Genomic DNA, 63,498 nt, shown 5'->3' on the forward strand with positions numbered 1-63,498 from the left:
AATCTGCAGCAATGCACAGCTGCTGACTGCTAGTATGGCAAGGCATCTTCACTATCTTCATTTCTGGATTGTTTCTCCTCTGTTCTTGGGGGCCACTGCTTTTTCTGTGGCTGGAACAGTCCTGTCAATTCCTCTCTGTGATCTGTTGTTGCAGGAATCCACATGGGCTTGGAGTTTTCTGGAAATATACAAACATATTCTCGATCAAAAGTTAATAAAGGAATATTTTCTATAAATTTGACTTGGGATCCTTTTTCATATTTGCCCAAACAATTTTCCTTTGGCTTATTTTGACACCATGTGATTTTTTTATGGGTGTCTTGCTATTAGTATTACAAGTGAAAATTAATTTTCAAAGTAAAAAATTTTCTTGATGTAATTTTCTTACAGGATATTTCTCCTTGCACGATATGATTGTACTATCCTTTCTTTTTTTATTTAAATATTAGGAGGCTTTTGGAAATTTCACAATGTAGTCTTGATAACTTTTAATTTTAATTTTTTGCATAGAAATATGACTGCTTTGGATTCACTGCATGTTTGGCAATTTTGCTATGAGATGAACCATCAATAAAAATTTTAGTTAATACCTTAAGAACAGGTTTTTGTCCAGTACAATTAAATTTTCTTGAATATTCACTTATTTCAATTAGCCAATTTAAATCAATCTGAAATAAGGTTTATTTTTTAACTTCACTTGTCCTAGATTATGGACAATAGATGACATTAACTAAACTAATGCAATTAGTCTTTCAGTAACTTTATATAGACTTTGTCAAGGAGGCAAAAATACAAATTATTTACTTTAGTTTAAGAGACCAAATATATTGACTTTCAACTACAGTTCTTAAAACATTTGAAGGAAACCTCTCTTTATTCCCTTCCAAAATAATTTTCAGGATTCGGAGTCTCATTTAAAAGTCTTTGTCTTTCTTTACAACAAGCAACCTACAGGGCTGCTGCTTAATCCTGGTTTGTTCAGCCAAATAGCTAGCTATATTACAAGTAACTTTACATGAAGATTGACTACTAATTTACTGTCAGATTTAATACTTTAGCAATCTTCAGTTTACATTGTAAATATTAGTGGAAGAGAATTCAAAATTTTTAAATTTCTCCTCTTTATTAAATTTATAATTATATTTTTAAAGAGTATCCCCTTTGACTTATTTGCATATACAGAGGGATCATGGGAGGTTTCAGTAACTTTCTTTAGAATACTTAATCAAATTGCTTACAAAGACATTGGCTTATTCAAAGGGAGGGGTTGGCCTTTGCTGTTTCAAGATGGTGGCCCCCAGGGGAGCAGCAAGACATGTGGTCAACATAGCAGCTGCCAAGTCAGGCAGTCCAAAATGGCGGCTGTCTTAACTGTTTTTTTACAGAAAAGATGGTTTGTTTATTCTCACAATAAACAAGGGAAGAGCCAAACAAACAGAAATTTCACTTGCTGTTTCTGGTGGCTTTACAATTAAGTAAGTATCTTTTATTGAAAAAGCAAAGCAAAGCAAATTTAGTAAATGTTTATGTCTGATTCACAAGGCACAAACTCTGCCCCACCTCCATCCTAATTAAAAATGTAGGCGGCTTGGGGCTTTTGTCTTTCTTGAAATTCTACTGCTGTTGAAAAATTTGGTTGTATTAAAGAAATATATTGTTACTTTATTTTCCCCTTCTTAGAGGCCAAACCTTCATAACATTTAAAATATATGTATATAAGTAAAATGTATTGATTAATTTTTATTTGATAAAGCTTTCCATGCGATTTCAAGTATCAATCGGTTTAATTAAAAAAATATCTAAGAGAGAACAGACTTTTGAAAAACATTTCAGGGCCCATGAAATGTCCAAAAGTTATTCTCGGTCAAAGTCTTGAAATAAACTTGGAAAGATAAAATATGTATATCCTATCTAATAAAAGAGTGATATGCAAATTAACCATCACTCTGTTACACCCACAAGCCATGCTCACAAGCCAATCAGGAGCAAGTATGCAAATTAACCCAACCAAGATGGCTGCAGCCACAGAGAGAGCAGGAGGGAGGCTTGGGTTGCCCCCGGCGATGGAGGAAGCTAAGCTTTCCGCACACCCTGGCCAGCCCAGACATCCAGTCCAGGCTACAAAGTTTCAATTATAGAAGATAAATAAATCCCAACAGAAATGGCAGCAGCCACAGAGCTGGAAAGAGCAGGAGGCTAGGGTTGCCCCTGGTGATGGAGGAAGCCAAGCTCCCACAGCCTTGGCCTCTTTGGCCTCTGCTTAAGGCTACAAAGTTTCAATTACAGAAGATAAATAAATCCCAACAGAAATGGCTGCCTCCACCAAGCGAGCAGAAGGCTTGGCTCTGCTCCAGGCTACAAAGTTTCAATTATAGAAGATAAATAAATCCCAGATACCAGGGCCTCCGCTTGGGTCACCAGGGGGCGTGGCCGGCCTGCAAACCACCACAGGCTCCTCGCCCAGGCCTCCCCACACCCCAAGGGAACCCCCACCCTGATCCGGGACACCCTTCAGGGCAAACCAGCTGGCCCCCACCCATGCACCAGGCCTCTATCCTATCTAATAAAAGAGTAATATGCAGATTGACCATCACTCCAACACACAAGATGGCTGCCCCCATGTGGTCAAAGGTCCTGCCCCATGTGGACACAAGATGGCCACCACAAGATGGCCAGCAGTGGAGGGTAGTTGGGAGAGACCAGGCCTGCAAGGGAGAGCAGTTGGGGGTGACCAGGCCAGCAGGGGAGGGCAGTTGGAGGTGACCAAGCCTGCAGGGGAGGGCAGTTAGGGGTGACCAGGCCTGCAGAGGAGGGCAGTTAGGGGCAAACAGGCTGGCAGGCAGAAGCAGTTAGGGGCAATCAGGAAGGCAGGCAGGTGAGCAGTTGGGAGCCAGCAGTCCTGGATTGTGAGAGGGATGTCTGACTGCCCAAATAGGCCCGATCCCGAGGGGGTTGGGGGGAATCGGGCCTAAACAGGCAGTCAGACATCCCTCGAGGGGTCCCAGATTGGAGAGGGTGCAGGCTGGGCTGAGGGACAACCCCCTCCCCCGTGCACAAATTTCGTGCACCGGGCCTCTAGTTTAGATATAAGCTTTTATCATTTGATTTAGTAAACTTCAAAGTTTTTAAGTTTCCAGCAGAGAGGCCTGGCCCAGCTGCTTGACTTTTAAAATGACCATAATTTTTCTGCTGGGGAAGTCAAGAAGCAAACTTGTAAGCTATTCAAATGCAAAATTGCTATCTACTTCCTGCTGGTTACTTGCCTCTGGGCAGGAAATTTTAAAAGAGCCACATTTTTTCCTTTAGAGATTGCCTTGGGAAGTCAGCCTGTATTTTTTCCCCAGGTCAAATCCACCATCTTTCTGAGGGAAAGAACCTTTTGGATTTGATACTGTAACATGGCAAAGAGTCAAGCTCAGCTAAAAAACTCTATAAATGTCCAAAATCGGACAGTTGTGTGCATTTGTTTTTAAGCTAGCTTTTCTCCTTACAAGTGCACAGAAATCCCAGATGCATTTACAAATTTTTAAAACTTTTTCATGGCTAGAAAAGAGACTTTAAATTAGCATACTGGGAGAGTGGGCTTCCATACTGGATCGCCACGTGTCTCCCTTCCCCCACATCCTGCCTGCTTTGGGGGAAGTTTTCAGTAACAGACCTGGCTTTGTATCTTTTCATGCTTAATAGATAAAGACAGATCTTAATTTTTTTCCTTTTTCGCTTTCCGAAGTAATAACTAGCACTTAAGTTTATCTTTGCCAAAATTTGGTTATCATAAGATGTTCTTCGGTAATTTTTAAACAAAACTTTAAGTAATCTTATTGCGGGAAAGTGGACAACTCTGCCCTCTCCTGCCACCTTTGAATTTCTCCACACCAGAGGCGGTTTTGGCAGTGGGGTTTCATTTCTTATTACAGATTTTAGATTCCAAATACAAATTAAGATTTTAATTTGAACAAGGAACCACATTAAAGATGACCATGCACTCTTTTTTCAGCCTGATTTTTAAAAAGTACCTTTTGATAGTCCAATTTCTTTATAATTTTGCCTTTTGACCAAATTTTTCCCAAAAATTCAAGATCTAATGTACCTTTTTCAGGAAACCAAGGGTTATGTTCTATAACATCAAGCAAAAACATAAGAGAATACCTTCTGAAACTTTAATTCCTTAAGCATGCAAACCAAAAGTCTATAATAAAGTTTACTTTTTAACCTAATTCTGCCCCATTAGCCTGGCTGAAAAAGACGTTCCCACCCTACTTAACAGATTGTGACTTCTGCAGCTGATTGTGGGCTTGGCATGCGGTGAATTTCCCTCACCGATATGGTGAATTCTTCCCCACCTTTTCGGTGTAATCTTCCGTTCTTCGCTCTAGGCGAAATCATCCCCTCCAGAGGTCCCACGTCGAAAGCGCCAGTTGCGAGTGCCCCACGTTGGGCTGCCAATTGCGGGTTCAGGGTACAGGTTCAGGGTTCGGGCTCTGGAGGAGGCTGGACACAAATGAAAGAGACTAGACAGGAAAATATTAATTTGGGAATTGGGGGCCAGGCGGAAGCCCAAGAGAGGACCCCTTTGCTCTGGCCTTGCGATCCTTTTTATTCAGGTTTGGGATCCACCTATAGCCCTTAGGCAGGCCATTTCCAGTAACAGGCAGACTATCTTATCAGCAAGGATTTACATAAGACTAAAAGGTGGAAGTTGCTTCAGCAACCTTTGTTTCAACTAGACAGTGGATATATGGCTTTGACCCTAGCCAGAGCCTCCAGGTTTGACCACCTTCTGGACTCCTTGTCCACACCTCTCTGCTAGTGAAGGCAATGGGCAGCTTCCAACACATATTCCCTTCTCAGAGGTTTTAATTAACTTGCCCATGTCTTCCCAGCATAAAAGGTTGTCCTTAAACAGAGAGAAAGAAGAGATAGAAGGTGCTAATTACTCTGAGGGTGAGACCCCCAAAAGGCCACTGGTGCTGGGGGAGACTTCTGCTCTCCCCAGTCACCCATGCCCCTGCTCCTGCCTGGTCTTTGGGAAGCCCAAAACATGGAGCTCAGGGTTTGCCCTGAGGGTTTCCATGCAACTCAACCTACTTAAGGGCTTGGCCCCACATTTTGGCCTTTACACCTATTGTTCCTTCTGCTTAAAACACCCTTTTCCACTGGTTTGCTTAAGGCCATGGTCGGCAAACTGCGGCTCGCGAGCCACATGCGGCTCTTTGGCCCCTTGAGTGTGGCTCTTCCACAAATACCACGGCCTGGGCGAGTCTATTTTGAAGAAGTGGCGTTAGAAGAAGTTTAAGTTTAAAAAATTTGGCTCTCAAAAGAAATTTCAATCGTTGTACTGTTGATATTTGGCTCTGTTGACTAATGAGTTTGCCGACCACTGGCCTAAGGGACACCTTTCATCCTTCCAGACTTACTTCCTATCACCAGCCCTGTGATGTTTTATCTGCTTCATCTCCATTGAGCAATTCAAATGTCATCTTGCAGTAAGTCTTTCTTCCTTTAACCACCAGATTGTCCCTTAAGTAGTTAAAGTCTGCAAGCCTTACCTACAATGCTGGCTGACACAACTTGAAACAATCTGAATTTAGACATCATTGAGGTGTGTGCCAGTTACTATAACCTCTCAGCTCCAAACCCATCTCTCCATGCCCTGTGGTGCTGGGGCTGGAACTCTACAAGCCACATTTCCACTTGGCCAGCAATCTTTCTGTTAGGCTTTGCCAAAAAGGAGGTCTGGAGGGAGACTGAGAGGCTACAGGAGGTAGAAGGGACTCCTTCCTGTGTACTCACAAGTCCTGTGAGCTTCACACCAGCAATGTGTCTGTCCCTCCCAGCAGCATTTACATTTAGTATCCAGTTTTCCCAATGCGTGTAGCACTAGCCTCATCTCAGGTGGTGCCTTCTCCTTAGATCCTAGAGGTCTGGTTCTCAAACCCACAGGGCCTCTTCTCCAAGCTCAGAGATTCCAGTTCCAGCAAAGCTATACCTCCTCCTCCTCTAAGTTGGCCTCCACTCCACAGGGTCCCTCCCCCATGTTGCTACCTTCTAATAATCCAGGCTTTGTTCCCCAAGCCCTGTAAGTGCGACTGCTTCCTGCAGTTGACTCGAACGGACTTAACTGAACAATGATGGGACAAGGTGCTCTTAGTGTAAGCATATAAATACTTGGGTCCATATATTTTATAGGATTTAATAAGTCATTTTTGCCTGGGGATCCCTAGCTCCTGAATGTCTGTCTAACCTTAATGTGATTATGTAGTCCAACCCCTAAATGCCTGGCCACTTTGATGTAATTAAGCTGCCCAGCCCAACTGCATGGATTCTTTGCAGATTCCGGACCCCACCAGCTGGTCCCATTCAAGGACAGCCCAGTGGAATAGCCTAAGGCAGTGGTCGGCAAACCGCGGCTCGCGAGCCACATGTGGCTCTTTGGCCCCTCGAGTATTCTAATGCCACTTCTTCAAAATAGACTCGCCCAGGCCGAAAACCGACTTCTGCGCATGGGCCACAAAGTTTCGATCACACTGTACGTGCGCGCCTGCACGTGGTATTTTGTGGAAGAGCCACACTCAAGGGGCCAAAGAGCCGCATGTGGCTCACAAGCTGCGGTTTGCCAACCACTGGCCTAAGGCAACCAGACATGGACCTAGTAGAGACATCCATTGTGGTGTGCTAACAGGGTCTCTTTCCCCACTAGCAAGACTGATTGATTGATTGATTGATTGATTGATTTTGGTTAATCCTCACCTAAGGATATTTTTCCATTGATTTTTAGAGAGAGTGGAAGGGAGAGGGAGAGACCGAGAGCAAGAAACATCGATGTGAGAGAAATACATCAAGTGGTTGCCTCCTGCATGCGCCCCAACTGGGGCTGGAGCCTACAACCAAAGTATGTGCCCTTGATTGGAATCGAACCTGGGACCCTTCAGTCCGCAGGCTGATGATTTATCCACTGAGCCAAACAGGCTAGGCTAGCAAGGCCCACCCCCTATGGGCCCATACCTGAGTCCTATGGAATGTAAGTGACATAGAAAGGGAAAACATACGTGGTATGCTTGGGCAAGGAATGCTTTACAACCCCTCTAGCTGAGAGCAACACCAAACTCCATGTTGAAAGGGCATTCTTCCCTGCGTCACACATGACACATGGGTGTCTCCGTGAACACCCTAGGTATCAGGGACAGTATCTGTGCCAAGCCAGTTCAGCCAGGTTCGGTGAGCCTGAGAGGGGCAGTGAAAGGTTGAAAAAAGACAGACAAGAGAAAAAAGCTGGGTCTGCGTGGGACGCTGTCCTCTCTGATGGAGAGGCAGCGCCACAGCCTGTAAGCTGTCTCTTTATTTTATAGCCAGATTCCACGGGGCAAAGTAAGGGCGTGGTTACAACGTTCTCGTGGGTTTTGAATCTATTCAATTGCATGCACCTGAACTCTATCAAGCCCACATCACTCGACACGTGGGACCATGTGTTCGGACCATAGGTTCAAGCTTACAACTATAGCTTTTGGCTATAATTGTGTGGGAGGGCTCTGCCCTCCAGGCTGGGACTTGCACGTGGCCATGAGAGGACTGTACCCTCTCATTAGTCTAAGGCTTGAACCTGTTCAAACACTGTAGCCGCTCTCCACAAGTATCAGACTCATGGCACTGGGACTCAGTAGATGACAGCAGAACCCTAAGGGTACCCTATGGAGGTAGCAAAACAGCTGCGCCAGGCAGGAGGGTGTTCATTTATGTACACACTAGAGGCCCGGTGCACAAAATTCATGCATTGGGGTGGCGTCACTCAGCCCAGCCTGCACCGTCTCCAATCTGGGACCCCTCAGGGGATGTCTGACTGTCGGTTTACCAGCAGTCAGACATCCCTCTCACAATCCCGGACTGCTGGCTCCTAACCACTCACCTGCCTGCCTGCCTGATTGCCCCTAACTGCTTCTGCCTGCCAGCCTGATCACCCTCTAACTGCTCCCCTGCCAGCCTGATTGACGCCTAACTGCTCCTCTGCTGGCCTGATCACCCCCAATTGCCCTCCCCTGCTGGCCTGGTCACCCCCAACTACCCTCCCCTGCTGGCCTATTTGCCCCCAACTGCCCTCCCCTGCCAGCCTGATAGCCCACAACTGCCCTCCCCTGCCAGCCATCTTGTGACAGCCATCTTGTGGTGGCCATCTTGTGATGACATGGGGGTGGCCATCTTGTGATGACGTGAGGGTGTCGCGAGAAGGCCACCTAGGCTTTTGTTAGTATAGATGGGAGGAGCCTCCTATTATACAGGGTGAAGTATTGCTGGAGTGAGTGGGATAAGAACCCACTCCTTTGGGCCATTATGATTGATGTGATTCCATTTGTACTAATAGGCAGTTATCTTGGGTCTTGTGAAGTGTTGCCTAATCATGTTGCATCTTTGACAATAAGAGGCTCCACATTTGATATGACAACCAAAACATGCTGCCTTATTTAAATGTAAGGAGTCTTCATTTTTCTCTGACCAAAAATGTTTAACATACGTTTATTTAGGCAATAAATCTGTATGAACACAAAAACAAATAAGGGTTCAGATGCAAACTGAACTTTAGCTGCAAATTGAATTGAAATCAAATACTGCAAAGCCAATGGGAAAAAATGTAAAAATGCATCCTTTCGGCAGGGCTGAATGTCAGGATAAAGGATTTTTCTCTTTTTACCCCAGATGCTTTCACACTTTAATACTAATCCAATACTATCTATGACTTGATACTTTGATAATTCTGTCACAGTGTCTTCTTGTCTCTGTTAACTAATCACCAGAGGACATGCCAGTAGACTTCCACTTTGGATAAATCAGAAGTGACTTGACTTGACTCTGAGGATGCCTCAAATTTATAAGTGATGACTACTTTTAATGAAGGGGATTGCCCTGGCTGGTGTGGCTCAGTTGGTTGGAGTGTCGTTCCATATACCAAAAGGTGGCAGGTTCAATTCCCTGGAAGGTTCAGGGCACATACTCAGGTTCAGGTTCGATCCCCGGTCGGGGCATTTACAGGAGACAGCCAATATCTGTCTAACTATCTATCTATCATCTATCTATCTATCTATCTATCTATCTGTCTATATTTCTATCTCTCTCTCTAGTTCTCTCTCTCTTCCTTTCTCTTTCTAAATAAAAAGTTTAAATAAAGGAGATCTATTGCATCCTAATTTCTACTATTGGCCAAGTTATCCTTTAATTCTGGGATATACAGAAAAAAAATGTTTTGGTTTCTTCTAACATGGCTTGCCTTGAGTTCTAGTCAACTATGCTTGAAGAATGAGGCAGTTTGAAGTATTCCATAACAGACTTTCTCGTCTCTCAAATTCATTAAAAAGGAAACCAAATGTCTTGGCTAAGGAAAGAGCTGACCCTCTACTAAATTTATAGATGGAAACTCCTCTTGGCCAATCCAGAGATCCTCTAATCAAATGGGAAGTTTAAGGCCACTGCTTTTGCAGATAAATTGGTTTAATCAAGGAAAGACTGCAGATCTGACAAGAAAAACAAAAAACAGCATGCTCAAGAGAAGATGAATTTTTACTATATTTCATTATAGAAGTCCACAGTGAAAGAAAAATGACTTCATCAGTCCCACTCCAGGAGCCCTGGTGAGGCTACGGATGAAAGGAGAAAGCCCCTGGAACAGGCTTCCTGCCACACAAGTTGCATCCATCAGTGCAGGGGAGCTTCAGAGAGGCACCTGCAATCCCAGCTGACAGTGGATAAGTCACAATTATCAGGACCTTATTAGCTATTGCCCTGGAGTTAAGGAGGGCCATTTGCCTCTATCAGGGAGCAATCGATTTCTTTGTATGGCCTATAACTTATAAGGCCAAGGTCAGGGTATGGTGATGGAAAATTAGGTTAGATATCATAAATCCTCCAGCACCGGTTCTTCTTATCTGAAGGAGAGTGCTATAAACTATTAACCCTGTTACATTTTGTGGGAAATATAACAAAATTCAAAAGCATAGTGAACTCTATGATGGATAATACAGTATATCAGAAAAAACTAGACAGATTGAACTTTCTTCACCTGATAAGAAGAAAAGAAAATTGAATTCACTCTGCCTTGAGGCACACTGTTAATTCTTCAGACCAGCAAGTACTCATCAAAATGAGGCAAAAGACACTTTATAGAAGAAAGATTACCTTATTTCTCCTCCTTGTCTTCTCTTGCTATGATGCAAGAGAACCCATACCCTAAATGAATGGGTCACAAGTAGCAGAGACCATGAAGTTGGCACTGACCAATGTGAGGAGATAATTCTGTCAGAGTGTCTTTGTCTCTGTAACTAATCACCAAGAAGTAAACTTCAAAAAAAAAAAAAAAAGCAGAAACAAAATATAATTCTCAACTGCCCAAATAAAAAATGTCTTATAACAATTTAGAGTTGTCAGAAAATATTAACAATTAATAAACTTATATAAAGTATGTAGTATTACTCATCTGAATTACTGAAAATATTCCAATTTAAAAGTTGGGGGGAAATCTTGTGATAGTTGGTACTAAAGTAAAAGTAGCTGTAGTTTAATTCATAAAAATAGTTTCTTGTATTTCTTATATTTCTGTTTTTCTTATAGAATAGTTACTTTAATTTTATGGGCATAAAAATGGCTTTTATTTTTATGTATACTGAAATTTGTATACCTACAAATATCTATAAATCAGCATTTTTCATCCTGATTGCAATAAGTATTCCATCAACAAACCTATCTGTGTTCTTGTTTGGCAATTTCTAAAACTTGGAAGAAGATAAGACAAAAAGGTAAAAATTAATGTCATTCTGATGACCATCTTTAGCATAGTTGAATCAAACAAGGAAAAAACAGAATCAATTTTTTAAACTTTATACAGTGGAAAAAGCGTGAAGTTTTATTAAGTTCATGAAAAATAACAGAAATTTCGCCCTGGCGAGTGTAGCTCAGTTAGTTGGAGTGTCATCCCGTACACTGAAAGTGGTAGGTTCGATTCCTGGTCAGGGTACATGCCCAGGTTGCCTGTATGAACCTGGATGGGGGGCAACCAATCGATGACTCTCACATGAGTGTCGTTTAGAAATGACAGAACTTAGAGATTGTTCTTAAAAATCAATGAGAATGAATTGATGAATGATCAATTCTCCAGGTTCAGAAAGGGAACCAATAAAATGTAAATCCAGAGTTATCTCTGAATTCTCAGCTAGTTGAACAAACCTTGACATTAAATCAAAACTGAATTTTTCCATAGGTTGCTATAGAGGCAAAAGCAGGAAGCTTCAGAAGCACATAGGCATGAAAATTTACAAACATTCAAAATGGTTTACTTTGCAATCTCCACTGCTTTTTTTCCACTATTATTGGACACTATCATCTGCTAAAATTACTCATTGGAAATTCTAGCTTTATCATCTGTTATTATCTCAAATTCTCACTAACTAAGGCTGAGTTGCATTTCCCTAATACCTAGTAAAGTTGAACATCTTTTCATATATCTGTTGGCCATTTATATGTCTTCTTGGGAGAGGTGTCTGTCCAGGTCCTCTGCCCATTTTTTAATTGGGTTGTTTGTCTGTTTGGTGTTGAGTTTTATGAGTTATTTATATATTTTGGGTATTAACCTTGTTGGAGCTGTTGTTTGCAAATAACTTCTTCCATTGGTCAGTTGCCTCTTTGTTTCATTGTTGCTTTCCTTTGCTGTGCAGAAGCTTTTTAGTTGGATATACTAGTAGTCCCATTCATTTATGTCTTCCTTTACTTCCCTTTCCTTTAGGATCAAATTCATAAAATGTTCTCCACCAAGATCCATAAGCTTAGTACCTATGTTTTCTTCTATGCAATTTATTGTTTCAGATCTTGTATTTAGGTATTTGATCGACTTTGAATTCATTTTGGTACATGGGGACAAACTATAATCTAGTCTCATTCTTTGCATTTGGCTTTCCAGTTTTCCCAGCACAATTCACTGAAGGGACTTTCTTTTCTCCATTGTGTGTTTCTGGCACCTTTGTTGAAAATTATCTGTCCATTTACATGTGGTTTTATTTCTGGCCTCTCAATTCTGTTCCATTAATCTGTGTCTGTTTTTCTTCCAATACCATGCTGGGATTATTTTTTGTTTGTGTTTGTTTGTTTGTTTTGATTTTATTATTGTAGCTCTGTAGTATAATTTTAAGTCAGGTAGTGTGATACCTAGATCTTCATTCTTTTTTCTCAAGATTGCTTTGGCTAGTCAGGGTCTTGTAGTTCCATACAAACCTGATGATTTTTTTGTTCTATTTCTTTAAAAAATGACATTGGGATTTTGATGGGGATTGCATTAAATCTGTGTATTGCTTTGGGTAATATGACCATTTTCACTATGTTGATTCTTCCAATCCATGAACACAGAATATCTCCTCATTTTGTTGTGTTTTTTTGTCTTTTTCCTGATGTTAAAGGAAAAGCTTCCAGTTTTTCACCATTGAGTATGATATTGGCCGAGTGTTTGTCATGTATGGCCTTGATTATGTTGAGCTACTTTCTTTCTATACCTATTTTATTGAGTGTTTTAATCATAAATGAATGTTGTATTATATCAAATGCTTTTTCTATGTCTATTGATAAAGTCGTATTATTTTTATCCTTTCTTTTGTTAATGTGGTGTATTAATTGATCGATATGCATATGTTGAACCATCCTTGTGCCCTGGAATGAATCCCATGTAATCATGATGTATTATTTTTTAACTAGAGGCCCGGTGCATGAAATTCATGCACGGGGGGGGGGGGGGAGGGGTTGTGTCCCTCAGCCCAGCCTGCACCCTCTCCAATCTGGGACCCCTCAAGGGATGTCCGACTGCCCGTTGGGAGCCAGCAGTCCGACAATCCAGAATTGCTGGCTCCCAACCGCTCACCTGCCTCCCTGCCTGCCTAATTGCCCCTAACTGCTTCTGCCTGCCAGCCTGATCACCCCCTAACCACTCCCTTGCCAGCCTGGTCACCCCTAACTGCCCTCCCTTGCCAGCCTGGTTGCCCCTAACTGCCCTCCCCTGCTGGCCATCTTGTGGCGGCCATCTTGTGTCCACATGGGGGCAGCCATCTTTGACCACATGGGGGCAGCCATCTTGTGTGTTGGAGTGATGGTCAATTTGCATATTACTTCTTTATTATATAGGATTATTGTATTTGATTTGCTAGTGTTTTGTTTGGGGTTTTACATCTGTATCCATTAGAGATATTGGTCTGTAGTTTTCTTTTTTCTGTATTATCCTTACCAGATTTTGGTATCAGGGCCATGTTGGCCTCATAAAAAGTGTTAGGAAGGACCTGGCCAGTGTGCTAAGTGGTTAGAGCATTGCCCCATGCACCGAAGAGTCGAGGGTTCTATTCCCAGTCAAGGGCATGTACCTGGGTTTCAGGTTCATTTCCCGGCCCTAGTTGGGGCATATGTGGGAAGGGAGGCAACCTATCAATGTGTCTCTCTCACATGAATGTTTCTCTCCCTCTCTCTCTTCCCCTCTCCTTCCCTCCATTCCACTCTATCTAAAAGCAATGGAAAAATAGCCTCGAGTGAAGATTAACAAAAAAGAAAAAATGTGATGGAAAGTATTGCCTCTTCTTCAATTATTTAGAAGAGTTTGAGAAGGATAGGTTGCAAATTTTCTTTGAATATTTGGTAAAATTCACGTGAAGCCGTCTGGTCCTGGACTTTTATTTTTAGGAAGGTTTTTAATGGTTGTTTCAATTTCTTCACTGCTGACTGATATATTTAGATTTTCCAATTCTTCATGATTTAGTCTAGAGAGGTTATATATTTCTATGGTAGGAACTTATCCATTTCTTCTAGGTTATTGAATTTTGTGGCATATAGTCTTTCATTGTATTCTAGAATGATCTTTTCACTAGCTTATATACACTGAGTGGCCAGATTATTATGACCTCTGAACACATAATAATCTGGCCACTCAGTGTATAGCCTATATAATAAAAGGCTAATATGCAAATTGTCCCCTCGACCAGGAGTTCGACCAGCAGACAGGCCGGCCAACCGCCCATGTCCCCTTCCCCTGGCCAGGCTGGCCGGACCCCACCCATGCACAAATTCATGCACTGGGCCTCTAATATATATAGTATATACACTGAGTGGCCAGGTTATTATGATCTCTGAATGCATAATAATCTGGCCACTCAGTATGTATGTGTGTGTGTGTGTATATACACACACTAGAGGCCCTGTGCATGAATTCATGCATGGGTGAGGTCCGGCCAGCCTGGCCAGGGAGAGGGGACATGGGCGGTTGGCCGGCCTGCCTGCTGGTCGAACTCCTGGTCGAGGGGACAATTTGCATATTAGCCTTTTATTATATAGGATATACACTGAGTGGCCAGATTATTATACGTTCAGAGAACATAATAATCTGGCCACTCAGTGTATATTTCTAATTACTCAGTAACAATTTATGTCTGTTCTAATATTCTTTCAGTTGTAAGTATAACTTTTTACCAGAATTTTTTACTTAAAATATTGTGATCCTCCACTACCATGTCAAATTAAAAATAAAACAAAACTCACCCTAGCCGGTTTGGCTCAGTGGATAGAGCATCAGCCTGCGGACTGAAAGGTCCTGGGTTCAATTCCAGTCAAGGGCACATGCCCAGGTTGCAGGCTCAATCCCCAGTAGAGGGTGTGCAGTAAGCAGCCGATCAATGATTCTCTCTCATCATTGGTGAGAGAATCATTGATCGACTGCCTCCTGCATGCCCCCATTGGGGATCAAGCCCGCAACCCAGGCATGTGCCATTGGCCGGAATCAAACCTGGGACCCTTCAGTCTGCAGGCCGTCACTCCATCCACTGAGCCAAACCGGCTAGGGCAATAAAAAATATATTTTTTAAAATAAATAAATAAATACTCTGGTTGCACTGCTAATTGTAATACGTTTTAGAAGATTTTGGTAAAGTATAAAAGCTTCCTAGATTCAATTACATTTTTACATTATTTATGATGAGGATTTAGTGAAAACAGATAAGTATCTTAAAGGAGGAAGAAGTTGTTCTAAGAATGTAGTTTCTTCTGCTAGCTAAGCTTTAATGGTAAAACAATAAAGTGGTCAGTTGCATTCCAGGCTCCTAACTAAAAGACTGGTGTTTCAGGGAAGCCTCATTTTAGAAGAATTAGTATGAGAGATGGCAGGAATGGAGAGCGAGGACAAATCCCCAGCAACTGAAAAGGTGAGCAGCTGACCTCCAAAGCAGGGAGAGATGGCCCATAGCTCCACAAGGTGACAGGTACACTGTGAGCCCTGGGATCTCACCAGTACTCAGCTACAGACTCTGGTGAAGAGACAGTCCAGACCCCAACCCCAGACATCTGAGGACAGTGGTGAACTAACCAGACTTCAAAAGAGGGCACACGCAGATCAATGATCAATCAGATTGACTTGTCCCCACTCAAGTAGCCTAATATACAAAAGGGTGCGCACTTTTCGGAAGGCAAATATTATTTACTTCAGTCTCTACTATTCCTTTTTTTTTTTTTTTTTTTTCCCGATGTTCAGTTTCCTTTAATGACCCCCATCTCCCTGAAGGACGGGTGCAGGCAGCTAGGCGATGGCAAGAGATGTTCACTTGAAGATCTTGCCCTGACTGGAGGCTTTGCCCACGTGCTGGAAGACCCCCTCCCAGCAAAAGTACTCTCACACCCACGTCTGGGTCTCCGCGCTGCCGGATCCGGTTTCCGCCCCTGTATGTCCACCTGCCAGTCTGGACTCGGCGGAAAGGCAAGCTTCTGGCCTCGGAAGACCCAGACTCCAGAAAGAGAGCTGCTATTGTTGGTTCCAAAGAGGATGACACTGGCAAAGGCATTCTTCCTCAGCTTGTCCAACCGCTGGAACATTCCAGTGATGAGGTTGCAGCTCATGAAGGTCTGGGTGAGCTCTTCAGGGAAACGGTACTCGGAGTACCACAGGGACCAGCCGTCCTTATCAAAGTGCTCCCAAAAGTACGGCAGCGCCACCGACAGCGTGTCCTTGTTGGAGTTCTTGCGCTTGAATTCATCCAACACAAAGGCACTCTTGGGCAGGTGAGCAAAGGGGTCCTTGGCCTTGGGCTCCGCAGCCAGGGCCTGCTCCCGCTCATCCATCCCCTCCTCTGGAGCGGGAGCAGCGGCCTTTTTCTCCTCTATCCGCTCAGCCTGGGGCTTCGGCTTCTCCTCCCGCGGTCCTTCTCCTTCTGAGGGGTGTCCTTTTTAGGCTGGCTCTCTGCAAACTTTTTAGCATCAAACTGGGCCATCTTCTCACAGAGCTTCACCTCCCCCAAGACAGCGCGGAACTGGGGCTGGTTAATGCAGGGAGGAACCAGCGGCTGTTAATGGGGAAGGCCTGGCGGAAAGAAGGCTCTCAACATATAATTGTTATACACACATACAAACACATACAACGTGTATTCAAAAGATTTTCCTTCCCACTGAGAAAAAAAAATTAGATTTGTAACAAATTTAGAATCGATAATTTTTCTTAAACACCATTTTCCATCAAATTTAGTGTTGAAAACTTTAATTCTGAAAAGTTGTTTGTTTTGAATAGTTACATTAGCTAGGTATTACACAACATACTTAAATTAGAAGTACTTTTTGGGGGTGGGGGTACAGTGCACTTTATTGGTGGTGCGGGACAAGGTAGGACTCCCCAAGCCCTTCCCCTTCTTTAGGGGGCCTGGGATAGAAACTGTGGAGATCAGGAGACTCTCAATGTGTTGGCGGACAGATTTGGGGCAAGGACTCTCCAGCAGCTGAGGGCTTCTCTTCCTCTCACTAAGGATGGTGATCCAGGGGGCTGTTACTCCTTGGAGGCCATGTGAACCATAAGGTCCACCACCTGTTGTTGTAGCCAAATTCATTGTCACACCAGGAAACAAGCCTGACAAAGTGGTCATTGAGGGTGATGCCAGCCTCAGTGTTGAAGGTGGAGGAGTGGGTATCACTGTTAAAGTGATTGCTGGAGATGACATGGTCCTCAGTATGCCCTTGAGGGGACCTTCTGATACCTGCTACACCACCTTCTTTTAAAAAAATATATTTTTTTTTTATTGATTTCAGAGAGGAAGGGAGAAGGAGAAACAGATAGAAACATCAGTGATGAGAGAGAATCATGAATCAGCTGCCTCCTGCACACCCCACACTGGGGATGGAGCCTGCAACCCAGGCATGTGCCTCAACCCAGAATTGAACTGTGTAGTTCATAGGTCAAAGCTCAACCACTGAGCCAAGCCGGCTGTGCTATTTTTTTTTAATATATTTTTATTTATTTCAGAGAGGAAGAAAGAGAGAGAGAAATATCAACGGTGAGAGAGAATCATTGGTCATTACCTCTTGACGCCATCTTATTTAGCAGCTTTCTCCAGGTGGCAGGTTCGATCCACAACTGACACATTGAGGGTGGGGACACGGAAGGCCATGCCAGTGAGCTTCCCATTCAGCTCAGGGATGATCTTGCCCACAGCCTTGAGCACCAGTAGAAGCAGGAATGATGCTCTGGGCAGCTCTCCAGCCATCACTCCACAACTTCCCAAAGGAGTCATCCACAATCTTCTGGGTGGCAGCGATGGCATGGATTGTGGTCATGAGTCCCCCCACGATGCCAAAGTTGTCATGGATGACCTTGGCCAGGAGGACCAAGCAGTTGGTGGTACAGGAGGCATTGCTGACAATCTTGAGGGAGTTGTCATTCTTGTCATGGTTCACACCCATCACAAACATGGGGGCATCGCAGAAGGGACAGATGATGACCCTGCAAGTGAGCCCAGCCTTCTCCATGGTAGTGAAGATGCCAGTGAACTCCACAACATACTCACACCAGCATCACCCCATTTGATGTTGGCGGCACCTCCCTCCTGGAAGATGGAAATGGACTTTCCATTGATGACAAGCTTCCCATTCTCAGCCTTGACGGTGCCTTTGAACTTGCCGTGAGTAGAATCAAACTGGAATATGTAGACCATGTAGTTGAGGTCAATGAAGGGGTCACTGATGGTGACAATATCCCAGCCCTGGTGACCAGACACCCAAAACAGCCAAATCCATTCACTCTGCCCTTCACTATCGTGTCTCAGGGTTGAGGCTTGCACTGTACAGGATGACACGACTGTCTGCTGAACAGGAGGTATAGAGAGCCTAGCAGTACTTTCAAAATTCTATTTTGTTGAACCTGAATGAATAATTTGTACTGGCTATGAAGATACTAGGAAAATTTTAAAAAACAACACTATAATTCTCATACACCACTGGTAGGAGTAAAAATTAGCATAGTAGAGTGGATAAACAAATCATAGTGTATATTCATAAAATACAATACTATACACAGCAATAAAAATGAATGAATTGCAGTTATATGTAAAAGTACAAACATAAGCAAAAGAAGCAAGGTGCAATACCTAAAGCATTCTCCACTTACATAAATTTCAAAATTAGTCAAAACTAAACTATTATTTTATGGATGCATATACAGGTGGTAATATCTAAAGAAAAGAAAGAAAATTATTATCAAAAAGTCAAGATAGTAGTTACTTATAAGCTGTGCTGTCCAATATAAATATAACGTGAGCCACAAAAGCAAGATCTAAATGTATAATTTTCAGTTTTCTGGTAGCTACATTAAACAAAGGAGGAAAACAGGTGAAGTTAATATATATTTCATTTAACCCAATGTATTCAAAATATTATCATTGCAATATGTAATCAATATTAAAAAGTATTAATGAAGTACTTCTTTTCTACTAAGTCTTCATAATCCAGTGTGAATTTTACACTAACAGCACGTTTGAATTCCAACTAGTCACATTTCAAGTGGTTACTAGCCTCGTGTGGCTAGTGGCTACCATACTGGATGGCCTAGTTCTAGCAACTATGAGAGTCAAGATAGAGGTTATCTCTACAGAAGAGAGGTAGGATTGGAATTGAGAAGGACACATGGGGACTTCTGGGGAACTGACATTATCTTTCTTGATATGAGTGTTGGTGACATGAATGTTTGCTTCATAATTATTTATTAAACCATACATGTGAATTTTATGAATATTTTTAATGTGCTGTTTCATCAAAAAAGTGTTTTAAATATACTAAATGTATGTCCTTCTATATTTATCATTATAAATCTGAGCAGGTATTTCTGAAGGATAAATTTATGGAAGTGTAACTACTGGATCAAATGATACAAACATTAAAACATTTAATAGTGCCCAGCTGGTGTGGCTTAGTGGTTGAGCATCAACCTATGAACCAGGAGGTCATATTTTGATTCCCAGTCTGGGCACATGCCCCGGTTGTGGGCTGAATACCTAGTAGGGGGCATGTTTCTATCTCTCTCTCTCTATCCTTTCCTCTCTAAAATAAATTAAAAAAAAAAAAAAACATTTACTAGTACTACATTAGCTTCCAAATACTTGTACCAATTCCCACTCCTACCAAGAATGAGTAAAAACTACTATTTCTCTACATACTTACCAACACTGGATTTTATCAATTTTAGGACATTTGACAGTTGTGTGTAAGAAGATATTTGAATAGTTAGGGCCACTCAATACTATTTCAAGCAATTACAAATATTCCATTCAGTACAAGTTCCCTTTTAGCATACATTGGCCCTAATGATCAGGTTGTTGGTCCTTCTGGTGCCTTTGAAACAGATGGGCACCTGCATTCTTGAGCTGCCATTGTCCCGCGCCAGCAACTTCACCCTGCAGCTGGTCATTATTTGAAACTAGGGGCCCAGTGCACAAATTTGTGCACCTGGAAAGAAACTGTGGGCCGCGAGGCTGTGGTGGGCACAGGGGCAGATCTTGGCCCATCCTCCGTGCCCCCACCTGGCCCTTCCCCCCCCCCCAGCCCCTGGTTCCCTGTCTGCCAGCAGCCCCATTTCCGCTGCCACTTCCATGCACTGACTGTGCGGGCTGCACTCGTACCTGCTGACTGTGCGAAGAGATTGGGGCTGGTGCCAGCAGTGGGTGCAAGCGGGGCTGGCGCCATCAGTGGGTGCAAGTGGCTGCTGCTGTCCCGATTGCCCCTCAGGAGTAGAGAAGGTGGAGAAGCCCTCAGGTGTGATTGGGGCTGGCAGCCGCTGCTCGCACCCACTGACGGCGCCGGCAGCGAGTGCGAGCAGGGCTGGCACCGGCAACAGGTGCAAGCACCAGGCAGGACCGCGGCACACTGGAGCAAAGAATTTTCAGTAACCACCAGAGGCTCGCCCCAATGACAGCAACCAGTGCCCCGCCTTGGTCTGGCGCCCCTGCTCACCTGCTCCACCATCCTGCTGTGGCCGATGCCCGCCATGTTCTACGCTCTGCTGCCTGCTGCTGATGTCCATCATGTTCCACATGCACCCCCTGGTGGTCAACGCATGTCATAGCGACCGGTTGTTCGGTTGTTTGGTTGTTCCGCCGTTTGGTCTATTTGCATATTAGCCTTTTATTATATAGGATAGCCTTCCCTTGAAAGTGCATGCACTAACCTTCATTCTGACTGCACATTTTAGCCTTTGATACTTCACCTCAAGGCTGTATCATGCTGTCAAGCTTTGGCTTGAGTGGTAGCCAAATGCAAGTTCTCAAAATCAATGATGACTTTGATTCCACTGAATGAAAAATCTTTCCATCTTGGCACTAGTCCAACCTTTCTCCTCTAAAGTGTTATTACAGTCCTATTTCCCTTCGTGTGACATTTCTAAATGTTTAAAACATATGTTTGGACTCGTCTAATAAAACTGCCTTCAGAGATGGATTATCAGCCACACAAGAAAAATGAGTCTCATTACTCTGTAATCACAAAATACCTTTATTTGTCAGATTCTTCTCTCTCTATCTCCCATTCTCTTTCCTCCTTCCCTTTCCTCTTCCTTCTCTCTCTTATTTCCCAACATTGCTTAGCTTAGTGCTGATCTCTCCTTTCTTCCTCTGCAACTTGAGCCCACAGCCTGGGGATCCCAGGGGCTTACAGTCCCAGGCAAGATGCCCCAGGCCCAAAAGGTGGCAGCTGAGAAGTAAAGGACTCTGAAGACAAACTGAGACCTTAACTACAGAAAGGTTTACGCAGAGCTTAACAAGCAGATCTGTGCAGGAGGGCTTCCGTGTTTAGTGCTGATTTGCTGCCAAAAGTCAATTACATGGGCACGAACAACTGCACCCTAAGTGGAATGATAAAAGAAAAGTCTGGCCTGCTTGTACTTTACTCTAATTTTTTTTTTTTTGAGGAAACTGTCTGGTATTGTAGAACTGCTATTAGAATAGCATGACTAACTAGTAAGGATGTCCAGGCTCCATGGCAGATCTCCTGAATCAGAATAATCAAGACCGTCATACTGGTTAGGAACTACTTAACAGAGGGAGGCACACAGAGTTTCCCAGCCTAATAGCCCTGGGCATAAATCTGCTCTTGTTCACACACACAGGCTCATCGCTTGTTAGTATGTGACCTTTGAAAGTCTCTATGCACCTTGCTTTCCTTATTTGTAAGCTAGGGATGATGCTTACCATCATCCCTAGCTTACAAAGCTAGGAGTGGGTTAAAAACCTGTGATACATCTACACAATAGAATATTACGCAGCTGTAAAATAGAAGGAACTCTTACCATTTGCAATAGCACTGATGGACCTGGGGAGTATTATGCTAAGTGAAATAAGCCAATCACAGAAAGATAAGTATCACATGATCTCACTCATATGTGGAATCTAATGTACTTCTATTTTTAATGGGTCTTGCTTTTTCAAGAGTCTAGCCTTTAAGTATCCATTATAGAATCTGATATTAAAATTTGTTAAAAATGGGGAAATGTGGGTCAGTTTCATGGAATAGGGGCAAGGGAAAAAAATAATTTTTATCTCTTTGAAATGTAAATGTTTTCATCCCAGTTGTATTTATAATTACTGAAATAGAAATGAACAAGACAGGCACAAAATCTATTCTCAAAGTTTTTGTTGAGTAATAGGATAGAAACAACTTATAGCAGACATCACTAGAATTGTGCTAAGTGACACTGTGTCACTGGGCCCGTCACCTAGTCTGGAGGGTCACAGAGGTTTCCTGAGGAGGACACCTGTGCTGGTAGACAAGTGACAATCTAGAAGGAGAGTAAGGATGCGCTGGAGGGGCAGAGGAAAGAAACTGTGTAGACACCCTGAGGTGGGAAGAAGGCCCAGGGAGGGAGGGGAGAGAGGGCTGACAGTCACGTGAAAAGCTTCTGAACCACAGAGTGGAGGATCATCCAGGCCTTGGGGAAATGTTATGGATTTGGGACTCAATCCCAAATGCAATAGAAAGCCGTGCTGGGTTTTAGGCAGAAGTGACATAACCTAATCTGTTCTTTCAGAGATCAGTCTGGGTGCATCATGAAAAACTGAGATGTCGTGATCTAATGAGAAAAACATATTTGATCTTTGTCCTAGGTTCCTGGCACAGAGCTTCTAAAACCCTTGGCATTTCCTGAGTGATGAAAGTGAGAGAATTGTTTTTCGTTGTTCACATACGTGTGTTTAAGTTAATGAGGGACTCTTGATGGAACCCTAGATAGCTTCAGGATGGGGGCTGGAGGAACCAACCTTGTGATTAGAGTGTTGGAACATGCAACCCCGCCTCAATCTCTTGCCTCCAGGGAGAGGGGAGTATCTAGAGGTTGAGTTTAATTACCAGTGGCCAGTGATTTAGCCAATCACGTCTACATAAACAAATCTCCAATTAAAACCCTCCACAAGCCCTGGCCAGTTGGTTGAGTGTCATCCTGAAGGGTCACTGGTTTGATTGAGTATGGGAAGCAACCAATTGATGTTTCTCTCTCTCTCAAATCAATAAAAACATATTTTTAAAAAAAAAAACAAAAAACTCAACAATGGGGATTTGAGAGCTTCTGAGTTGGTGAACACATTGAGATGCTGGGAAAGTGGTACACTTGGAGAAGGCCTGGAAGTTCCGTGCCCCTTCCCACACACCTCTCTTATGCACCTCTTCCATTTAGCTGTTCCTGAGTATTCTTTACAGTAAACCAGTAATGGTAAATAAAGTGTTTTCCTGAGTTCTAGCAATTATCAAACCTGAGGAGGAGGTCGTGGGAACCTTCAATTTATACCTGATAGGTGAGAGGTACAGGAAGTCAGGGCTCTCCCTTGGCATTGGAAGTAGGAGCCCTCTTGTGGGACTGGATCCTTAACCTGTGGACTCTGATGCTATCTCCAGGGAGACAGTGTCAGAATTTAATTGAAATGTAGGACATTCAGCTGGCGTCAGAGAATTGGTTTGTATGTGGGGGGGGGGGGGGGGCGGGGAGACACGCATTTGGAAGTGTTCTGAGTACAAAAAGGTTTTATTTTAAGAATGGATTCAAGGGAAGTAGGCATGAATGGAGTAGTGGCAGTGTAGGAAAGAAACAATAATAAAATAATCATTGGACAGTTCAGATCTATTACTTAGGAGGTAAAATCAACAAAACTTAAAGGTTGATTAGAAATGGCAAATGGGGAAAAGGGAAGCAATAAGGATCAATTCTAGGTTTCTGATTTGGGTAACTGGCTTGGGAATACTATTTATTGAGATGAGGAACACTGACGCAGGATCAGGTCTTAGGGGCCAAAAAGAGGACATTACAGTGTCCAATACATAGCAGGAAATAAAGATAGGTGCTCAGAAACAAGGTCTGAATTGCATTATAAATTTGGGAGTGGTCAACCCAGAGATGTGTAATCAATATGCCTCCAGACCCCACCTCCTCTAACTGCAAGAAAGGCCACATCTCCTGGAACATCCAAATTGCTTCATCCTTTCCCAGGGCTTTCCTTCAGAAACACCCAAAGACTCTCAGGGCTGCCCACACTGGCCCAAGTCCCATGTGTCTCTTGCTGCCACCACAGTGAGGGCAGCTCCATCACCGCTGACTTCTCTGTGGCCTTATCTACAGGCTGCCTCCATCATCTGCTCCCTGGAGGGTAGAATCAGAAGCCAGTTTTGCCACAGAAGTGCTTGAAGGCACTCCTGGCCTCTATCCACCTGGAGAGGTGAAGTAACTTACCTGCTTGGAAATCTGGGAAGAACTGGGAAAGCAAGACCAATATTCACCTATCTTCTTAGGGATGACCTACCTACAGGGAGCACCAATTTGGCTGCTCCTCAGATGCTGGCTTTTTCCCCTCTGCCCTGATCCAGCACTGCCTGTGACTGAGAGAGAAATTCTGCCTAATCCTGGGCTTAGAGATGAACAAGCCCATTTGAATAGCCGACCTAAAATACATCATGCCCTTTGACAGAAAAAAGATGGTTTATTGGCCCACCACTAATACATCTACCAGCATGGATGTATTAGTCTTCTGTTGCTGCATAATCAATTACCACGAACTGAAAAGCATAAAACTTTCTGTGGTTCAGGGGTGCAGGTATGCTTTCCTGTGTCCTCCACACAGGGTTTCACAAGGTTGCAATCAAGGTGTCAACTGGGCTGTGTTCTCATCTGAACACTCAAATGGAGAAGAATTCTCTTCCTTGGTGCTGTGTGAACGAGGGTCTGGCTTCCTACTGGCTGTCAGCCAGAGGCTCCCCACAGCTCCTGGAGGCCACCCACAGTTCCCTGACATGGCGCTCTCCACAATAAGTTCACAGCATGGCTCTTTGCTTACAGGCCAGCAAAAGACTCTCCTGTCTGCCAAGAGAGAGTCTTATAAAATGTAACAATTGCCTGGCCTATTTGGCTCAATGGTTGAGTGTCAACCCATGAACCAAGAAGTCATTGGTTCAATTCCCAGTCAGGGCACATGGCTATGTTTCAGGTTTGATACCCAGTAGGGGGCATGCAGGAGGCAGCCTATTGATGATTCTCTCTCGTCTATGATGTTTCTATCTCTCTATCTTTCTCCTTCTCTCTCAAAAAAAAACAATAAAAACATTTTTAAAAAAAAATAAAATAATAATAATAGCCCTGACTGATTTGGCTTAGTGGATAGAACGTCAGCCTGCGGACTGAAGGGTCCCGGGTTCGATTCCGGTCAAGGGCATGTACCTTGGTTGCGGGCACATCCCCAGTAGGGGGTGTGCTGGAGGCAGCTGATCGATGTTTCTAACTCTCTCTCCCTCTCTCTTCCTCTCTGTAAAAAAATCAATAAAATATATTTTTAAAAAAATAAAATAAAATAATAAATAGAATGTAACAATCATGGAGGTGACATCTCATCACTGTATTGTTGTAGAAGCAAATCACATGTCCCACCCACTATGAAGGTAAGGGGATTCTAGAGAATATAACCACAATGGGCAGAGATCATGGAGCCATCTTAGGTGATTGTATGCAGGAGTCCTTGAATCATGTTATTTTATTTAATGTTGTTTCACTATGACCTTATGAGAAAAAGTAATGGAGTCCCAGCAGGGGCCACTGTCTGTGTGGAGTTAGTACGTTCTCCCCATGTCTGCATGGGTTTTCTCCAAGGACTCCCGTTTCCTCCCACATCCCGAAGATGAGCATGAGGTGAATAGCGTGTCTATGTTGCCCCGTCTAAGTGAGAGTGGTGGGTGTGAGTGGCCCTGTGGTGGAAGGGCATCCAGTTCAGTTCAGGATGGGGTCCTGCCTTGTGTCCTGAGTTGCCAGGACAGACTGTAGTCACCTGACCCTGAAATGAAATAAGTGGGTTGGAAAATAATTATTTTACTTTTTAAAAATGCTTGAAAGCTAACAAGTTAGCCTAGTAACTGTTTCATGGTTACAAGTTAGCCTAGTAACAGCCTAGTAACTGTTGTGGACAAAAGACATGAGACTCTAGGGTTAGAGACAAAGGCCTTTGTTGCCCAGAGCAACAGCACTAGCTGCTATTAATATTTTCTTGTTCTATTCCTCAAGCTCTAAATCCCACAAGCAGGCACAAAGAGGGTCTAAGTGACATCTGCACATACAATGGATTTCATTATAGGCAAGCACCCCTGTGCTTAGAGAACCCAAATCATTTTAAACGGGACAGTCAGCATGTCTGCCCTTTGTGCCAGAGGTAAACACTGTATCTTCCAAGGTTCTAAGCAAACCTACCCTTAGCTCTAAAAGGAGACACTACATCTTCCAAGGCTGTTTTGTTCCCTTTACAAACATCCCTGAAAAGATAGTCTGGAACAAAGACAATTAGAGCCACTGTTTGCAGACATGCAGAAATGTGAGAAGCTCACAAAGAACTATTTCCCAACAATGTTCACTCCCCAAATACACCCGTTTCAACACATCATGTGCCACTCCATCACTGCTCTGATTAGTCTAACCAAAAGAGGCTGGAACCAAATCAACCTAACACAACATTTAATTAAGGCTGCTACCAATAGGACTCCATGCAGCTGAATGTGCCCATCCTATATTGACCTCAACCATGGCCCCCAAAGTCCCTAGAACCAACCAATTTAATGAATCCCATAAGCCATCCAGGTTGACCTAAGAAAGTCAAGTGGCTTTTTTCTTAAGTTTCTGTATTGACCTTTCCACTTGTTCCAAGGCACTAATCCAGACACCGCAATATGTGACAGAGATTGCACAGACTCCACCTTGGCCCCTGAGGAAGACGGCAAGGGCAGTTCTCCCACATGTAACAACGCTGGCTAATGAGCTGAGGCCAACCTGACTTCCTTCCAGGACTAAGGCGGTGTCATTAATCACTTCAGCTAGAATCATGAATAACTTCTGTATTGCCTTTCCTAATTGGATGACTCCTAGGGCAGGGATAACTGCTCACAAGGTGCACATAAGTAATGAACCAGTTATCTTTCTGGAGTGCCTCATTTTGGAGAGATCTCTCGGTCATCTAAGGGCCACATGATCTATCAGAGGTTTTTCCTTTAAAACTCAAAGGTCTCTTATGATTGTCCACAAGGAGTTTTCAGAAGAGGCAAATTAACTCCTGGCTTCTACACACACACACACAAAATAAAGTCCAGGGGGCACACATGAAATCCCTGGAAAGAAAATGTTTATAATTGTTGTAACCATTGTAAACCAAGTGGAACCTCCATCATTCAAAGAGCATAGGCTGACATTCCTCCAACGGGGCCTCCTAGCAAGCTGGTAAGCCTTAGTTAAGATTCCCCATTCAGTTTATTTATTTCTATTTTATTGTGAACAGTACTACAGATGTCCCCCCATTCCTCCTCTGTCCCCCTAAAACCAGCCCCTCCCACCCCAGGCCTTCCCTACACTATTGTCTGTGTCCATGGGTTATGCATATATATTCTTTCGTTAATCTCTTCCCATCCCCTCCAACCCCACTCCCCTCTGAGATCTGTCATTCTGTTCTTTGCATCCATAACTCTGGACCTATTTTATTTATCAGTTTATTTTGTTCATTAGATTCCACATGTAAGTGAGATCATGTGATATTTGTCTTTCTCTATGGGATGATTTTGCTCAGCATAGTACGCTCAGGTCCCTCCATGCTGCCTCAAAGAGTAAGAAGTCCTTCTTTTTTACAGTTGCATAGTATTCCATTGTGTAAATGTACCACAGCTTTTTTATCCACTCATCTACTGGTGGACACTTGGGATGTTTCCAGAACTTAGCTATTGTAAACAATGCTGCTATGAACATAGTGGTGCATATATTCTGATTGGTATTTCAGGATTCTTAAGATATATTCCCAGAAGTGGGATCACTGGGGCAGTTCCATTTTTAATTTTTGAGGAAACTCCATACTGTTTTCCACAGTGGCTGCACCCGTCTGCATTCCCACCAGTGTACTGGGGTTTCCTTTTCTCCACATCCTTGCCAGCACTTGTCGTTGGTTGATTTATTGATGGTAGTGATTCTAGCAAGTACCCATTCAGTTTAAAAAACTGAATGTAGTCCCTATTTTTGGAAGGGTTGAGTGAGAGCTATCAGTCCAAACTGTCCTATCTGTCCACACCACTACAAAGGTGGCATTCATTCACCGCTCCCCCGAATGCCTCGCAATGGCTCTGGGGATGGAAGACATCCAGAGGTGTAACCAGTGCTTTGCCTGGGAGATGCCGAAGCTGGGGCTGTCCTCTGTTTTATCTGGTAGATTTTTGGTAAGGTCAAGGGGAATGGCAATCAAAACCATGGTCATAGCCATCTGGAACTCGGGGAGGAAGATGGCAGGTCCAGCGTCAGTACCCTTTAAGGCGTTTGTAACACTTTGGAAGGGCCACAGCTGCGGAAGGATCCAGTGTGGCTCTGAAAGACATAATGTCATTAGAGTTCCATCCTCCCCCTTCAGAGATCTAAGGCAGCGATTTTCAACTGGTGAGCCACAAAGAATTTTTAAAACGTGCAATGCCTGACTATTTAGTCAGGGGCACTGCTCTATTTTCCCTTAGACTGCCAAATAAAAAAGTGACAACAGCCAACACAATAGCCGTCCAGTGTGAATGAATGAAAATTATAACTATTTTTTGTCAGATTGGCAGAAATTGTATTTTTTGGTGTGCTGCAGAATTTTAGCAATTGGTTTATGTGTGCCATGAGATAAAAAAAAAAAAGGTTGAAAATCTTTGGTCTAAGGTGTTCTCACCTCAGGTGCTGGAGTTGTTGCTCTCTCACTATCACTACAAAATCAGTTTGTCCCATTCCAATAGCTGTAACTTCACCTTTTTTCCAATAATCTCTACTCACACGCAGACCTTTCATTCAGAAGAGTCAGGTGCATGAGGGATAAGGCATTTTATAAAACTTACAGAAACTCATTATGCCACCCACGTTGGCCTGCATGAACCACTGTGTGACTCACGAGGCGGTGCAGTCACCAGGTGGTGATCAGCCTTATGATATGGGGCTATCTCAATGCAACAAAAGAATCCAGGTGGCGGAGCCAATCCGAAAGCCTGAGGGCCCCTTTTGACTGGGCTGCCAACCTACCGGTCTAGAGCTGCCATGAATGAACAGAAAATCATCATGCCCAGGAACAGTCAGGAAGAAATCCCAATTTTTAAAATAATAATAGATCATCTTGATCATTAACCAGGAAATGGCTGAGAGATTATCCCTTTTCTGAGCACAGCCATAGTCAGCGACCAAAGTGCCTTATTAAAGTGTGTGAGCCAGGAAGAGGTGAGGAAGCTAGCGTTTAAAACCGATCTGAATTTAGTTTGAGGAGACCATTCCAATACTCAACAGTATCTCATGCCCGTGAGTGCTAGAGAGCCTGACATGTCCATCAAATACCTTCACTATCAGCACATTGTTGAGCAGCTTTTGTAATAAAAAGCACAGCATCATCAAGCTATAGGTGGTCCAGAAAGCTGAAAACATGACAGAGATTTGTTTCAAGGGCCACAATAGAGAGGCTGGAACTAGCTGATTAGGCTGGAACAGCAATATTGTAAGCTGAAAAAGTGTCAACAGCAGAGGAGGTCAACAGTCTGATATATATCTTCCAAGAGCAAGCAGGTAGGAGTGAAGGCCCATGCTATGCAACCCCACCCCCACCGAAACCCTTCCGGCAGCAGTCACAAGGCTGATTGCAGTGATAGCCTCTGCATCAGAAATGGGGCCCTTAGCTTCGTGCTGAGCCTAAGATGATGGATGTGCCGCCATGTCCAGGACAACGATGCAGCCAGGCAGTAATGGGCAGTGTAGTCTTGATGTGAACAGCAGCTTGACACCAGAGAACTGGCCCTTATTATGGGCATCTACACGAGTGGCCCAGAGAATTGCAGCTGTGACTTGTCTTATTTGGCAGCCCCAAAGAAGGGTGCCATTAACCTACCAATCTGTACTTTTCTAAGTGGCAGACCAAACTACCTGATCATTAGCTACACCCAAAGGGTCAGTAAATATACAAGGTTTTTTATATTTTTTTAGAGAGGACGGGAAGAGGAGAGAGAGAGAGAGAGAGAGAGAGAGAGAGAGAGAGAGAGAGAGAGAGAGAGAGAGAAACATCAATGATGAGAGAGAATCATTGATCAGCTGCCTCCTTCACACCCCACACTGGGGATCGAGCCCACAACACAGGCATGTGCCCTGACCGGGAATCGAACCGTGACCTCCTGGTTCATAGGTCGCCACTCAACCACTGAGCCCTGCTGGCCGGGCAAATATACAATTTTTATCAAGAGGAGTATTGGCCAGGGCTGTGAGAACAGCCTTGCGTTTTGCACAGTGAATGGATCAATCCTGCCCATGTTTGGTTCTGCAAAGCTGGTACTGAGGCTCAACCACAGCAGAAGCTCAGCGGGAACATCAGGTTTAAGCTTAGCTTAGCCAAACCAGTGAAGTGGGCCCTGCACTTAGGGTAATCTCTGAAAACTGAGGTCCCCATTGAGCCAACAGTTTTGCTTCAGGCAGCAGAACAAGAGATAAATAGCCCTGAGCGAAGCTGCCACTTTTTCGTGGCAAGCTGAGCAGCTCAGGTGCATTCTGCAATATGGCATTTCCACTTGACAGTGAGGCTTGTTTGGACCTCCCAACCTTGTTTGGGTAAGTCTGGTTGATCTGCCCCAAAATGGGACTATCATGCCAAAGAGTGCCAAGGCCTCCATGGGTCAGTTTCAAGAACAGTCCAGTGGCAGGTTAATAGCTGCTTTTCAAAAGAGGAGCCAGCGGCCCAAGGACTCCCAGGTACCCAAGAAGCACCTCACATGGAGGATGCCTCTTTTTGCCAGACTCTAATTGGATAAACCATCAGTCACAGAGACTTGTAGCCCAAAGGGGTCATTAGGGTTGTGGGGATGCAAAGGCACTAGTATTATTTGGGAAGAGATGCATTCTCTAAATTCACCTGGTACTTATAAGCATTCATAGTACAGACATGTAAACAATGATTCCAATTACACTAAGTTCTCACTTAACGTCATCAATAGATTCTTGGGAACTGCAACTTTAAGCAAAACAACATACACTGAATGGCCAGATTATTATGATCTCTGAACGCATAATAATCTGGCCACTCAGTGTATATCCTATATAATAAAAGGCTAATATGCAAATTGTCCCCTCGACCAGGAGTTCAACCAGCAGGCAGGCCGGCCAACTGCCCATGTCCCCTCCCCATGGCCAGGCTGGCCGGACCCCACCCATGCACGAATTCATGCACCGGACCTTTAATATATGTCCTATCAATAAAAGAGTAATATGCAAATTAAGCATCACTCCGCTACACCCGCAAACCACGCCCGCAGCCACGCCCACCAGCCAATCAGGAGGGAATATGCAAATAAACCCAACCAAGATGGTGCAGCCACAGAGAGCAGGAGGGAGGCTTGGTTTTCCCTGGCAATGGAGGAAGCCAAGCTTTCCGCCTGCCCTTGCCGGCCCAGGCCTCCACTCAATGCTACAAAGTTTCAATTATAGAAGATAAATAAATCCCAACAGAAATGGCAGCAGCCACAGAGCTGGAGAGAACAGGAAGCTAGGGTTGCCCGCAGCAATGGAGGAAGCCAAGCTCCCACAGCCCTGGCCTGCTTTGGCCTCCGCTTAAGGCTACAAAGTTTCAATTATAGAAGATACATAAATCCCAACAGAAATGGCTGCTGCCACGGAGCAAGCAGAAGGCTTGGCTCCACTCCAGGCTACAAAGTTTCAATTGTAAAAGATAAATAAATCCCAGATCCCAGGGCCTCTGCTTGGGTCGCCGGGGGGCATGGCCGGCCTGCAAACCACCACAGGCCCCTCACCCAGGCCGCCCCACACCCCAGGGAACGCCCCCCCCCGATCCGGGACACCCTTCAGGGCAAACCAGCTGGCCCCCTCCCATGCACCAGGCCTCTATCCTATCTAATAAAAGAGTAATATGCAGATTGACCATCACTCCAACACACAAGATGGCTGCCCCCATGTGGTCAAAGATCCTGCCCCCATGTGGACACAAGATGGCCACCACAAGATGGCCAGCAGGGGAGGGCAGTTGGAAGGAACCAGGCCTGCAAGGGAGGGCAGTTGTGGGCAATCAGGCCAGCAGGGGAGGGCAGTTGGGAGGGATCAGGCCTGCAAGGGAGGGCAGTTGGGGGCAATCAAGCCTGCTGGGGAGGGCAGTTAGGGGTGACCCGGCCGGCAGAGGAGGGAAGTTGGGGGTGACTGGGTCTGCAGGGAAGGATAGTTGGAGGGGACCCAGGCCTGCAGGGGAGGGCAGTTAGGGGTGACCAGGCCTGCAGGGGAAGGCAGTTAGGGGCAAACAGGCTGGCAGGGGAGCAGTTAGGCATCAATCAGGCTGGCAGGGGAGTGGTTAGGGGGTGATCAGGCTGGCAGGCAGAAGCGGTTAGGGGCAATCAGGAAGGCAAGCAGGCGAGCAGTTGGGAGCCAGCAGTCCTGGATTGTGAGAGGGATGTCCGACTGCCCATTTAGGCCCAATCCCAGTGGGATCGGGCCTAAATGGGCAGTCGGACATCCCTCGAGGGGTCCCAGATTGGAGAGGGTCCCAGAATTTCGTGCACTAGGCCTCTAGTATACACACACACACACACACACACACACACACACTGAGTGGCCAGATTATTATGCGTTCAGAGATCATAATAATCTGGCCCCTCAGTGTATAACAAAACCAATTTTCCCACAGGCTAATTGATATAAATAAGAATTAAGTTCCTATGGCATATTTCTGGTCCCAAAAATAAAGACCCAAAATACTTCTAATATTAAACATTACATAGATGTGAGCTATACATACATTTTAGAAAGATGAATAAAAACAAGTAAAATAAAAATAACATTTTTAAAAAGTAAAATAATTATTTTCCAACCCACTTATTTCATTTCGGGGTCAGGTGACTGCAGCCTGTCCTGGCAACTCAGGACACAAGGCAGGACCCATCCTGAACTGAACAGGATGCCCTTCCACCACAGGGCCACTCACACCCACCATTCTCACTTAGATGGGACAACATAGACACGCCATTCACCTCATGCTCATCTTCGGGATGTGGGAGGAAACGGGAGTCCTTGGAGAAAACCCACGCAGACATGGGGAGAACGTACTAACTCCACACAGACAGTGGCCCCTGCTGGGACTCCATTACTTTTTCTCATAAGGTCATAGTGAAACAACATTAAATAAAATAACATGATTCAAGGACTTCTGCATACAATCATCAGTGGAAGCTACAACAGTAGTACACTGAATAGACCCAACGGTCTCCACCCAACAAGGCCACATTTATTTCCTTGCTCCGTTGCAAAAATTGCCCAAACTCCAAGAGTTGGATTCTGGTGCCCACTCCTCCCACAGGACTTGATAGGATAATGACTCGAGTGGCTATAACCAACAGAATGATAAAAGTTTGAATCTCTCCCCTCTACAAAGTGACCCCAGCGTCCTCGGGCAGGTGTGTATCGGGCCTCACCCTTAATTACCTTTCACCTTAATGAAAGCGAGGCCAGGGGAGAAGAGGAGCGAGAAGGGGGCACAAAGGGAGAGAGAGCTCTGAGCCAATAAGCAAGGCTTTGCATCACGGTTCACCCTAATGAATGTGTTTTCAGACCATGCAAAGGTCTGTATTGCATAACTTGTCCCTCACTGCAGACGCCATCTATTTCAGTTTTGGGGATTCTTTGTCTTTGCAGCCAGTCACATTGTCTTCAGAGTTGTCCCATTATAATAAGATTCCTACTTGTACCTGCCCAGAGTAGAGTGAACCCCTAAGGCACCATTTAGGCAGCTTGTTTCAATCCTACCTCATTGTTCAGCCTCTAATCTTTAATAAGCAGGATACTGGTATCGCCCTTATTACCCTAATCAACCTAATACTTGGGCAAGAGCATTTATTACTGGGTGCCAGGGAGTTGTCTCATCTCTCACTGGCCTGTGGGCCACCATCCTTCATCGTCCAGCAGACCATGTCTCTGTCAGCATGCCATCCTTATCACCAAAACTGTCAAGAACTGTGAAGGGTCTGAGACTTTACCGTTCTTGCAGACTAACAAGTTAATCTGGCACAGCTTTGGGGGTGCTGGCAGAAGACATGAGATTCCAGGGTCAGAAACAAAGGACTTTATCACTCAGGGCAACAGCCAAAGTATCGTGTGTGTGTTTTTCTGGTCCTCAGCCCCAATTCCCACAAGACAATGCAAAGAGCTGGGTGATACCAGTGCATACAGAAGGTTGCAGTACAGGAGAGGAACCCTGCGCACAGAGAACCCAAATTTTTTCTAGTGCCCTTTGCTCCAGAAGAAGAAATTCTCTATTTTGCAAGGCTCTGAGCAAACCTGCCGTTTTTCCTGGGATGGGACACATCTCTTCTCTATATTCTCCACCATACAAACATCATTGAAAAATATTCCGGAGTAAAGGCAGTCATACCTACATTTACAAGACATACAGAAACATAAGAGACCCATGGAGAATTAATAAATACCTCCTTATAAACAGATAAGGTGGAATGATCTCCCCATTTGTTATTTGCTAACAAATAAAGCAGACACTTGAATCAGTTGGTGAGAATACACTTCCCTGATTTATTCATTACTTTGTTTTTACATAGTCATTATTTTGCTTGAGATAGTATGAATACAACTCAGACATAACCATATCCAACTACTTTTAACTACTTCAAAACTAAATAATTACATCTCTCTCTTCCCTCACTATCCCTAATAGTGATGATATAGATTGACTTTTTAAAAATATTAAAAATTTATACATTACTCATTACCTCCAGACTAGAAAATACTTCCCAAATCTAGTCTTTAAATTTAGGGCCAAAAATACTTACATTTTTTTGACCAGCCAGTGTCGCTCAGTGGTTGAGCATTGACCTATGAACCAGAAGGTCACGGTTCGATTCCCAATCCCAGTGTGGAGCATGCAGGAGGCAGCCAATCAATGATTCTCTCTCATCATTGTTGTTTCTGCCCCTCTCTCTCTCCCTCCCTCCCTCTTCCTTCCTCTCTGAAATCAATAAAAATTATTTTTTAAAAATTTAGGGCCAATACTTACATTTTTAAAAAATGGTAAAATTTATTCTGGAAAGCATATTAAAATATATGCCTACCCTGACTGGCGTTGCTCAGTGGTTAGAGCGTCAACTGGAGCACTGAAGGGTCTTGGGTTCGATTCCTGTGAAGGGCATGTAGCTGGGTTGCAGGTTTGATCCTGGCCCTGGTCCAGGCGCGTGCGGGAGGCAACTGATTGATGTGTCTCACTTGCATTGATGTTTCTCTTTCTCTCTCTTCCCCACTCCCCACTCCCTTCCATTCTCTCTGAAAATCAATGGAAAAAATATCCACAGGTGTGGATTAACAAATAATAATAATATATCTAATTTTTTTAATTAGCAATACTTTTATGTTGAGAAACATGTTAAGATACTTATTGCTTATATGTCTACAGCAATCAATTCAGAATATAAATACTAGATCAATATTTAACCACAGAGGAAAAAACACATTGCCACTGCAGCTGATTTTTCTCTTTGAATTTAATGAGTTTACATCAAAAACTTAATAATTTTACATTTAAGGAATAAAATTTTTTTAAAAAATAATACAAATAGTGAAAGAAAGGATTTTAACCAAGTTTACCTTTCTTTTTGATATAGCTTTTAACAATTCATCTCATCACATTTTATTGCAATGTTCAAATGCACTTGCAGCACCCATTACAATCAGAAATTAAACTTAAGGAAGTACATGTAAGTAATGACTCTCAGAGGAAACTGATTTACTGTCTATTAAAAACTCCATGATATATAAGCATTACACAATAATGCTACTTAACCACCTGTTGTCACAAAAATTTTCTGGAAATGAGTCCACATAAGAATTGATGTTTAAAAGGTGAAATGTTCCTTATGTTTAACTTTAGCAAGATCTTATTTTTTCATTGTTAAGAAACATTTTAGTAGTTTTAAAGCAGAAGCTATGAGAGTCTAGAGAGCTAAAACTGTACTCCTGAGTTCAAACTTACAGATAAGTCTTTGTAAATAGTTCTCAATAAAATATCCTCCCTCCCCACCCCCTGCCCCAGTTCTTACAAAACTTTGGTCAAGCGTAGAAATATATCCAGGCAGATGTATATGCCATACAATAGCAAGAACAGTAAAGCCCAACTAATGACTTGGGATCTTAGAAATAGAAGGCAATTTAAAATGTACTCAAAGTTACATTAAGAAAAGCTTTCACAAGGTAATATTTAAAGTCACAAAGGTTAAGAAAATACTGATATCAAATTACAAATAACTACAATGTTAAAATAGACAAAAACTACTATACAAGAGCCTCTTTTAAAATTAAAAATAAAGAACACAACACATGAGTCAGGATTATTTTCCTGTTCTACTCATGAATTTTAGTCTTTATATTCATAAGGTTGGTCACGCTGACATCTAGTCGAGTTTCTTCTGGCGTCTGATGAAGTCTCATTCCAACTTCAGAGGCTGGTTCTTCCCTAGGGAACCTCGCTTCCGGTCACCTCTTGGTCATTGTACAATTTCAAAGTAGTGCAATATGGCCATGATGTGCTGAGGCATGAAGACGTATCCTGTGTACAGCGCCATCCCCACGATGGAGACCAGCATGGAATCTGAGTTGTAGTTAAGAAAACTTACTGTTTTTCTGAATTTATTCAAAACTAAATCCCAACATTTTTTCAACAAATGTTTTCTGTGGAAGTAGCCATTCAATTGGTCTTTTCTCATATATATCAAGTATTTATAAAGAACTAATAACTGTAGCCAATAATGTTTACTACATTTTTAAAGCTCATTTTATCTTTACCATCACCTTATAAGGTAATTACTATTATTCTCCCTTTTATACTTCAAAGCATCAGGCTGCTTCAAATTAAGCATAGAAACTGACACTGTTTAACCTAAGAAACAGAAATATATAAAAATAGGAGAAACCAAGATGGCGGCATAGGTAAACACCTAAACTGCTGCCTCGCACAACAATTTCAAAACTACAACTAAAAGACAGAACGGACACCATCCAGAACCACAGGAAAGCAGGCTGAGTGAAAATTCTACAACTAGAAGGAAGGAGAAAAGCTCACAGAGAATTGGAGGTACGGCAAAGGGGCTTTGTGCGCGCAGAGAGGAAGGGTGGCTGAGAGCCTGGCTGACTTTCTCTGGCGGAAGGGGGAAGGAAGCCTCCGACCGCACTAAACCCCAGTTCTGACTGCACTGAACCCCAGTTCCGGGCGAACCCCTGGGGACCCACGCTCTTGTGGGGGGAGTCTGGACTCTCGGGCGGAGACTCCGGAGCCGGGGAAGACGGAGGAATGAAAGCGCGCTCGCGCCGGTGCGCACAAGGGCTGCAGAGGTTGCCGCGGGCTTTCCCTGGTGGAGGGGAGTCAGAGGCTCCTGACGGCACTGTGCCCCAGTTCTGACTGCAGTGAACCCCGGTTCCAGGCGAGCCCCTGGGGACCCACGCTCTTGTGGGGGGAGTCTGGACTCTCAGGCGGAGACTCGAGCTGGGGAAGGCGGAGGACTGAAAGCGCACATGCGCGCAAGGGCGGGGCTGACAGGAAGCCAAGACTGAGACTCCACCCCATCCAAGCTGAGCACAGAGGCTATTGCAATTTGGCAAGTCTAATCCTATAGGGCTGTCTCCAGCACCGGGCTTCTCCCAGCATAGACACAGCTGATCCTTACTGCCAACTGGCCCGGAGGTCAATTCTTCCCAGTGATACCAACAACAATAAAGACTTAATTACAACAAGGCTGTACACACAGTCCACAAAGGGGTGCACCAAGAGTGTCCACCTCAGGTTAACTGGGGAAGCAGACCCACTGGGCCATATTGGAAACCTAGCACAAATATCTACCTTACCAACTCAGGGAAGCAGTGAAAATGCGGGGTCAAAGAATCAGATCACAAACGAAAGAAATGGAGGAAAACAAACGACTGGATATAGAATTCAAAACCACCGTTATAAGACTTTTTAAGAATATCCTAGAAAAGGCCGATAAATATAACGAGACCCTCGAAGATATGAAAAAGGACCAACTAGAAATTAAACATACACTGACTGAAATAAAAAATATTATACAGAGACCCAGAAACAGAATAGAGGAACACAAGAATCAAGTCAAAGAATTGAAATACAAAGAAGCAAAAAACACTCAACCGAAAAAGCAAAAAGCAAAAAAAAAATCCAAAAAGTTGAAGATAATGTAAGAAGACTCTGGGACAACTTCAAGCGTACCAACATCAGAATTATGGGGGTGCCAGAAGAAGAGAGAGAGCAAGATACTGAAAACCTATTTGAAGAAATAATGACAGAAAACTTCCCCCACCTGGTGAAAGAAATAGACTTACAAGTCCAGGAAGCCCACAGAACCCCAAACAAAAGGAATCCAAAGAGGACCACACCAAGACACATCATAATTAAAATGCCACGAGCAAAAGACAAAGAGAGAATATTAAAAGCAGCAAGAGAAAAACAGTTAATTACCTACAAGGGAGCACCCATACGACTGTCAGCTGACTTCTCAACAGAAACTATGCAGGCCAGACGGGAGTGGCAAGAAATTTTCAATGTGATGAATAGCAAGAACCTACAACCAAGATTACTCTACCCAGCAAAGCTATCATTCAGAATTGAAGGGCAGATAAAGAGCTTCACAAATAAGAAAAAGCTGAAGGAGTTCATCACCACCAAACCAGTATTATATGAAATGCTGAAAGGTATTCTTAAAGAAGAGGAAGAAGAAAAAAGTAAAGAGAAAAATTATGAACAACAAATACATATCTATCAACAAGCGAACCTAAAAATCAAGTGAATTAAAAACCTGAGGAGCAGAATAATCTGGTGAATATAATAGAATCAGGGGCATAGAAAGGGAGTGGACTGATAATTCTCAGGGGGAAAGGGGTATGGGGGGTTCATGAAGAGACTGGACAAAAATCATACACCTATGGATGAGGACAGTGGGGGGGAGGTAAGGGCAGAAGGTGGGGTGGGAAAGGGGAGGAGGGGAGCTATGGGGGGGAAAGGAGAAATAATTGTAATAATCTGAATAAAGATTTATTTTAAAAAAAATAAAAAAATAAAAATAAAATAAAATAAAAGTATAAAAACATAAAAAAAAGAAATATATAAAAATAAAATTGTATTTAATCACTGTACAAGGTCTACCAACTTGAGTAAGTAATAAGAATGTATGATCCAAGACTTTTAGATTGAGACTGTGGCTAAAAGCATTGGCTTTGGAGCCAAAGCTAAAATCAATCATACACCAGTGACATAAATTTACAGCACCTGCTACTATTAAATATTTAGTATTATCACTAAACTTTGCAACAACATCAAATAAAAGTCATCTTGATAACCTAACCAATATATGTTCTCTACAGTGTTCCTTCCTTCTCATTCCAAAGGGAAGTGAAACTGTATAGATGCAAATCAACAAGGGTCCTGATAAAATATTGATGCAGTAAATAAAGAGCTTTTCCCTGCACAGTCACATGGCCATGCTAAGAGGAATAAGAGCTTCTGAAGTGGGACCATGTTTTATTCGTTCATTCATATTCTCTCTCTCCCCCTCCCCGTTCTATCTCATACCTTTCAGCTCTACATACTAGTGGTTCTATAATACTTTACATTCTTTTATGAGAAGATATGGTTTATATAAACAATATGCTTACTACCAACTAATATCTGTATAATAGTTTAGATGACAAACCTCTTTCAAATATTATCTTTCAGAGTTCCTGTGAAATATTTAGAGGCTGACAAAACACTGAGTGACTTGTCCAGGGCCATAGAGAAGCTGTCTTTAGAGCAGAGACCAAACAAGCTATCTGAATCAAATTCTAAAATCATTTCCCTCATCCAGCAAACATGGGTAAAAAGTCCCCCATAACCACTTTTTTAAGTTTCCTTTTTAGCCTCCCTTAATCAAGTTCTTTCTTAAACTACCGCCTTTTATTTACCACTTAATTTCTTTTTTTTTTTTTTTTTAAGTGCATGCATACCCGCTGCTTCGTATCACTCTCTGGTCACCAATGACCTCCTAGCAAATCCAATGGCTATCTGAATTGACTCTATTTTACTTTTCCCTCTTCAAAACTCTTCCACCCTGGTCTGAGATACTCCCTAGGGCTCTCCTCCCATCTCTCTCACCACTTTTCTGTTTCACTGGCTCTTTCCCTGTATGTTCCTTTTGTGAATTTTGTGCTTTTCTCTCAAACACCCACTCCTTTCTCCTAGTATAGCAGCCATCCTCTTTGTGTAGGCCTAACCCTGCCCCACTTCCAGGGGTAAGTCCCAATAGATCTTAACCAATTAGTAAATGCTTCTCTGTGTAATAATGCCTGCCCCCAAAACTGATCAACCAGCTCAAAGCTTAGGACTTCTGCCAGGAGTTCAGAAATGCAGATCCTCTCTCTCCCTCTGCCCCCCCCCACCCCCACCCCCCCGCTTCTCTCCCTCCCTCCCTAGAATATGCAATTTGCTGATGGACTCCTGGAATTACTGGTGTCACTCTGCCTCCATGAGGAAAGCAAAACTCAGAACAAAGCCGACTCATGAAGGTGGTGGAAGAAAAATAATCGCAGACAAATGGAGCCAGAACCCTAATCAAACCACCCTGAAGCCCACCCTACCACTGATTTTCTAATATAAAAGTCAATAAATTCCCTTCATTCTTAACCAGTCTGAGTTAGATTTTCTTTGTTACTTGCAGCTGAAAGCATTTTAAATGATAATAATGGAGTTCCCAATATTTTGTCTTGGGTATAGAAGACAAAACAATCTTATAACTTAAACAATCGCCTTCATGTTGTTGACCTGACCCCATCTTCCATACCACAGACAAGTATTTTCTACAACTTACTGAACATTTCTACCTATGACATTCCATAAGGTACTTTGAATTCAACAAAGCCAAAACTGAACTTATTTTCTCCAAAACTACCTCTTCCTATGAGTCCTATTTTTTCAACTACTTGAAAATAGTTGATGTAATTATCTGAGATAAACTATTTGATATAACTATTGATTAACTATCTTCCTAGTCATCCAGTCTACAAACTACTTTCCTTTTTGTTAGGATGATTTCTATATTCAATACATAACAGAATGCTAGTGAGACAGGGCTCTGTGAAAGGAGAGACACAATTACTTGCAATTAAAAATTTAAAATCCTAGATCAGTACATTTTAAAATCTACAAAGTTCTGATGGAAATTTTGCATCAAGTACTTTGGGGTCAAATGAAAAATATATCTTCCAGAATTTGATTCTCCTGTAGCTCTTTGGAGGGTCCTGCTTGCCCCCATCTTCTTCCAGGTTGATTTTAGAGATCTGAGTTGCAAGCACTGTGATTCCAGGCTCCAGTTTCTCTGCAGGGATGGGACTGAGGTCTATAAGCGAACTTTGGGCTCAGAGATTGAACCAAATCCAGCAGAGCTGCCTCATACCAGGAGGAGTCGTGTTGGAATGATGATGTGATTGAGCTTACAAGCTCCTTTTTGGCTTTCTGTTGTCATAGGAGATGTAAACACATATTTTCTAACTCTTGTCATCGTCCCTCTTTGGGGTCGAGATATGTAAAAGGTATATTTCTTTTGACATGTCCACAGGGCATCATCGTCCATAGGTGAGTGAAACCCAACTGTCTTCTTCTCCCTTCTAGTCTCTCCACTGTTAGTGGACTCTTGGTGCTTTTTGATGGATGACGTTCCAATCACATGGTGACTTCAGCAAACTTGGTCCAGAGTCACTCCCATTCATATCCAAGTTGAGCTCTTAGTAAGCTCTTTCATCAGCAATCAGTCCTTTCGACTTAAACACAGCTTGAGTTCTTAACCAATTGTAGCCTAGGCGAGACTGATGAAGCTGCTGCTGTTTTAGGAGAAGCTTTGTCTCCAGCAGATGCTGAAGGCGCTCCTTTTTCATTTCCAGCTCCATTTTTTTAAGGGTAAGTTGCTGCCTTCTATCTTCTGATAGTTGCTTTTTGAAATCCCTTTCACTGGGCTGCAGTACCTCTTGGCCATGCATCAGAGATCCCCAGGAACGCCCACAATAATGGTATGATTCCAGGTGTGTCTTGGAATACTGAAGGGTCATGTCTGTAGAATGGCTAACATGAACATGATCTGCATGATCTGCATTTTCAGAAAGTTAACCAGCACAACACAGTCTAGACCAGCGGTCGCCAACCGGTGTGGTCCGCGAGGTCCAAAAGGTTGGCGACCGCTGGTCTAGACAGCGTAGGCTTAAGGTGCTGGCATTCCTTCATCTTCAGTGCCTCTGAAGGTACTTTCTCTGTAAGGACTGCATCTGCTAGTCTTTTCCTTGGGGATCCATAATCACATGTTCTAGTTTCTGACAGCACCCTGTCTAGATCCTCTTTGGGATTTTGATAGGCTGATGGTTTCAAAGAATTATTCCTGAACTCCACAAGGGATTCAGTTTGCAGACTTAGGCCTTTGCTTCGTTTGGTAGTAGGTTTGTGGTTTTGCTATACTCAAGTAGGAACCATCCAGTTCCATGGATAAAGATGGGAGAGTGCTTTTCCTATTGAATACCTATTGTTACTGCATTCTAGCAGCATCAAGTGCTGAGAGAGACATGGTGAGTTTCTCTTTCTATTCTGATAGATATTTCTAATAGAGGCTTAGGAGTCCTTGGCATTCTCTATACTGTAGCTGAGCCTTGTCTTGAGTCCCTGCCTCTTCAGGGGACCAAAACCTTCATGAGACAGAAAGGATGATCCCAAGGGCAGAGCCATGAGTCCAGCAGGGTAGAACTTCAAAGCAAAGAGGATATTTCCAGGCACTGAAACCTAATAGAGCTTGACAGATTGGATTTCAAAATCACCTGGAACTGGTAACTCCATTGTCCCTTCAATTCTCCTCCCTTCTTGAATGAGAATTTCTAGAGCTTTTATCCAATGCCTGTCCCAACCACTGTCTTTTGGGAACAGAAAACTTGTTTCTTGAGTTTCACAAGTTCACAGAGCTACAAACTTATTTGATCCCTTCTCTCCACATTCAAATTATCTGACTTCTCCGTTCTTCCCAACCCCTACAAGGGACTTTACAGTTTAAGTCCCCCATCCTAATCAATGATAAATGATTGAGGTATTTATCATTCCTTACTTAATCAAATAAAAGCTCCCATTTTAGGCCTCTAGACACTTTCCATGCCACTCTTTATTACAGTGATCCTTTTAAAATGCATTAGGCCCTAACTGGTTTGGCTCAGTGGATACAGCGTCGGCCTGCGGACTGAAGGGCCCCAGGTTTGATTCCGGGCAAGGGCATGTACCTTGGTTGCGGATACATCCCCAGTGAGGGGTGTGCAGAAGGCAGCTGTTCGCTGTTTCTCTCTCATTGACATTTCTAACTCTCTATTCCTCTCCCTTCCTCTCTGTAAAAAAATCAATAAAATATATTTTAAAAAATACATTTAAAATGCATTAGGTGCCAGGCTGGTGTGGCTCAGTGGTTAAGCATCAACCCATGAACCAAGAGGTCACTGGTTTGATTCCTGGTCAGGGTGCATGCCCAGGTTGCAGGCTCAATCCCCAGTACAAGGTATCTGATCAGTGATGTTTCTATCTCTCTATCCCTATCCCTTCCTCTCTCTCTAAAAATAAATAAAAACTTACTTTTTATTGTAAAAAAAAAAATGCATTAGGCTTCGTAATTGCCCATAGGATAGCACTTGAAATTCTAAGGCAGGCATCCTCAAACTACGGCCCATGGGCCACATGCGGCCCGCCGAGGACATTTATCCGGCCCGCAGGGTCCTGCTGCCTGTCCTGCTTAGCAGCCGACTCGTCCCGGGCCCTCAGTGCGCATAGGAATTTGTTCATAGTTTTTTTTTTAAACTATAGTCCGGCCCTCCAACGGTCTGAGGGACAGTGAACTGACCCCTGTTTAAAACGTTTGAGGACCCCTGTTCTAAGCCAAGCTTCCAAGGACGTTTCCAATCTAATCCAAACTACCTGTCTTAGGTTGAAGTCTATAGAAGCAGACAGGAATTAAGAGACTGGGACAGGGATTCTTGTATAAGTTACTCTTGATGGAGTTTTATCAGAAGGAGAGTGAGTAGAGCAGAACAGAGTAGGCTCAGGGGCTCAGTTCCCAAGGGTGTTCTAGAGCAGCGGTCACCAACCTTTTGGACCTCACAGACAACCAGTGGTTGGCGATCGCTGCTCTAGAGCATGAATTGTACCACATAGTTGGTGATGCTTTGAGGCAAGGGGTCTGACCTTTTGTATCCCTTTATCTGTCCAACTGCCTTGGCTGAGGGCAAGAGTCTGGAGAAGGAGGCAGTTAAACGGCATTGGCAGTCAACACTCAAAGGGGCTCGGGGATCAAGGTGGCGACCAAGAGCAGCACTACACTACTTTCCACTGTTCACCCAACACTCAAAATCATCCCAACAAACACCATCCTACTCGCAGCCTTATTACATGAGCCTTAGGAAACAACATTCTTTACTTTCATACTGCTCTGCCTTTTACTGGTAATATGGTTTAATAATAACATACGAATAATAGTAGTAGCAGCAGCTCTCATTTGTGAAAGTCTAGCAGCCTTGGGCAAACTACGGCCCACGGGCCAGATCCGGCTGTTCTATCCGGTTCTCTTGCTCTCCCCTCCGCTCCTTTACTTTGAATTTATATTAGTTCACACAAACACTCCATCCATGCTTTCGTTCCGGCCCTCCGGTCCAGTTTAAGAACCCATTGTGGCCCTCGAGTCAAAAAGTTTGCCCACCCCGGGCTAGTGTGTGCCCAGCAGTTAGACACTTCAGCATGCTCAAGTGACATTCCCAGTCAGAGCAAACAATGGAGCCAGTTCCGAACCAAGTCAGCTGATCACCAAAAATCTGTGTTCTTAACTAATCACTATACTATAATATAGCGATTTTCAACCTTTTCTATCTCATGGCACACATAAAATAATTACTAAAATTCTGCAGCACACCAAAAAATATGTGTTTTGCAAATCTGACAAAAAATAGGTATAATTTTGATTCATTCACACTGGAAGCCAGCTATTGGTGTGTTGGCTATGGTTATTTTGTTATTCGACAATCTATAGGAAAGAGGCATAGTACCCCTACCTAAATAGTCAGGTATTGCATGTTTTAGAAATTCTTACAGCACATCAGTTGAAAATCGCTGCTATAATACCTCCCTACATATGAAGAGTCCTGTTCCTCCTAGTAAAACCTAATCCTTCTTAGAGCTCAGGTAGTTACCTCCTCTTACACAAGGCCTTCCCTAGCACTTACTTTTTTCTCATTCTCACCCTAACCTCCTGGCAGAATTAATTACTCCCTACTGCTCATATAAAACTGCTCGTATCACCGGACATGACCTGCTTATAGATATATTTATCTCATCCAGATTATCAACTCCTTGAACACAGGAACAATGTCTTAGTTTTGTATCCCCTAACATAACACATACTCAATACATATTTGATGAATAAGGGATGGTTTGAGAAACAGTATTTGACTCTGGAATCCCTGTGGTGCTTCCTACATATTCCACATACTATATGACTGACAAACTTTATAGTGACTACAAAGGAGAAAAGCAAAATCCATTTCTAGGCAATACTATATTTTCAAATTGCTTTTTGTTTTTTTACAGCTTTTATGTAAGTCTTATAAAAGTATACAATGAGCAAATAAAATGATATAGTAATAATCTTCAGGTCATTGGCTCAAATTCAATTCAAATAAGAAGTGATTACTGAAAACAGCTATTTGATTGATTATATCATATACTCTTTATGGCACTGTAATTCTCCAATTTAGTATGGAGAATATATCAGTTAAGGAACATGCAATTAACAGAGATTATTCCCATATAAGACAAGAATCTGAAAATTAAGCTCAATTTTGTGAACACTAAATTATCTAACTTTTAAATTTTTATGTGCATAAAATAATCACGATGTTTTCCTAAGTGAAATAAGAACTTATCAAAACCTAAAGGGTTTTTTTGCCTGATTAAAAGATACTAGAGATTGTGACTTCATATAGCATTATGTTGTGATGCATACATGTGGAATAAAAGTAATAAGAAATAAATGGTAACTGTATATGCTAAATTCAGGACAGTGGTTACTTGGTGGAGTGAATGAGGGAGAAGAAGGGAGAAGCAACTGAAAAGGGGCATTGAGCGTTCTTCAGAAGTACTTAATGCTTTTCTCACTTAGCTGGTAGTACATGCACATTCACTATATTATATTTTGTGTGGGTTTCACATGTCTAAATAAATAAGAACTGTAAAGGAAAATGGAACCACAAATGGTATTAGACTAAAGTCTGTTTTGTATGAAAGAACTTCCTCCTTTACAAAACTGGGGTTAGGCATCACCAGATCTCATTTCTTACTAGGAAGTAAAAAGAGTCTTAGTTCCCAGAAATAAAATAAACAATTCTCAATTCAGACCAAGTTAAACAAAAAATTATCAAATGTCACCTGGACCTAGATGCAAATGCCAATTTATAAGTGGCTCGAAAAAATATAAAACTTAACCTTATCTTTTACCCGTCTCTGGGCCCAAGCTTCTCCATGAAATGAGGCTGCTGCCTTCATTAACATTTTAGGGTCCCACTTGCTTGGAGAGGGCATTTAGATACTAACTCTCAATCATCTTTCACATACTTTTGTCTCACCACAGAAAATAGAAAAATAATCAATGTTATCTAACACACATATATTAAAAAGTGATACACAAAATGATAGAGTAATCTTTCTATTTGTGAAGTTCTTATTTTTCATATAAGTATCAGTAGTTGTACACAAATTAATCAGATCTATATTCTAGAGGGGGCTACATGATTCAAGAAATATACAATAAAATTAGAGAAGTCTAGATTAAAACAAAAGACCTCAACAACTAAAACAGACTTGTGTTTTGTGTGTTTATAACTGTCTCTATCAATGAATTTTAAGTTCTTGAGAGGAAAAGCACCTCAGCTCAGCCATCCTTTGCTTCTTCCTGTAGCGCACTGCTGGATAAAGCAGGCACTGCATAAAACACTCAAGAACTGAGCAGATAATGTGCCAGGATATATGCAGGTGCTGAAGATAAATTTGTTCAAGAGCTAAATGAACAATCAGAGAGAGGTTATTTATAACCTGGATATAACATAAATATTTATTTTTTGGGTTCAATGGATTTAAAAGCAAATGGAAACCATTTATCTGCATGTTGTTTGCTGTTTCTTTAACAGGGCTCCCCAACTAATCAGGAGCTGATAAGTTTCCAGACAGGAAAATATAAAGATTTTTTGCCCATACAAGGGTCTTCCCCAACCCTTTCATGCAACAACAACAAAAAAGCCCAATAACAAAAAGAGGAAATGTTTTAAAAATAAGTACAGTAATCAGAAGCAAGACCACAGTAACTAACATTTCCCATCCCAAACAGTAACTCTGCCTTATCACTGCCTATTTGACTCACAAGACTTGGAGAAATCAAAAGTAGTTTCTCAGTGGGAAAAAGGACCTTTGTTCCAGTGAGTATGATTTATCTCTTCACTAATATAAATAACTTCAAACCTTTAAGTCTCTGATTGTACTAGTCACATCAAAAAACATAGCTAGCCCTGACCGGTGTGGCTCAGTTAGTTGAGTATCCTCCCATACATCGAGAGGTCACTGGTTCTATTCCCGGTCAGGGCACATCCCGGATTGTGGGTACAATCCCCAGTGCAGGAGGCAGCTGACTGATGTTTCTCTTTCTCTCTCTCCCTCTCCCTTCCTCTCTCTCTTTAAAAAAACCAATAAAAACATATTTTTTTAAAGCATAGCTAAAATGGCATCTAAAACAATCCTATCTTCTATTAGTCAAACTCCCTTTTTAAAATCAATTCTAAAATGCTAATTTTATGCTTAGAAATAAACCTAATTTATTTAAGGAACCATCCTACTGAAAATAAAAATAAAGAATTTAACAAAGCCCTAACCGGTCTGGCTCAGTGGATAGAGCATCAGCCTGCAGACTGAAGGGTCCCAGGTTCGATTCCAGTCAAGGACACGGGCCTGGTTTGCAGGCTTAATCCCCAGGGGACGTGCAGGAGGCAGCCAATCAATGATTCTCTTTCATCATTGATGTTTCTATCTCTTTCCCTCTCCCTTCCTCTCTGAAATCAATAAAAGATATATTTTTTAAAAAGAAAAGAATTTAACAAAGCTGTACCACAGGCTGTTTGGTGAAAACTAATTAAAGCCCTAAGTGAAAGCAGTCACAGGAAAAGAATCATAACCTTTAGCAAGAAACATCCCTCACTCTCTCTCCTTCTCCCTTTCTCTCTGAAATCAATAAAAAAATATTTTTTTAAAAAAAATAAAGAAAGAAAAAGAAACATCCCTCAGTTCAGCTACTGTACAGGTAGGAGTCCTTTTAGCTCTATTTTAAGACATTTAAAAATTAGCATCTGGAGAACCTAGAAATCGACCCAAGCCATTATGCTCAATTGATATTTGACAAAGGAGGCAAGAGCATACAATGGAGTCAAGACAGTCTCTTCAATAAATGGTGTTGGGAAAATTGGACAGATACATGCAAAAAAATGAAACTAGACCACCAACTTACACCATACACAAGAATAAACTCAAAATGGATAAAGGACTTACACATAAGAAGGGAAACCATAAAAATCTTAGAAGAATCCATAGGCAGCAAAATAACAGACATATATCATAGCAGTATCTTTGTTGATACAGCTCCTAGGACAATGGAAGCTAAGGAGAAAATTAACAAATGGGACTACATCAAAATAAAAAGCTTCTGCACAGCAAAAGAAACCATCAACAAAACAACAAGAAAGCCCACTGCATGGGAGAACATATTTGCCAATGTTATCTCCGATAAGGGTTTAATCTCCAAAATTTACAGGGAGCTCATACAACTTAACAAAAGGAAGATAAACAATTCAATCAAAAAAATGGGCAAAGAACCTAAATAGACACTTTTCGAAAGAGGACATACAGAAGGCCAAGAGACATATGAAAACATGCTCAAAGTCACTAATCATCTGAGAGATGCAAATTAAAATGACAGTGAGGTACCATCTCACACCTATCACAATGGCTATCATCAACAAATCAACAAACGACAAGTGCTGGCGAGGATGCGGAGAAAAAGGAACCCTCTTGCACTGCTGGTGGGAATGCAGACTGGTGTAGCCACTGTGGAAAATAATATGGAGTTTCCTCAAAAAATTAAAAATGGAACTCCCATTTGATCCAGTAATCCCACTTCTAGGAATATGTCCCAAGAAAACAGAAACACCAATCAGAAACGATATATGCACCCTACGTTCATAGCAGCACAATTTACAATAGCAAAGATGTGGAAACAGTCCAAGTGCCCATCAGCAGATGAGTGGATTAGAAAACTATGGTACATCTACACAATGGAATACTACGCTGCTATAAAAAAGAAGGAATTCTTACCATTTGCAGCAGCATGGATGGACCTGGAGAGCATTATGTTAAGTGAAATAAGCCAGGCAATGGAAGAAAAATACCACATGATGGCACTCATTTATGGAAAATAAAGAACATTATAACCTGATGAAGAAAAAGATAGATACAGAGGCAGTAAAACACCGAACAGACTGTCAAATTACAGTGGGAAAGCAGGGGAATGTTGGGGAGGGAAAGGTTAAAAACAAAGAGAGAATCTTAAAAGCAGCAAGGGAAAAGCAATTAGCTACCTATAACAGAGCTCCCATGCCCTAACCGGTTTGGCTCAGTGGATAGAGCGTTGGCCTGCAGACTCAAGGGTCCCAGGTTCAATTCTGGTCAAGGGCATGTACCTTGGTTGCAGGCACATACCCAGTAGGGAGTGTGCAGGAGGCAGCTGATCAATGTTTCTCTCTCATTCATGTTTCTAACTCTCTATCCCTCTCCCTTTCTCTCTGTAAAAAATTAATAAAATATATTTTTTTAAAAAGAGAGAGAGAGAGCTCCCATAAGACTGTCAGATTTCTCAGCAGAAACTTTAAGGCCAGAGGGATTAGCAAGAAATATTCAAAGTGATGAAAAGCAAGGACCTACAACCAAGATTACCCAGAAAAGCTGTCATTTACAATCAAAGAACAGATAAAGAACTTCCCAGACAAGGCCAGCCAAATATCAAGGCAGTGCAAACATACTAAAGCAGTCTTCAAAGAAAGCACAGAAGCCCTGCGTACAAGGCTTTGCAGTTTAGGATCAGTTAATGGGAATCAGTTTACAGATCAGCTTCCACTGTACTCTCTCCTAAAGGGGATCTGAGAATTGCTGTGACCTGCTAGTTCTCCTTCCCATGTCCCCCCTTATAACTTCACTCCTCCCACTTTACTTCCTGAATCTTACAAGTGTGCATTTCCCCAGGGCAGTGGTCGGCAAACTGCGGCTCGCGAGCCACGGTTTGACACTCTGTTGACTAATGAGTTCGCCGACCACTGGATAGGGGCTTAATCACAAGGAACAACAACAGCCTGTAATTATTGGAATCGAGAGTCTAGGTCAGTGGTCAGCAAACTCATTAGTCAACAGAGCGGCAAACCGCTGCCCCAGGGCATAAGAGAATGCCTGGGACAGCAAAGGAATAATAACTAACTTGGGTTGTACTTTATTTCACTCAAGTAACAAACACCTGGCACACCTACAAGACTCACCAATCTATCCACCTAATAATTTGAATTTAGAAACGAGCCACCTTTCCAACCCAGCAGAAGGGTTTCTGCAAAGGATGGCGAGAAGGGCCATTCTGTCATCAATGTGGTAGTGACGGGGGAATACACCATCAACATTCACAAGCACACCATAGAGTGGCCTTCCAGAAGCCTGCCTCAGAGATCCAGAAACTGGCCATGAAGGAGATGTGAACCCCACATGTGCCCATTCACACCAGGCTCCACAAAGCCTTCTGGGCCAGGAATAAAGAAGGCCCCATACTTTATCCAAGTGTGGTTGTCCAGAAAAACGTAATGAGAATGAAGATTCATGGCTACCTGTCACCACTTTGAAAATTCTTCACATAATCAATGAAGATGACAACTAACCACTAATTGACAGATCTGTATATATAAAAGCCTAAGCGACTGGACGACCAGATGATCGGAAGACCAGCCGGTAGCTATGATGCACACTGACCACCGGGGGGGGGGGGGGAAGACGCTCAATGAAGAGCTGCCCCCTGGTGGTCAGTGTGCGCCCACAGCGGGAGCACTGCTCAGCTAACAGACAGGCGCCAGACGCTGGGCTGAGCACAGTTGCGATGGCGCGAGCCTCTCCCACCTCTGCTGCAGCACTGGGCGGCAGTGGCAGGCACAGCGGGGCCGGGATCAGGCTCCTCCCCGACCGCCTGCCGCTTCACACCCTACTACAGCCAGGCCTGCGGGGATTGGGCCAAAACCAGCAGTCCGACATCCCACGAGGGGTCCCGGATTGCGAGAAGGTCCAGGCCAGGCTGAGGGACCCCAATGGTGCATGAATCCGTGTACCGGGCCTCTAGTAAAGTTATAAAAGCAAAAAACAAGTGAGACAGGAGTTCCACTGTTAACAGAATTATTTGAACAGAGAAATGGCACTGAGCTTTTCCTGACAGAATTTAAGGCTGATTTTGCCCTCGCTGGGTGGTTCAGTTAGTTGGAGCATCGTCCTGTACACCAAAAAGGGTGCAGGTTCAATGCCCGGTTAGGGCACATACCGAAGTTGAGGGTTTGATCCCCAGTCAGCAACTGATTGATGTTTCTCTCTCCCACATGGATATTTCTTTCTCTCTCTCTCTCTCTCTCTCTCTCTCTCTCTCTCTCTCTCTCTCTCTCTCCCCCTTCTTCTCTATAAAATCAATAAAAATATCCTCAGGTGAGGATTAAAAAAAAAAAAAAGAAATTAAGGCTGATTTGCCTACTTGGCTTCACAATTCGGACTGGCTTTACCAATTAGGTTATGTGATAAAAATTTTCTATGAATTGTATTAAAAAATTATACCTTTAAGGTTTTTAATAAAAATACACAGCAATACAATACATGTATGAAAAGCAAGGAATTAAATCCTTTTGTAACAGCCTAAGTTTATTATGAAAGATTTCAGGCCCTGACTGGTTTGGCTCAGTGGATACAGTGTCGGCCTGCAGACTCAAGGGTCCCAGGTTCGATTCCAGCCGAGGGCTTGTACCTTGGTTGCGGGCTTAATCCCCAGTAGAGGGTGTGCAGGAGGCAGTTGATCGATGTTTCTCTCTCATCGATGTTTCTAACTCTCTATCCCTCTCCCTTCCTCTCTGTAAAAAATCAATAAAATATATTTTTAAATTTTTTTTCAGATGTTCCCCTGGCTGGTGTGCTCAGTGGGTAGAGCACCAGCCCGTGCACCAAAGGGTTGTGGATTTGATTCCCAACCAAGGGCACATACCTGACCGGTCCTGGTCAGGGCATGTGTGGGAGGCATCCAATGACTCTCTCTCTCTCTCTCTCACTTTCTCTTACCCTCCTTCCCTTCTCTAAAAAAATGAATGGAAAAAATATCCTCAGGTGAAGAGTAACAAAAAAATTAAAAATAAAAAGATTTCAGATGTTAGCTACATGAGTGAGAGGATACACACTACATGCTTTTAGGGGCCACATAAAAAGTCTGAACACCACTGGGCTGGAGGATTAATTTACCAGTTACAATTATTCCTACCACTGTTTTCCCCATTTAATCCTCCCTGGTAATGGAAAGCTGCATTCATTTCTACAAAAGGAAGTGGCAATTGCTGAAACCGGTTTGGCTCAGTGGATAGAGCGTCGGCCTGCGGACTGAAGGGTCCCGGGTTCGATTCCGGTCAAGGGCATGTACCTTGGTTGCGGGCACATCCCCAGTGGGAGGTGTGCAGGAGGCAGCTGATCGATGTTTCTCTCTCATGATGTTTCTAGCTCTCTATCCCTCTCCCTTCCTCTCTGTAAAATATCAATAAAATATATTTTAAAAAAAAGAAAGAAAAAGGAAGTGGCAACTGAAATAATAAATAAATAAATAAATAAATAAATAAAATACAAACAAAATACTAAGATTGTTGAGAAATTCATTTCCTTTGTTTTGTTTTTTTTTGTTTTTGTTTTGTTTTTGTTTTTATTTATTTTCTTTATTGATTAAGGTATTATATATGTGTCCTTACCCCCCCGACCCCCACTCATGCCCTCACCCCCCCCCCCCCCGGTGCCTGTGTCCATTGGTTATGCTTATATGAAGAAATTCATTTTCTATGTAAGTTTGAAGGCAGTGCAAAATGTCCAGGTTATTTCAAGGTTATTTTGAAATCACATATTGTTTGAAAATACCTTGAGAAAATCTTTCTAAAAGGCATTATTTACTAAGAACATTTTTCTAGACATAACCCTCTCTGATATTAAGAATTTTACCTAATCATCAAATCACATGCTGATTTTTTACTGGAAGTCTATTTACACTTTCAGGTGATTCTATATATACATTTTCTTTTTTTTGTACTTGAGTTTATTCTTCATTTAACTTTTAAAACACTACTATAACTATTAAAACAAAAACAACAGCAAATAATGAGCACATTATGATTACAGTCCTTCACTTATTCACAACTGTACCTAAAATGCCAAGCGTTTATTCAGTGGCCCCATTAAGAGGTCTGACACTCAACACCATCCCTAGGTTGATGTTCATCCTCACATGCTTCTCCATTTCATCAGTCTCTTCTACTTCCTTCCTTGCGGATAGTTTTTCCAGCAAAGAGGGTTTATCGGGAGGGAGAAAGCCATTCTCGGGAAAGTTTACCTTAAATCTGATGACTAGGCAACCCTTTCTTATGGTCTTCGCTGAGGTGCCGTGCCTTCAGTCAGCACACATTTGGTATCTCCGTGCTTGACAGCCTGACCCGGATGGGAGGCGATGACTAGGTTCGGATGTCAGGAGTAGATATGACAATGCTTCAACCAGCTGGACGTCCACACACATGAAAAGGTCTCATCAGGTAAAAGCAGCCCACTCCTCTCCCCGCGTGTCCACTCAGCCCAGCACTTCCTGCCTCATAAGGGCCTTCACAGGCGCCAGGCGGGCTCCGGGCTCAGGGACTTCGTACTGGCTCTACCCTCGGCCCGCTATGCTCTTCCCTCAGATCCTACCCAGCGAACTCCCTCACCTCCTTTGTGTTTTCACTCAAAATATTCCTTCTCAATCAAGCCTCTCCTAGCATCCTCTTTAAAAACAGCAACTGCATCCCATCGGAGTATTTATCCCCAGGACCTACTTTTCTTTTTTCTATAATGCTTACCACCTAACATACTACATCACTCACTCACTATGAAAGTTCCACAAGGACAGAGATCTGTGACTCATTTTCTTACTGATGTATCATCACAAGCACCCAGGCCAACAGCGGGCACCAGGTATGCAGAGAAGTATGCTGAATTAATAAATGGACCCAACCTGCTTTTCCCATTTTACTTCCGACCTATTCTGCCTTAAGGAATCCTGCTCCAGCCTGTCTGCCTGATGTACTCCCCATCCCAGCCCACCTCTGTACCCCAGTCCACACCTTCTTCCAAGCTGCGAAAAACAACACTCCAGAACTCCTCCCTGGAAGTGCTCCGCACTCCAGTCCACCAGGCCCTTCCTGCCCTGCACCCCACCACACTGACTGCCGGGCTCCCTGAGCTAAATTCACATGGGGCATCATTCTGAGAACATGTGGGAATTTGAATTTTTCCTGAAACGTGGCTCTAATTTCCTTGAAGGAAGAAATGAAGTCCATCGTCTTGGAAACTTACTAAAAATCTCAGTACATTAAAAATGAGAAAAAAAAGAATGAGAAAAAAACAGTTCCTAGGTTTTTGAGTATGTGTGTTTTTTGTTTTTTGTTTTTTCATTCAAAATGAAAATAGCTTTAAGTTTCATGGAGAAAATAAATGTATGTTCTGATATCTTACTTTCCTGTTTTATTAAACATTAAAATGTCTGTGAGGAAATTGTTACTGGATTTGAGTGACTACTCAAAACCTGAGGCACTTTATCGCCCGAACTCTCACTCCAGCACCTACGAGGCCCCACAGGACCTGACCTTGCCTCCTGCTACCCACACACCCTTCACTCTGCCCAGCCACAGTGGCCCCTCAGCATCCCTGAAACATGCCAGACATGCTGGTGCCTTGAGTTCGTACTTCCGTTCCTTCCGCCTGCAATACTCACTGCCCTGAATTCTTGTTCCGCTTAAATCTTTGTAAATGCCCCCTCCCTGACCACTGTAGCTAAAGCTGAAGAACACGCCCTCTTCCTTACTCCTAGCCTCTTCTCTGTTTTCTTTTTCTCCATAACAGTTTTAACAATCTAATCATCGGTATTTTTTACTTATTTATCTAGTGGCATTTGAATAAATATTTTTATCTGTTTTACTCACAGTTATAGTCCCACTATCTAGAATAGTATCTGGCAATTAGAAGGTGCATAATACGTTTGGAACACAGAATTCAGCAAACATATACCTTTTACAAGTGAATAGACAGAGCAATGCAAATTTTTTAACATCTCCAAAAAAATCAAGGAAGTTCTTCCAATCATAGCACTTTCTACTTCTTTAAACTTGAATTCTCCCCAAGAACTGAATTCTGTTCATTAGAAAGAGCTAAGCTTCAAAGCTACTCTACAAGTGGTTTAAAATCAGGTCTCTTTTACCATTCCTAAATACTTATGCAATTGCTTTGAAATGACACATCAATATAAAAACAAATGTTTCTCAAGCATTATTTGTGTGCCCTGCACTGTGGTTTTAAAAGTCTCTCCTTGAAGAAACAAGGCCTGTTTTTCAGAGAATCTAATTCCTAGCATAACCCCAAAACTGCCCATATTTTACTTAAAATAAATGGAAGTGTAAAATGCCATCTGTAATAATAAAAGCGTAATATGCTAATTAGGCCAGACAGCCAAATGACCTTCTGGACAAAGCCGCGGTGGCGGGGGCCAAGGCAGAGACAGTTAGGGGCAATCAGGCAGGCAAGCAGTTAGGGGCAATGAGGCAGGCAGAGTGGTTAGGGGTGATCAGGAGAGCAGTTGGGGTGATCAGGCAAGCAGTTAGGGGCATCAGGCAGGCAGGCGAGCGGTTAGGAGCCAGCAGTCCCAGATTGCAAAAGGGATGTCCGACTGCCGGGATCAGGCCTAAACCAGCAGTCGGACTTCCCCCAAGGGGTCCCAGATTGCGAGAGGGTGCAGGCCAGGCTGAGGGACACCCCGCAGTGCACGAATTTCGTGTACCGGGCCTCTAGTGAAAACATAAGCTGTAGAGAGATGGCAAATATAACCCAGTGATTACAGACTAAAACTTCATTTTTTTTTATTAAAACAATAAGGCTAAAAAGACTTTTACTTGTGCTTCAAATTTTTTAACAAGGTATTTTTATTTTTTCCACCTGCCCTCAACAGGATGGTTACAATATTATTCAATGAGGCACTACGGGGAGTGTCTCACTGGTTATAAAACCTGTCTTGGTTACAAAACCTGGTCTTTTCCTTTGCACTAATGGCTGCCAATAGGGAAAGCTTTTGAAACATGTCAAAAACTTCCCCTCTGAGATGGATTCATTGTAATACCACTTAGCACTTACATGATTCATTTTACAGTTACCTTGTTTTATGCAAGTGTCAGGTTCCATTTTTTGTAAGAAACCATGTCTGCACATAAAGTAAATATTGGTTGACAAAACAAAAGCTAATTATCACTTCAAATGTGGTATCAGAAAACAAGATAAAACTTAGGATGCAGGTCCTAGCATAGAAGGATTTACAAAACAAATTTATAAATGTTATTGTTTCAAGAACTATTTACAACGTGTCTGACTTGACAGATACATTTCCTTAAAATATTTTATTTTTTAATTACAATTTTCTTACTTAGAAACTTCAAAAACCCTCATATTCAATTGAGACTGACCTTTCAATTTACAACAGGTATTAATTCACGTCTAGCTACTTGATTTGGGAAGAAATAGAGAAAAGCAAATTCACATGTTCAAGGATGCCCCTAAAAAGTATGCAGAAATAGTTATAGCTGTTTTCCCTAAAATAAGGGCAACTTCAAATTATTAAATGAGTTACAGCAGTGTAATGTAAGCTAATGCATTTACTTTCTTCTAGATTCTTCCTCTGTCCAAGACTCCTAACTCAGAGGCCATTTTTCAGACAGCCAGACAAATTTCTCTTACACTAAATCTTAGGTAAGATTTAGGTTTTTAGTAGTGATAATTGTGTTCAATGTACTTTTAAAGAATGTCTCTTTCCCAAACCATGTAACTGACCACAAAATAGTTCTGGGTGAGGCTTACTAATTATTAATGAATTTATGAAATTTCAAATACTTCACAGTAATTAAGACTCCCCATTAAGTAAGGGGGTGGGGAGGTTGAGGAATTCAGCTTTCTCATTCAGTTCTTCCCTCCAAGCTAAAATGACGATTTAACCTCAAATTGACTTTCTAAACTATAAAGTAAGTAAATGTCTGACTTCAAAATAATTCTAGAAGTTGAATTGACATAATATAAATACAACAGCTAACAGTAATTTAAGATTGGCTTATGTCAAAGAATTGCATTTCTACCCTAGGTTAATTTTAAAATGTGAATTTTGAATAATCTTTTTTTAAAAAAAAAAAATCTTAGGTTTAAAACCATAGGATTCTACAGTACCTGATGCTAGCTGGTTCTAGTTCTTAGCAGTACTTTAAAAATTGAAATCTCTTGGTCACTTAATCCAATGAGAAGTCAAAAGCTTCAAAGGCAAAAATCTAAAGAGGCACTACACTTCATTTCATGATTTATTTCTCCATCCCAAAGAAAGCCGTCACCTAGGTATTTATGGGACACTATTACTACTGCAACATGATACAGAAAAGCCATAACACCATTAATGCTGTAGCATTTATCCACATGCCAACAAAAGCTTTTAAGTGTAAAATCTATACAGTAGTCCCCCAATATCCAGGGGATACATTCCAAGACCCCCAGTGGATCTCTGAATCTGCAGATAGTACCCAACCCTACATATATTGTTTTTCCCTATACATACATAACTATTATAAAGTTTAATTTGTAAGTTAGACACAGTGACAGATTAATGACAATATAATATAGAACTATAACAATGTCCTGTAATAAGTTATATAAATCTCTCTCTCGCTCTCTCATAACCAAAATGGCTACATGGCTACTAAGTAGCAGGTAGTATATACACTACACATATGCTGGACACAGGTATGAATTCACATCTCAGGCTGGGCAAAGCAAGATTTCATCACAGCGTGCAATTTAAAATTTATGAATTCTTTATTTCTAAAATTTTCAACAACATTTTTAAGCCATGGTCCAGTAGACTCTGTAGTGGGCTCTACATTCAACTTCTGAGTTAAAGAGTTTCAGTTTAGTACAACATTGTTTAAACTCACTTTTAAATGAGTTTCTGTTCAGAAGTATGTGTTTCTATATTTTGGAAACACCTCATGAATTCTAACCTATAGATTTAGAGTGAGACTAAACTGCAGCTATAAATAAATGGTTCAGTAAATCAGAGAATACTTTACTTTCAGACATTAAATCCAAAATATGCATTCTGGTTCTGAAATTCCAGGTTTAGAAATGCCAACAGCAATCTATATGTATAAAAGCCCAGCGACCAGAACAGCAGAATGCTGTTGCTATAACTCACACTGCGGCAGCCGACCAGCCCAATCCAGGCCCCGATTGGTCCCCCCAACTGCCCGCGGCCCCTTCCCCCAGCTGGCCAACCTCCCACAGCCCCTCCTGCCAGCCAGATCCCCCCCACCATAGGCCTCGATTGCCAGCCAGGCTGAAGGATCCCACCTGTGCACGAATTCATGCACCGGGCCTCCGGTAAAAAATAAATTTCCTTGTAAGCAGCTAAGCTTCCTCAAAAGTGTTGAAACAAAGACTCAGCTTTCAGTACAATCTTATGTTGGTTCATACAAATAAACACACTTATTAAGGCTTGGAATGAAATTACCTCAGTCACTTCACCAGAATGCAACTATGCATTTGCAAAGTTGTTCTGAAGCTGCTCCAAACTAAAGCACATGGAGGAGAGACCCTGTGCGAAGTAAGCATATTGTGTAAAATGCTTGTTTCATATTGGCCCCCAAGTTTTAAAATGTTACATCTCATGGTTATTTCTTCTGCAAGAATAATTATCAAGGGATGTCAACATAGACAAATGGAGGGACAAATGACATGGACTTTAGGGAGCCTATCTTCAGAAGCTTGAGTTACTAATTGAGGTTGTTAGGAAAGTAAGATGAGTTAAGATTCAGGCAAAGTGCTTAGCACAATTGCTTGGCTCATAGTAAACATTCAATAATAACTAAGATATATGCATTAGCATTCTACTAAAGCAGTCTACAACTAACCACAAATTCCTTTTCAGGCCCTTACTTCTACGGACTGTGCAAACAGCAAATTAAAGCATAAAACACATTTTTTAAACTACCCATCTTAAAGACCAAAAAGGCACAGTAACGAACTGCTTTCAAAAATCTGTATTGAGCTGCCATGAGCACAAATTCACAACCTGACTAAAAAGCTGGAAAACTAGTTAGCATTCTAATTAGGCTCAGTGCCAGTTAAATCAGGGACAGTTAGAGGTCAAAGGCGTCCAAGCCCGGAGCGATTTTCTACACTTACACGGTCCCTGCCTCCCACAGGAACAGGGGACTGACCCAAAGGCAGGCGCGGCCGAAGTGCGGGCGAGGACAACCCAGGTTAGCCATCGCCCGAGGGGATTTCTTCCAGTAATAAAGACGCTTCCATCTTGGGTCCAGGGACTCACCCGCGACCTCGGATCTCAAGAGTTCTCGCCCTCCCACCCACGCCCCAACCGGGAGTGCCGCCCTCGGCCCCGGGACCTCCGCCCCGCGCGCCCGCAGTGAAGAGACCAGTCTTTGCACGCGGTCCGCGCGCTCGGGACCACCTCTCCGCCCTCCGCTCCCCCCACCTCCAGGCCCTGGGCCTGGAAGGATGCCGCCCGGGCCCCCGTGCTCCCGCCCCGACCCCCGCACCCGCGGCCCGGGCAGGATACTGAACACAGTCCGCTCCCAGGGCTCCAGCATGTAGAGCGCCGTCACCAGCAGGTATTGGTAGTAGAACCAGGACATCTGCTTCCAGGCCCGCGCCAACGCCATCCCCGCAGTGTGACTTCTGCGCTGCAATCCCACGTCAGTCTGTCCCGCAGGCCTCCGGTTCGTGTCCTAAAGCCCGGGCCTGGAGGCCCGCCCGCTCACCATCCCGCGCCCATTGGCCTGCGCCGCCCGCGCGTCACCCGTGGGCACGCCCAGCCCCGCGCGCGCCCGGGTAGCAGACCGCGAGCCCCGCCTGGCCAGCGATCATTGGCCAGGCGGCCAGGGGCAGCCCTGCGTCGTGCCCGCCCCTCCCCACTTCCCCTTCCCGGGGCCGCGCCCTTCCTAGCCGGAGGACTGTCCCCGCGAGAGCGCCCTTGCGCCCTGCCCCGCCCCGCCTCGTTGAGCTGTTGGTAGGCGGGGCGTGAGTGCAGTCCGGGGTCCACCCAGTCCTGCCCAAAAACGCTCTCCTAGAAAGTATTTGTGGAATATCTGAGATGCCTCAGGCACCCCACTGGAAGGAGAATTACAGGGTGAACTGGAACGCATTAGGTTCCTATCTTCATGCATTTTACGATCTAGCGGGGGAAGCAGGTACTAATGACACAAATGCAAGTAAAGCTGGGATTGCAGAGGGAGAGAAATAGGTGCTCAGTGAGGGAGGGGAGGCGAATGTCACACAGTAACGAAGGTCAGGAAAGGCATCTCTGAAGTGATGCACACCTTGCCTCCTTCCTCTCCTGCGCCCACCTCGGCGTGCGCCCGCTCATGCGCGAATACATAAAAACACACCCACATACACCAACATACCAATGCACTCCTTAACCTGAAGACAAAATAAATTATCATAAATATGTCTATCTGCCCACCTCTCCTAGTGGCTATAGGTATCATGTAGGTCAGGTCTGGAGAAGAATGCTGGTCTGGCGGGTTCTGCAAATGACAGGCTCCTATCTGTCTGTGGGCTGATAAAGCCTGGAGATGCATTTTTAAGTGTTCAGATTTTCCCACTGGCAAATAGGCCAGCAACATTGCACTCAACTTCGGGAATGGGATGCATGGTTAGCATGTAAAATGACATAACTAAATGGCCTGCTGTTTAAATGTTAAAATGTTCTAGGTTAAATAGCCTAAACTTTAAAACTATCATGGTTGATAATGTTTTATTTATTCATTTAGAAATATCAAGCACTGTACATTGTACATTGCTAAATAATGGGGTTGAGCCTTAGTCGGTTTGGCTCAGCGTATAGAGCGTTGGCCTGCGGACCAAAGGGTCCTGAGTTCGATTCCCATCAAGGGCATGTACCTGGGTTGCAGGCTCCTCCCTGCCAGGGCCCTGTGTAGGGCCTGTGCAGGAGGCAACCAATCGATGTGTTTCTCTGACATGTATCTCTCACATCGATGTTTCTCTCTGTCTTTCACTCTCTTCCACTCTTTCTAAAAGATCAATGGAAAAATATCCTCGGATGAGGATTAAAAAAAACACACACACAACAGGGTTGGAAAGCCAGATAGACTAAGATCTGCCTCATAAAGTACTCGGTCTACTAGGAAAGAGAGGCAAGTTATCTAATTACAGTGAGATGTGGAAAAGGGTATTTTTGTGTTATATGCAGGATGCCACAATAGCCCAGAGAAAATCAGACTGAGATTGTAAAAGGTTTCTGCGAAATGGTGCTTAAACTGAATATTGAAGGAAAAGTAGAAATGGCAGAATGAATGGGATTGGGAAGGAGAAGGGAAGACAGATATTTCAAGTCCTGCACATGAAGGCCTGGTGTATTTAAAGGACTGGAGGAACTTCCTCATTTATGGCTGAAGCAAAAAGAATGTGCTGCAGCCCTGGCCAACTTGGCTCAGTGGATAGAGCGTCAGCCTGCGGACTGAAGGGTCCCAGGTTCGATTCCGGCCAAGGGCACATGCCTGGGTTGTGGGCTCGATCACCAGTGGGGGGCGTACAGGAGGCAGCCAATCAATGATTCTCTCTCATCATTGATGTTTCTCTCTCTCTCCTTCTCCCCTTACTCTCTGAAATCAATAAAGAAATATATTAAAAAAAAAAAAAAAAAGAATGTGCAGCAGTAGCAAGAAATGGGGCTGGATAGTAAACAGAGACCATATCCTGAAGGACCTAGTGTGAGGAGCCAAAGAATTTTTAACTTGATGTCCAAAAGTTCGAAGAGCCAATGGCTTAATAAGATTTGCTTTTTGGACAAGACTCGAGGTTAGGCAGTAGCCTGGATGCTACTGAGGAAAAGAGGATCCCATACAGTGGTCGGCAAACTGCGGCTCGCGAGCCACATGCGGCTCTTGAGCCGCGGTTTGCCGCTCTGTTGACTAATGAGTTTGTCGACTACTGGTATAGGAGACATTGCAGAGGTAGAACCTGTAAATGGGACATGTATAATCCACACTCACTAGGGTCCTTCTTACAGTTAAGAGATCCAACTACACTTGGCCCTCCCACATCTGAATCTTATTGTGTTGGGCTTCTCTCTACCCCTGTTCCTCATTGAGCTATCTCTGTTCAGATCTATTCGGACACAGGCAAGCTCTGTTCCTTTATTTTATTTTTTTAATATGGAACGCTTCACGAATTTACGTGTCATCCTTGCGCAGGAGCCATGCTAATCTTCTCTGTATCGTTCCAGTTTTAGTATATGTGCTGCCGAAGCGAGCACAAGCTCTGTTCCTTTAGATTCAAGAACTCCAAGTACCGCCCTTGCCGGTTTGGCTTACTGAATAGAGCGTTGGCCTGCGGACTGAAGGGTCCCAGGTTCAATTCCGGCCAAGGGCACATGCCAGGGTTGCGGGCTCCATCCCCAGTTCGGGGCGTGCAGGAGGCAGCCTATCAATGATTCTCTCTCTCTTTACTGATGTTTCTATCTCTCTCTCCCTCTCCCTTCCTCTCTGAAATTAAAGAAATATACATATATATATATATGGACTCCAAGTACCTCAGCACTTGGTGATGCTCAGTTAACAAGATTGGAAGCATCACCCATTACTACCCCTGCCCTCACTATGTGCCCATTCCTAGCACACAGTCCTCCCTACTGTACAAAGCCCCCCAGTCCACAGCAGCCCTACTGAGCCAATCCATCCCTCAGCTGCCCTGGGATTCTAGTGAACAAAACCCATCTTGCTACAGTTGACAACTGACTAGAAATGGGGCAAAGAGGCTGAGATCTTGAATGGTGAAAATATTCACAAAGAATCTAGGGGAAGAAGTTTGGCTGAAAAGATATGAATTCTGTCAGGACAAGGCTGAGTCTGAGGTACCGAAGGGACATTTAAGTGGAGGCGTCTAGGAGGCAGTCGGGCATATGATATGGATCTAGAATTTAGAAGAGAAGTATAAAGAGGAGCTAAAGACATGTGAATTTTCAGTAAGCCCCTGGTAATTGAAGTCCTGATTGCTGATGAGGTCACCCAGGGAAAGCATGCAGAGTGAGAAGGACAAAGTGCAGAATAAACCCAGGACTCTGACAGTTAGGGAATGAGAGGCCAAAGGGAGCCACTGAGGGGCACTCAGAAGGAACTGA

The 63,498-nt window shown here is 43.1% G+C and overlaps 1 protein-coding gene and 2 pseudogenes across 3 annotated transcripts; all 3 read right to left on the reverse strand.

The window, feature by feature from the left end:
* Positions 1-15,592: 15,592 nt before the first annotated feature.
* LOC308239723 (elongation factor 1-gamma-like) lies at positions 15,593-17,781 on the reverse strand (annotated as a pseudogene). The gene is made up of 2 exons: positions 17,478-17,781; positions 15,593-16,365 (listed from the first exon to the last, which is right to left on the reverse strand). The product of its transcript is annotated as an elongation factor 1-gamma-like (transcript).
* Positions 17,782-35,330: 17,549 nt separating this feature from the next.
* Positions 35,331-60,076, reverse strand: SPTSSA (serine palmitoyltransferase small subunit A). The gene is made up of 2 exons (XM_080676423.1): positions 59,914-60,076; positions 35,331-36,431 (listed from the first exon to the last, which is right to left on the reverse strand). The coding sequence occupies exons 1-2, from the start codon at positions 60,014-60,016 to the stop codon at positions 36,328-36,330; spliced, it is 207 nt and encodes a 68-aa protein (XP_080532549.1). The 5' UTR covers positions 60,017-60,076; the 3' UTR covers positions 35,331-36,327.
* LOC308254279 (protein hinderin-like) lies at positions 41,064-41,923 on the reverse strand (annotated as a pseudogene). The gene has a single exon. The product of its transcript is annotated as a protein hinderin-like (transcript).
* Positions 60,077-63,498: the final 3,422 nt, after the last annotated feature.

The sequence above is a fragment of the Plecotus auritus genome (assembly GCF_963455305.1).
Source record: "Plecotus auritus genome assembly, chromosome: 1".
NCBI classification, from domain to species: domain Eukaryota; kingdom Metazoa; phylum Chordata; class Mammalia; order Chiroptera; family Vespertilionidae; genus Plecotus; species Plecotus auritus.

Bases quoted from the DNA above. Each gene is read 5' to 3' on its own strand.
- SPTSSA (XM_080676423.1), bottom strand. From the start codon at position 60,016: ATGGCGTTGGCGCGGGCCTGGAAGCAGATGTCCTGGTTCTACTACCAA. The intron at 36,432-59,913 runs GTATCCTGCCCG...ACTACAACTCAG, and splicing joins CTGGGAGCGGACTGTGTTCA to ATTCCATGCTGGTCTCCATC.